The sequence below is a fragment of the Megascapheus bottae genome, chromosome 30, assembly GCF_031878675.1.
Source record: "Megascapheus bottae isolate mThoBot1 chromosome 30, mThoBot2.hap1, whole genome shotgun sequence".
Classification (NCBI taxonomy): Eukaryota; Metazoa; Chordata; class Mammalia; order Rodentia; family Geomyidae; genus Megascapheus; species Megascapheus bottae.
Genome location: NC_143538.1, coordinates 11,161,268 through 11,232,197, shown reverse-complemented (window position 1 = coordinate 11,232,197; position 70,930 = coordinate 11,161,268). Strand labels below are relative to the sequence as shown.

General features: G+C 49.6%; 1 protein-coding gene and 1 long non-coding RNA gene across 2 annotated transcripts; one reads left to right on the top strand and one right to left on the bottom strand.

Annotated features, from left to right (window-relative positions):
• Positions 1-17,543: 17,543 nt before the first annotated feature.
• On the top strand, positions 17,544-47,457 carry St8sia2 (ST8 alpha-N-acetyl-neuraminide alpha-2,8-sialyltransferase 2). The gene is made up of 6 exons (XM_090321402.1): positions 17,544-17,641; positions 31,142-31,204; positions 33,794-33,925; positions 36,059-36,316; positions 37,597-37,890; positions 45,673-47,457. Exons 1-6 carry the CDS (start codon positions 17,544-17,546, stop codon positions 45,956-45,958), a joined length of 1,131 nt encoding a protein of 376 aa, XP_090177528.1. The 3' UTR covers positions 45,959-47,457.
• A 14,775-nt stretch (positions 47,458-62,232) lies between these two features.
• LOC150044414 (uncharacterized) lies at positions 62,233-64,350 on the bottom strand. The gene is made up of 3 exons (XR_016533176.1): positions 63,737-64,350; positions 63,050-63,113; positions 62,233-62,363 (listed from the first exon to the last, which is right to left on the bottom strand). It is a non-coding gene; the product is annotated as an uncharacterized LOC150044414 (long non-coding RNA).
• Positions 64,351-70,930: the final 6,580 nt, after the last annotated feature.

Genomic DNA, 70,930 nt, shown 5'->3' with positions numbered 1-70,930 from the left:
GTGTCCCCGCCCCTCTGGGTTGGTCAACAGTGATAATGACCTACCTGTCTTTCTCCTCTTAGAGTTTCTATTGGGTAAAGAGGACTTAGGAGTTAGAAGGTTCTGGGATAAGAAAGAGAACAGAGAGAAGAAATTCCTTCTGGATGCTTTCTTTTCACGTTCTTTGCCTTCTAGATGTTTCCTTCTCAGTATAACCAGAGCAACTTTTCTAATACCCAGTGGAACAGAATAAGTAGTATGACTGGATAGATGAATGGATGAGAGAATGAATGGGTGAGGGATGGATGAAGGATAGATAGGCAAAGAATGGATCCTAAGGAATGGCTCGATCAACAGATCCAACCATTAGCAGTCCCTGTAATATTGGTTTTTCTCATCTGAGACTTCAAGTCTCCAGAGTAGAGCAGGGAGAGGGCAAGACTGGTACCACATGAGGGAAAATGAGGACAACCTAGAACCCACCAAAAACACTGGATCTGGAATTAACCCCGTTCAGCTGTGGCCCACACACAGCCACTGACCCTGAAGCATAAGAGAAATCCAGCTGTCCCTGCACACTGGAATCCAATGGCTTTCTTGGGTTCTCTCAGCCACATTTTTCAGCCCTCATTTTTCTCCCCTTGTAGCTTTTCTCTAAATTTACCTGGGGGTTTTATCAAGGCGCCATCACATCCCTACCTCAGCATGGAGTGGGGCTGGGGGAGTGGAGTGGGGGGGGGAGTTCTCTTTTTACTTCCTCTCCATTTTTTTCCTCCCCTCAGTCCGTCTGTGTTTGGATCTGCTTAGCAAAACAGACAAAAAAAAAAAAAGGCCCATCATTGTTTTGGCCATAGTTCTGGGCTGTGGCTTTTTAATCTATAAAAGGATATGATTTATCTTCTCTCCTGGCCTTGCCAAGGTCTTTTCCATAGAGAAGGCTGGCTCACCCTAGACTCTCAGAGTGGAAGGGGAAAGAATGTAGACATAAAGATGGTTGACAGATGGCCAACAAAATGTAATAATTAGGGGGGAGTGTTACCAATTAATATTCCAGAATTACCCCCCTAACATCACCCAAACACTGCGAAATAGGGCAATCATTCACACAATGGCCTTCTTCATTTCTCTTAAAGAAACAAACCTTTTTTTTTTTTCTCCAACCCACCAGCTGAGGAACAACAAGCAAACCAGAGGAGACCACTTCTTTGATTTTTGAATCTTCCCACAGTATAGTTTCTGGGACAGAGCCCACCCCAGCCCTCGAGCAAGGCGAGCCTTGTTGGAGGCATGGCTAGGAAGGCACAACCATGCCAGCTCTTCTCAGTAGCATCTCTTCCTCCCCCACTCCCCGCTCCCTCAAAAGATCAAGCTTTCTTCCCCCCTACTATCAAGGTGACAAATCCTCCAGCTCAATCAGCTCATTGTCTAACCCCAGCTTGTGCAGAATCCCATCAAGGTCAACCTGGGCCACTACCCCCGTGCCTCCCTAGGACTGAAGGTCACACAGGTCGTGGAGGACCAGGGAGCACTCTAAACGTTTGCTATGAGTTACAGAGTCCACTGTCTCTGAGCTGGGTCAGACAGTAGGAGAGAAGCTCAGATCATTTTATCCAGTAGGTCGAAGACTCATGTCCTTGACAATTCGTTTCCATGGTGACCTCTTGATGCCCTGTCCAGAAAAAAAAAAAAGACACATCCATTGCTTGAACCACCCTATGTGTGTGTCTACGCCAAGCATGAGATCTACTGAGACAAGGAGAAAGGAGAGTCAGGTCCTGGCATCTCGTGGCCAATAGTCCTAACTACTCAGGAAGCTGAGATCTAAGGATCAAGATTTGAAGCCAGCCTGGTCAGGAAAAGTCTGTGAGGCTCTTATCCTCCATTAACTACCAACAAACGCAGGAAGTGGCGCTGTGGCACAAGGAAAATAGGGCACTGGCTTTGAGTAACAGAGCTCATAGACAGGACCAAGCCCTGACTTGGTCTCAAGACAAAAAAGAAAAGAAGCTGCCAGTGAACACAATCGTCAAGGCCATCATAGAAGCTCTGCGTCTCCCTCCCTGGGTCTCAATGTGACAGACCTCTGGGCCTAGAAATGCAAAAGCACCACACTAATAAACCTGCCCCACTGCGAGTACTGATGAGAGCTGCGTGCTTGATCGGGAAAGAAAACACCACCATTCCAATCTAGTTTCCCCGGCCTGCTGCTAGCAACCGTTCACCATGCCCAGATAACTTCCAGCCTTTCCAGACAAGTTTTCAAACCTAATTAAGCTTAACATTATCATTGTTTTTATCACATCGAGTTCCCATTTGGCCTTCTGCCGCAGAGACCACAAAGTCAGCGCTGCATCTTTAAACAGAAACAACAGATTTTGGTTCAATTAAAAATTCATTAAAATGCAAATTAGTTTGTAAATTCCCTCCCCCCCCCCCCCCCCCCCGCTTCCTTCTCATGATTCCTCAATGTGGCTTTTTAATCATAGCTGCCACTGGAGGAGAGGTGAGCCCAGAGAAAGAGGGAGAAATAGAGAGCCAGAGCTCTGGAGTCCCTCTGGCAAGCTCCTGGGTCTGAACTGTGTGTGCATAGCTTAACCCATGCTTTACCTGGCTCAAATAGCTCCATTTTCTCCCCAGAGGAAGACCAATTGTGTTCTCATTCTTCCAACATGTTTGGCTGATAAAACCATCTTTTTTTCTCTCTCCATCTCCCTGCACAATGTGACTCTCCAGGAAACACGGGGAGAAAATGAACCATTCACCTTACATGTACTTATCACGTCATACCAAGGAAGCAGTGAAATTTACTAAAGGGATCCCTGCAGTGTGGTCAAATGGTAGCTTAACTCCCAAGGGTTTAGTCCAGGTAACCACACAGCCAAATCCTTCCAACATGGCAGACATCAAGAAAATAGTACCAGGGTCTACACACAGAATCCATCAATCTTAACCCTCTATCCTCCCCTCCACTCTCCCTGGCCGGATGGCGGTTGGCACCTATGTATGATATAGTCTGATACAAACAGAAAATGCGTGTACTGCTCTGCCCCCTAACTTTTAAGCTAAACAAATCTGTTGTTTCTGCATTTCTGAGTGTCCAGGATTCCGTTATGCAGCAGTGGGAAATAGTAAGATGGCCTCCTGACCAGAAAGCAGTAGATAGGGATTGGAGACCACACCTGGCCAGCTTTCAAAGACAACACCTTGTTATCTCTCCCATTTCAAAGACAAAGCCTTGCTTTTCCTTATTCACTCCCCCATTCCCTTTCCTGGTCACAAAGCCAGTTCAGCTTACTGTCTCACCGACCTCAACCGCAGTTTTGTCCAGCTGAACCCAAAGACAGGCTGGATGTGCAAGTTGCATGCTGCCCTCTAAGAAAACAAGGTCATGCTACCTGAGACTCAGGGAGAGCTGTTCCTTCCTTAGGAGAGAAGCCAGGCAGCTGCTCTAAGTTCATCTGATGCTTCTAATTGCCGCAAACACATTCAAGAAGTATAGTGAATTCGACTTAATTGAGAACTAATTAACTTGTTATAGTCATCTCATTATATGCCAATTAAATGTCTCAAAATTCCTTTCTTTTCAGATAAAGGGACGCAAGCAGTAGTGTGTGGGGGGAGGTAGCAGTAAGTGATGACACTAAATCTCTAAGTTCTTTATCAGAAGATTCCAGGAGCAGGCCCCTTTTTAGACATCAACCACACAAGGCTAAGCTCATTTACATCAGCTTTAAAGAAGATGGTCAAAGGCTCTGAACAGATTTGTGACTTTCAGAAGAAATCTCCATTAAATCTGGTGTGAAATAGAATTTGGCCCCAAGGCTGCAAGAGTTAGAAGCTAGTTAGCCAGGGAAATTCCTAACATACAGCTTCTCTCAAGCTTTTAAAGCTGGGGCTGTTTTGTCTCTATCTCTGTTTGTTTTGAACCTACCCTTGGCTAAGGATGCCATGGTGGGCTCTCTATGGCCCAGCTTCCAAGAAAACCACCACAGGAAATCCTTCTCTCTTCATCTGTTTTGCAGGACAATGTTGCTTAATCCCTTCTCTCTCCCAAAGTGACTCATCAAGGTAGAGTGATGGGGGCGGGGGGAGGTAGGGAGGATGGGTACCTCCCCAGCCTAGGAGAAAGAAAGAAAAAGAAGGTTCTGTGGGACGAATCAATCCCACTAGTAGAGATTTTTGTTTTTGTTTTTGTTTTCATGACCCTTTCTCAAGCCAGTCTGTTCAAATCACTGAGAAAAGCAAAGTCCACTTATTTCCATCAGAAACTTAAATCAATATTGGGTCCAGACAGATGAAGAGAGCCGGGCCCGGGTGTCACCCAGGCTGCCCCTGGGACTGACAGGCCATGGGCGTGGGGAACCTTGTTAAGAGCGGCTGACACTCATGAAACTGGCTTTCTTCATCGGCATAAAAAGCAGGCGTGGCTGCTCTGAAATGCTCCACTAAACACCCACAAGCTTTCCAGTTTGAGAACTAGGCCTCTTTCCAGATCGTTCAGAACCCCTGTCTCGGTTAAAGAATGTCCCGGCACTGTTGTTCCTGGGGCTTTTGCCATGTGTCCTTTCTCACAGTCAAGGCTCATTTCTTAGTGTGGCCACTTGATGATGCTATCGGAGTTTGTAGCATCCAGGAGAGAATGTCCACTGGGGGAAGCACCAGGCCCCAGGGAGAGCCGCTTGCCTGCTCCACCACCGACCTCTCATGCACGGCTGTGTCCTAAACGAGCTGATGGGGAGGAGTGTGGCTCGTGCCTGTCATCCGAGCTACTCAGGAGGCGGAGATCTGAGGACACCGTTCAAAGCCAGTCCAGACAGAAACATATGTAGGTCTCTTATCTCCAATTAGCCACCAAAAAAAGCTGGAAGTGGTGGTATTTCATTCTCCCTGGACATGCTCCTGGCTACCTACACCACCATATTCTTATGTGAAGCGTGTCCAGAAGATAAACTGAGAAGATTCATGTGTAGTAATAGCCTACTGGCCGAAGCAAGTCATAAGGATAAGGGGGGGGGGGGGGGGGGAATACTCTGCTCAATGAGTCCACGATCAAAGCTAACACAGGCCGTCTCCCACACCAGTAAGTCAGAACTTCCAAGTAGGACCAGAACAAAGGCCCCTAAAATGTGCAACTAACTAAGCTTGGAGCTGTCTTTGGAGGGGGGAGGGAAGGAGGACGGGGAAGAGTGACCCTATCTCAAGTAGCCCAGCCTGGGGGGAAGGCGTTCTCGGGTTGACTAGCTGGAATAACACCAGCTCTACGGTACATGAGAGATTACACAGTAGGAGGAAATGATGAGAATCAAGCAGAGCACGAGGTTTCTGCCTCAGGCCTGCAAATATTCGGAGACGGACATCCTGTTTTGTCCCCCAGCTCCTTCCCTGGCCCTTGGACGGTTGGCAACTACATCCAAACTGAAGGCCTTGTGTTCTCTCTGCAATGTCCATACTGAATACAAGCTTTCAGCCATTCCCAGGTTACTTTGCATCGTCTACCCCCAACAAAATAAAAGATGTATCTCTTTCATCTCTGAGGTTAAAAATTTAGAGTAGGGGGAGGGAGGGAAAGAGAGGAGGGGGGGAGAGAATGCATGCATGTGTGCATCATGGATCTCAGTTTAGGCAAATTTACTAGACTGAGGAGTCTTGTTTTCTCTCCAGGAGCTATACAGTGGGTTGCAAGTGTATGATTCATAAGCTTTGCATTCATTAGTACCATTTCCATGCTGCCAAATGCATAATCCTGATGCGTGGTTCCCACAGAGCCCATAAGCAAGAGGATTCATTTGATCATTTCGTTTTTATTCATTGCTTTCCTTCCCTCTCTATGTTTCCCTCGGGACGGTGTCACAGGTACAGTTCCACTTAGGATGAAAAGTGGGGTAACAGTTGGGACTCTGGGTACAGGGTCCTGACCGCAGGGATGGGTGGGGGTGGGTTTCTTTCTGTAGAGGAATGCTTGCCCTTGAGATGTGTAGAGGCTGAGCAATATTAAGCCTTACTTTCAGGAATGCCAGGCCCCTCTGATGCATTTAAACTCCAACCCCAGGTATGAGGACTTTCTCCTCAATGTCTCTGTATTTTTCTCAGTAGCCTGCACAAGTCATATTTCCCCTGTCATCTGAACCGTCCTGAAATTGGGAAGAAATCGCCATTCCAGTACAGGCAGTGGACACACGCAGCCCAGGAGAAGACACCCGCGCTCTCACACATCATTAAATAATTTGCATCTTAAACAGCAAAATACTGTGTTGTTTTTTTTTCTCCCACCTAGCAGATGGCAAGGATGGGCAAGCTGGACCCTGAATTGTGCTGGCAACCTGTGGTCAAGCCTGCCAGTGAGCAGTGCACCAGCCTAGCTCCTTGTGAATGCCCACCACATGTCACATGGTCCCTGGTTCAGAAACCCCATTCTGAGTCTCCATCCCAGGGCTACAGCGGGCACCCAATCCCTGCTGGAAGAGGAGCCACACAAGACTTGTCATAAATGGTCCTGTCAAATTGGTGTCTCAGCCCTGATCAGCTGACTTCTACGTCACTTCCATGAGATCTGCAGGCCCCCGCTGAGAAAGAGATGCATGTCACCAGCTCATTCCCTGCCTCACCCCCCCATGCAGACACTAGAGAGACAACATGAGGTTCAGTGACAATCTCATGAGCAGAGGCCAACTACTAGTCTGTGACCATGGTCAGAGTATAGCCTCTTCGAAATTCAAGTTCTTTATCTAAATAACCCAGATCGTGGCAATGGCCATGAAAGAAAGAGAAGAGTCAAGGGTTCCTAAGATGGGGACCCAAGGAACTTTGTAGATGGTTGGACCATTCATTGAGATGACAAAGGCTTCATCCTGTAGTTCTCCGAGTCTGACCACAGCTTGGCTGACACAGAAATCTGTCTTAACTTTCTATCCTCACCTTCCACTGCTTCCGTTCCTGAGGCAGGGCGATGGCTGAGGCTCTGTGATGTACAAAATGGGTCAGAATCGAAACAACTGCGGGTACTGGAGGCAGGTAAGATTTAAGGTAGCAGGTGTTTCTTAGGCTCGTGGAAGGGGCATGAGCACTCAGCCTGAGGAGGGGGGGCGCCTCTGTTAGTGGTTCCCGTCCTTTCCAAGATGAAACAAGGTCAGGAAGTTCAGAAATCCCCCTGCAACTCCCAATGTTTCAGAAGTAGAGCCATTATGGAAGAGCTGGAAGCCATGGGTAAATTCTCTGATCTGTTTTCTCTACCCAGGAGGATCACCTGGCTTTGATCCTCTCCAGTGTTCTCACACCGGTGGCTCTTAAGGACTGGATTTGAACTGAGTACCTGCAGGAGCGGGTCTAGGAAATATAACAACCTCCATGAGAGGAGCTGAGCATGAAAGGAGAGATGGGTTGTCTCTCTTAACATGCGCCTAGCATAGCCATGGTGGGGGGGGGAGAAGCTGAGTGTCCGTGGTTCATGCCTAGCTGTGCAAGAGACTGAGGTCTGAAGATCCAGCCCTGGTAAATACATCTAGGAGACTCTTCTCCAAGGCACTAGTAAAGGAAGTGGAGGTGTGACTGCAGTGGTGAAGCACCAGCCTTGGGTGGAAGAAGCTAAAAGCAAGAGCCCAAGACCTTGAGTTCAAGCCCCAGGACTGGCAGAAAATATATATTGAGTGCCCTTTGAGGTGCAGATGACACTTCTGAATGGATATATGAATATTTATTCCTGGACTTCAGAGGCAAGTTCAGCCTAACGTTCTAAGGAAAAAGCCCTCAGCACATAGAAAGTATCAAAAGCCTTGGTGCCTAAGATCATTCCATCAGAGGGTATCTACAGCTAGAAAGGCATTCGAGGCAGATACTATGGGGGGAAGGGGAGAGATCTGCCAAGATCAAGTCAAAATCAGACACGTCCAGTGTCTGACCACTGCTGAACTCAATAGAAGTTCCTTCCAAGAAATGGAGCTATCTGGAACAAGTTGAGAAAGGAATGAGCATGGAGGAGACAGAGCTGACAGGCCCAGATGGGGAAACAGTAAAGAGCCACCATCAAAAGTTTTTGGTTCTAAAGTAGAAGAACCTTTCAGATTTCAGAGAGTTAAGGTCAGGTGACCGGTGTCTTGCGTCAGCCCCTTTACCATGGTGCCATGGTGCCAGTGAAACCACCCTTCAGGGATTGGATGGCAACAGGTCCCAAGTGGCTCATGTCACAGGTGGCCTCTTCTTACTGGAAAAGACATGACACTCAACAAAAGCAAAGGTGAGGCCCCAGCCTGGCCTTCATCTCTTCAAAAGCTAAAGCCTTCTTCCCTCCCATGAGAAAGAACCCTCTAAGAACTCCCAGAAGAGACGTGAAGGAGAAGGAAGCTGATCTCCCCTTAGCAGTCAGGAAAGAAAGATCACTCCAGAAATTAGCACAAAGCAGACAGGTCAGCAGCACGCTGGAGGGCTCCCTGAGGGCACAGTACTGGAATCTAGACCATCTGACAGGACTTGGTCTGGATTGGTCCTGTGCAAGGCTGAGATGCTCAGGTCTCTGTTGTCCCCAAAGAGGCAGAAACATATCCATGATTTCCACAAAAGAGTTCAAAGCATCTATGGACCAGCTGACTGGACAAATTCACCTACTTCCTAGCCAGATGCTTTGAATCATGATCACAACCTCACACACTTAAAAATGAAGCCCAGGTGCAGTGGCTCATACCTGTAATCCCAGCTACTCAGGAGGCAGAGACGGGGAATGATTATGATTCAAGGCCAGGCAAAAAAGCTAGTGAGTTCTCATCTCAACACCACAAGCTTGGTGTGGTAACTGGATGAGGCAGAAAGAGATGGTAGCTCAGATTTGCCCCCAACAAAAATGTGAGACCTTCTCTCAAAAACAAGTAGAGCTCTAAAACAAGTAGAACACACCCGTCTAGGAAACACGAATCTGAGTTCAAATCCCAGTACCACCAAAAAGGAAAACAAAACAAAACAACAAAGAACCACGTCAGTATTCTCACAAAGCTTATCATCCAAGTCAGAAGGGAGGTGATACACCCCACAGACTCCCATCTGTGACGATGGCAAAAGCACTGGAGGCTAGATAACTTGTAACGTAAAGAGGTTAATTTAGCTCACCATTCTGGAGCTTCAAGAGCCATGCCTGGGACGGGCGTCTCCTCAGCTTCTGCTGGGAATATTCAAGTGGAAAAATGGAAGTCAAGGGTTTGTCACGTGGAAAGCACCTCGAGCTGACACAGGATGTGGCCTCCGAAAGAGGCAGTGAGGTCGAGTTTGAAGCAGACTCCCTGAAGGCCAGCTCTCCATAAGGATCCCATTTCTAAGGCGGCAACACAACCTCTGAGGATGCACGTTGGGACAGCATGCCAGTGCGAGGGACAGAAAGTGTGGACGTGCAAGTGGCCAACAGCTACTCCTCATGGCATCCACCTGACTCGACCTGCAACAAGGAGAAAGCAAGCATGGAATCCCAAGCATCTCCAATCACAGGCAGACGGTGCCTTGGAGAGGAGATGGCTCTGTCGTAAGGATATGAAACCAGCCAAATCAATCGTAAACTGTTAAGCCACCCTTCTGTTTATTCAATGACTGTCAAAAAAATCTCAGTTTCCCCTTCAGAATAAATAGCAAAGCCTGCCAGTGCCACATGTGAGTGGTATGCAGTCCCCGCCACTTCAAGAATGCTTCATTCATGCCACCAGACAGAACGACATCTAATATTTTGTAGGATACACTTGAGATGATGTCTCACTTGAGGTGTTAGTTCTCCCTGGGGAGTTAACACTTTACAGCTTATATCAAGGCTCTGATTATGTCCATTCCCGTGGGTCAGGAATCTGACCACACCAAAGCGGAACTTTCTTCTTGAAATCCAGGAGGCTAGAACTGGAGTCATACTGGAATGCACAACTGGTAGCTGTTGGCAGAATTCAATGTCCTGTGGTGCTGTAGGATAGAGAGCCTTAGCTTCTCCTGGACCGTTGGCTGGAAGCCATTCTCCACTCCTTGTCATTGGGCCTTTCCAGTCACCAAGCCAATTTCATCAAAGCGAGCAACAGAGAAGTCAGAACAAGGCAGAGGTCCCCAAATGTGTACCGTATACAGCCCTTGGCTGGAATGGACTGCAGGTGTTGCTGTGTTGTGTTGGTTTGAAAGAACTTTCTCTCGTGGTTCAGAGTCAGCCAGGCAATCAAGTCCATGAGACTGTTATCTCTAATTAACCACCAAAAAGACAGAAACGGAGCTGTGGCTCAAGTGGTAGAGCACTAGCCTTGGGCACAAAAGCTCAGAGAGTGCCCAGGCTCAGAGTTCAATCCCCAGGACCAAAAAACAAAAAAGAAGGAAGGGAGACAGGAAGGAAGGAAGAAAGAAAGGAAGGAAGGAAGGAAGGAAGGAAGGAAGGAAGGGAGGGAGGGAGGGAGGGAGGGAGGGAGGGAGGATGGTCTTCCTCTAACAAAGAAGATTGTACAAGATTATGACTTTCAAGCAATTTTTTTGTTGTCAGTCATGGGGCTTGAACTCTGGGCCTGGGCACTGTTCCTGAGCTTTTGTTGCTCAAGGCCTAGTCCTGCACCACTTGAGCCACAGCTTCACTTCTGACTTTTTGGTGGTTAATTGGACATAAGAATCTCACAAATGTTCCTTATTGGAGCTTCCTGGAGCTGTGATCCTCGGATCTCAGCCTCAGCTAGGATGACAAGGAGGAGACACGTCTATAAACATGCCCACACTTCCTGTGGAAGTTGGGAGAGCTTCAACTTCACATTCCTGCAGAAGTGACAGTGGAATCAGTTCCGTTAATGAGAGGGGCGCAGGCAGCTTCACGCCACGGGTGACAGATGCCACAGCCATAGCTGACTTGGGAGATTCTGTCGCAAATATCCTGCGTGAGGTATAGTGTTTGTTCTCTGCGCACATGGCTGAGCTGTGAAGGTATTTCATTACTACCATGCATTCTGCCCCTGAGCACTGAGGGGATGAATGCCATATGTGTCATATCCTTTCCCTTCCCTGAGGAATATGGCATTGATAACTTTTCCCTGGGGACAGGGAGAGACACTGAGGAAAAACACTCTGTCTCATGTTACAGAAGCATAACTGCAAAATGGAGACCATTTCTAGTCTTTAACTTTTAAATTGGAACAGCTAGAAATACACACGCCCTCTAGTTATGACCAAATCAGACAGAGAGAGAGAGAGAGAGAGAGAGAGAGAGAGAGAGAGAGAGAGAGAGAGAGAGAGAGAGAGAGAGGATGCAAGGTATCAATCTGTTTTTGATCTTCATGATTGATTGATTATTTAAAGGACAGCCCCGAGTTAATTTCTCCACTACGGCTAGGAGTGTTAAATGAAAGAACTTTTCTGCAGAGATTACTTGGGTTGTCCAACCAATTTTCGGGGAATCCACCTGCAACACCCCTAGATGTATGTGCCTTGAATGCTAATTTCCTCCAACCATCTGTGCACTTTTCAGGGTGAGTGAAACTGGCTTCTGGGAATCTAACGTAGGCAAGTCCGTGAGCAAAATGCAAGATTCTTGCCCTCGGAGCTGTCCTGCCCATTTCTAATTCTCACCCTCACGTTTCCATTTCTCCTTCGACACTTCCCAAGCTGGGAATTCACCGGCCAAGTCCAGCAAAGCCATTTCCTACCAACCGCCCCTGCCACCTGCACACTGCCCCCTCGTGGCTCCTCTCTGAAATTACAGCAGGACAACAAAAGGAAACCCTTATCAGATGAGCAGAAAAAGAAAACAGCCAAGGCACAAAAGACTGACATCTAAGCTAAGGCATCAATGGCTGACATAGAAAGAATAGAAAACCTTTTTATGGAAATTCCCATAAACTCTGAAAACAGAGCAAGAATAAATACTCCCAACAAAAGTATATTTGTGCCTTTTTTCTTCAAACATATTTATATGTGATTTAGATAATGTTTTTATTTTTATAGCCTATAGTTAGATAATATATAATGTTGTGTATATTTATGTTACATATATTTATACAATACATAGTTATAGTATTTCCATAATGCATAACAATGGTATATATTTATAGTCTGTATATATTTATGTAATAGACATGTCTATGTTATGTATTTATGTCAGATATAAATATATATGAAATATAAATACACACTGTATATAGCTTATCGTGCCTGGCAAACATGAATGAATTTGAATTAACCACTTCCTAAGAAACCCCTTTCTTTCCCTGTTTCTATTAGTTAACAAATTACCATGATTTGTGAATATTGCTGGTCCCTAAGAGCTGTTTTTAATGGCTACCACAACCCTGAAAGGATACTTCTGACTTCATTCCAAGGGTCCCATCTCCCAGGGGCTGTGTCCTGTAATCCTAGGGTCCTGGGTAGGTTTTACTGGAATTCAGTCTCTAAATTGCTCAGAAATGGAGGTGTGGCTCCATTAGTAGAGCCCCACAAGAAGGGGAAAGGCTGAGAAAGGGAATGTGCCTCAGCCGGGTGGCTGGTGGCGCACGCCTGTAATTCTAGCTACTCAGGAGGCTGAGATCTAAGGATCACTGTTTGAAGTCAGTCCAGGCAGGGGAGTCCATGAGATTCATATCTCCAATTAACTACTGGAGGGGGGGTGAGGAGCCAGAAGAGGCGCAGTGGCTCAAGTGGTAAAATGCTACCCTTGAGCACAAAGAGACTCAGAGAGTTCAAGCTCCATCGCACACACACAAAAAAAGAACTGAAGTTGCTCTCGACATTGACCTGTGTGTTTCTCACTAAAACACACCTCCAGTACGTTCCCTGCACAGACACCACCAGCAGTTCTCTGAGTTCTTTTTCAGGGACAGAGAGGTCTCGAGAAGACACACCCCTCTGTGAGTATTCTCTGCTCTCCCCAAATCACCCCCCTCCTTCCGTAGGTCGTGCCAGAGGAGGGTGTGAGGCAGGAGGCCTGAGGCATCTCCAGGATGCTCCCCCATTGGGTGTGTTCTGAGGGCTGTGTTTTCCTCAGCCAGAACCAGGGCTATGGAGATGGGAGATTGGGTACATGCTTGCTCGACATCAAATGCAGGTTGGAAATTGTTTGCAAAACCAATTTGACTAAATATGTGTGTTTATATTGGGTTATTGGAAAAGAATATTAAACTCTGCCAAAAAAAATTCTGTGCAGAGAAGATAGGCATAAAAAAATTTAATGACTTCTTCTGGTTGATTACAGAGTAAGTTATAAACATTGGAGAAAACTCACAAAGACTGAGAAAAGGATGGGAAAAACTAAGAACAACTCAAATTTTACTACCTAGAAATAGCAGAGACATGGATGGATAGATAGGTAATTACACAATGGCATGATAATACATGCATACTATAAAAAGATGTTAAAATTATATATCTTTTAAAAGATTAAATATGTGTTGAAGCTATATATCTTTAATATCTTTTATAAATATATATTTTAAAGATATATATCTTTTCCATATATACTTATATGTATATAGAGATTATAGGCTAAGTGAAATGAATCAAGACTGAGAGCCAGGCCAGTTCTCAGGCATCAGCATCCTCAGATGGCTGGGGTGGAGAGGGTGCAATGTTGAACTCCGGGTAAAGCTAGGTAAATAGTAGTAGGGGAGAGGGAAATTCTGACCCAGATCTACCAGGGAAAACTTCTTTGAGGTGTTAATATAAACAGAGAGGACATTCCTTTCTGTTCTTTCCTGCTGTCGGGTACAAAGACTTTATGATTTGGTTTAAACTATGTTGTTTAGCCAAAAAGGTCTGTCAAAATCCCATCAAAAGAAAAATCTAGGAGCCGGGAATGTGGCTTAGTGGCAGAGTGCTCGCCTCGCATGCATGAAGCCCTGGGTTCAATTCCTCAGTACCATATGCACAGAAAAAGCCAGAGTGGCACTGTGGCTCAAGTGGGAGAGTGCTAGCCTTGAGCAAAAGAAGCTCAGGGACAGCGCTCACGCCTGGAGTTCAAGCTTCAGAACTGGTGAAAGAAAGCAAGCAAGCAAGAAAAAAGTGCCCCACCCTCATCTCCTGCGGTGTAATGTAACATCATCCCCACACACTCCCAGGCTCTCCCACTGATCGTTCTAGAAACAATTCCAGCAATCGCCCGCGTATGTTTCTTTTCTCTCTTTTGGCTAAACTATGATTTTTTTGCTATTTATGAAAGTTACAAATGGAATGCAAATGTGCTCCAGCATTCTTCCATGCTGTCCCCGCCCTTGTGCTTATTTGGGAGAGGAAAATGTGAGAACAGGCAAATGCAGTGCAAAGTTTGAAAGAAAAGGCAGGCTCTTGGTGACTGGAGGCGCAGACACAATAGCTCCAAATACGATACCATTCTATCTTTCCCCACTCACCAACCCATGCCTCCTCCCTCACAAACATCAGAAAGAGGAAAGCCACGAGAACTTTGTAGCGGTCAACATTCTTAATAGCTCCCTGAAAGAGTTCAAAGCAGGCCAAAGACCAGGTCAAAATGTGGGACGATCACCGTTTATTCTTTGAGGGTGTTAAAGGAAATAGCAAAATAAAACAGCATTGGTTGAAAGGCCTTCTTCCACCTGGAAAGGTAAAAATGGACATGACTTGAGTCTCACAAGCAATGAAGGATGTCAAGAAGAGGAGATCGACTAGCTCCTTGAGTTCAGGAGCATGAAAGGAGAAAGCAGCAGAGAGGTCTACTTCAAACTGAAGAGGACCTGGTTACCCTGAGATCCCAGAGGTACATGGCTGAGGTTCAGGGGAACAGCTGGATCTGAATTTTCCAGGAGAACTAAATAAGAGAAGTCATGTAAACCCGTGCCTTGCAATCTCACATTCCCATATGCTGGATCTCTCCTGCACATCTCTCCCACATCCAACTCGCCCCTCCTCCCTGGGACAAATTATTATCCATAGAGATCCCATGTTCCCAAGACAATTCAGTGAGAATCCTGTACAGCTCTCTGTAAGGGGCAGATGAGAGTGCAGAGGTTAAAGGGATTCAGGCAGACCTGAGGTGAGACTTTGTGCCTAAGGCTTTCTGCTAGAACAAGCCATTCCCAGTCCCGGGGCAGGGATGAGGGCTTACTGCCTGCGGTGTATGGCCTTACAAGGCCCCTTTCAGCTCTTCAGAACCGCCTGCCCGTTCATCCCTCATTGATACAAACTTTCAGGACCTTTAGGAGTTGGCCTGATAGCTCAGAGGCTATCTTAATTTGAGTTAAAAGGTAGAAATTACTTTTCATTTGCAACCACTCCCATCCAATACCCGTGTGTGAGCATACAGCAATGCATGAGTTCATTGGAAATGACTGGGAAGCCAGGGGCTGGTGGCTCACGGCTGTAATCCCAGCTACTCAGAAGGCTGAGAACTGAACGTCACAATTCAGAGCTAGCCCTGGGCAAGAAAGTCCCTGAGACTCTATCTCCAGTGAAACACCAGAAACCCCGAAGTAGTGCTGTAGAAAAGCAACCAGCCTTGAGCAAAAGAGCTCAGGGACAGTGCCCAGACCCTGCGTACAAGCATCAATCAATCAATCAATCAATCAACTTCATAAACTGACCATAGGGGTGGGAACTGTGTCTTCCCTAAAGCAAAAATACACAACTGCTACTCTGAGAGGCGGTATATCCTCCTGTCACTGTGAACGGCACAAAGGTTCCCAGATGCTGAACAAGTACTGTGGAACAAACCCCTGCTCCTTGCTCTCCAGAGCTTCCCCCCTTCCCTCCCTTCTCCTGCCCCCCCTTCCTCCCCCACCACAGCTTTCCCTGCCTCCCCGATGCTCCTCTGTCCTGCCTAGCTCTCCAGGCAGGGTGACGATGGTCAAGCCAAGGCAGATTGTTCTTTCTGCAGGGACAAACTGATGCCAACTCCCCTGCCAACAAAGTCCAGCCACTTGCAAGGCCCGTTCCCTCCTGTGCCTCCTCCCTGCACACAAAGAGACTGAGACTCCCACACAGACAGCACTGCGGTGGGAAAAGCAAACAGGAGCTCTCACACACATCCCTACACACATCCCTACACACACACACACACACACACACACACACACACACACACACACACACACACACACACACTCCAGGCCGGCCAGCCACTCCCCTTTATTTCCAGATAAATCATGTTCCCCTACAGGACTCTTGTCCCCAGGTCAAAACTTCTGCACGCTTAGCGCTTCCCAAGTGATTTCAGGAATTGTTACCTTTGGGGCAAGAAAGAAAAAAATGTAATTTGAGCTAGAGCTGTAGATCAGAGGTAAAACATGTGTCAGGTAGCCACAAGGCCTGGGCCTGATTCCCCAACACCTCAGCAAAACCACGGAACCAAACCAAATGAAGAAAAAAACAAAAACCCACAGAGAACACGGCCAGGTGGTGAGGCGCTGGCGACTCAGGCCTGTGATCTAGGTTTGAGATCTGGGGATCAAGGTTAAAAAGCCAGCCAGAGGAAGGAATGAGACTGTTAGCAAAAAGCCCTAAGTGGAGGTATGGCCCGAGTGGTAGAACACCGGCCTTGAGCCAAAAAGCTGAGAGTAGTCAACTCTGGCCGGTCATCCGGAGCTCAAGTGCAGTCCTGGCCCCCCAGTAAATCTCACACTCTCACACACACACACACGCACATTTTTTTTTGACAAGTTAATTCTCTAACTTCAGTTAAACTTCATGGGGCCCTCCCAGCCCTGGGCTAAGGGCTGGTGTGAAATGTAACTTGGGCTCCGCTGTCTGACTCCTGAAGGCGGGGAGTGTTTGGGCACTGCCTCCTGTGAGTTTTAGTCTTTGGACAGGACAGCCAGGCAGAGAGGGGGACCGATTGTTCCAGAAGAAGACAAGAGCTGCGCAGGTGAAGCACAGCTAGTGTCCGCACCAGCAGGGACAGGACGGACAGATGGACGCTGGGCCGCTCAGGCAGGGCAGCTTCTCCAGAGGGAGCCAGAGGTTCTGGGTCCCTGAGAGGCCTGGAGGCGCCGCTGCTCCGAGCCTCGGGTCCATCCAAGGTGCCATCCAGAAGAAGGCACCGCACCCAGGGGGCCAGTGCTCCCCGGGTTAGCCTGCCTCGGACCCTGACCCGCATCTTTCTTCCCCGGCTCCCTCCCCTCCATCGGCGCTTGGTCTGAAACCTCCTCCCTGGCGTTGTGGCTTTGTGCTGGGGAAACTTTGAGAAGCTGGGGCGCTGGAGGAAGGGCGGGCCGGGGAGGGCAGGGGTGCGCGCCCTGGGGAGCAGCCTGGGGGCGGCTGGACCTCGGAGTTGACCGGAGGAGAGGAGGCGAACGAGGCCCCGGAGCCACGCTGCCAAAGTGCGCGCGGAGCAGAGCGCGGGGCTGGGGAGGGGGAGAGGAGGGGAGGGGACGGCGGAGGGGAGGGAGGGGAGGGAGGGGAGGGAGGGGAGGGAGGGAAGGGGCGGGGCAGGCTGGAGCCGAGCTGGGAGCGAGCGGGGCTCCTCGCGGCGCCCGAGCAGCCCCAGCCTGCGGCGCCGGCGGCGGCCGCCCCCTCCCGGCCCGGGCGCTCCGAGTCCGGCGCGCGGCGGGCGCGTGGTGGCGCGCGGAGGCTCCGGCACGGTCCCCCGCTGGTCGCTCGGGTCCCCGCGGGTCCGGCGGACGCGCACCCACCCGCCCACCATGCCGCTGCCGTTCCGGAGCTGGATCCTGGGCGCGCTGGCGCTGCTCGCCGTGCTCCTCCTCTTCGCAGACATCGCGGAGATAGAAGAAGAGATCGGGTAACGCGCGCGCCCCGCGCCCCGCGCCCGCGGGACCCGCGCCCCGCGGCGGAGCCCGAGGGCCGGGGCACAGGGCGACCTGGGGGTGGGGGGGCGGCGGGGCCCGGGGCGGCTCCGAGAGCCCGGGGCGGAGGGGGCGCGGCCGCCGCGGGCAGGGCGGCCCTGGGCGGGGCGCCCCGGCGACCCTGACGGCCGCCCCGCGTGGGGCTCGGACTCGCCCACCGCGCCTGCCGCCCCGAGGCGGGGCCCCACGCGGGGTCTCGGGGCGGGCGGCGGGCCCCGGGGGCCAGGGGCGGGCGGCGCGGGGCCGGGCGCGGAGCGAGGCAGGAGTTTCTTTGTCTCGGGCTCGGCCGCTTTTCTCGCGTGGGCAGGGGGCGCGCGGGGAGCTCCGGGCTGGGGGGCGGCGGGGAGGGGCTCCCGGGCGAGAGCCGAGCTCCGGCGCCGCGCGACGCCCCGGGACCGGGGGGCCGGGAGGGGACGGGCGCGGGGACGGGCGCGGGACCCGGCGTCTCCGCGGCGCTCCCGGAGCCGCCCCGGCCCATCCACGCGCGCTCGCGGCGCGGGCCAACCCGAGGGTTTGGGGAAAGTCGGTGCCACCGCCCGGGGAGGTGGGGGGGCGATGGATCGCGGCTCCGCCGGCCTCCCCGCGCGTGGGGCGGGGCTCGGGACTTCCAGCCGCGTGGACAGGCGGGTCCGCGGAGGAGCAGCGCACGCCTCCTTTGTCCTGCGTGTGTTGGTTCACGCCTTCTCCCTCCGAATGGAGGCCCGCCACGCTGCCGCCCGAGCCCAACCCCGAAGTTGTCGCCCGGCGCCCAGCCCGGCTCGCCCATTTCCCCCCTTCCTGCACCTGCCAGTTCAGTCCCCCTCGGCCGGGCTCCCCTCCCACCCGCCTCCCCCCTTCCCTCCCGCCCCACTCAACTCCTCAAACTTTCCGTGAACGCATGCGGAGTGGAGAGGGAGGCAGGCGCTGCGCTCCGCGGGCCCCGCCGCTGGGGAGACAGGAGCAGGTCCGCTCCCCCACCTCTGCCCCCCCCAGGGCTGACCGTGGACGGGGCGACAGGAGCGGGTCCGTCCCCCCACCTCTGCCCCCCCCAGGGCTGACCGTGGACGGGGCGACAGGCCCGCCCCCCCACCTCTGCCCGCCCCCCCCAGGGCTAACCATGGACGGGGCGACAGGCACGGGTCCGCCCCCCACCTCTGCCCCCCCACCTCTGCCCCCCCCAGGGCTGACCGTGGACGGGGCGACGGGCGCCAGGCCCACATCGGCGTCCTGTTCTGCCGTCAGCACACGCGTGTCCGCTTCCACGCCCGCGGCCCCCTCCCCGCGCTTTCCTAGACCTCTGCGTTTTGACACTGTGGTGGCGGTGGGTTGGAGGGGTGTCCTTCCTCGACAACCTCGGGGCTCCCTCCCGATGCCGTTGGAGTGAAGGGGGCCTAGCAGGAAAGACCCCCCGCCCTTGGACTCCATCACTGCCGCTGGCTCACACCTGTGATCCTCACCACTGAGATCTGGGGACCCAAATTCCAGCAAAGCCACCGGCTCAGGAAGGGGAGTCCACCAAGCCAACGCTTACCTCCCAGTAATCCCCCCACCCCCAAAAAAAGCCGAATGTGGAGGTGAGGTAGAGAACTAGCCTTGAGGGAAGAAAAAGAAACACGCACACGTGCGCAAAGTTCAGGGACACTCAGGCCCTGAGTTCAAGCCCCAGGACTGGCACCAAAGGGGGGGTAGGAAAGGGGCTTTTGAGCTTTTGGTGTAGTCCTGGCCTGTCTGTGAACCGCATCTACATGGCTCCATCTGAGGGCTTTTCCAGACTTCTTAAAGTTTTCCAGACTTCTTAAAGTTTCACAGCCAAGGCGGTGAGGGAGAAAACCTTTTCTCTACAAGCCCCCACCCCCCAAGAATCCTGCCTGGAAACCAAGGAACAAATTCAAAGTTCAAGTCAGAAATGAAGCAGGGCTTTGGTCCAAGGCCCCTGGTCAGTGCATGCCGCTCTTGCACTTTAGAAGCAGCTGTCCCCTGTGGTCAGCTGGGTTCTGCTGATTGTCCCCTTGGGCTTTGGAGTCTAGTGTCACCTTCGGGGGTGAGGGGACAAGAGGGGCATGTGTATTTTATCTTGTGCTCCCAGAATAGGCACACACAATAAGTTTGCAGTAAGTACTTCTTGAGTGGGTATCCAACCTGTGTCTGGCACAGTGTGAGGCACACGGCATCCGTGGAAAGGGACAGAAGTAGTGCTGTGACTATAAGTGGTATAGCTCCCAGACCCTGAGTTCAAGACCCATGACCAAGAAAAGAAAAAAAGGGAGGGAGGGAGGGAGGGAGGGAGGGAGGGAGGAAGGAAGGAAGGAAGGAAGGAAGGAAGGAAGGAAGGAAGGAAGGAAAGAGGATAAAGTAGGACTCTGGTAGCTTACACCTGTAACCCTAGCTACTAAGGAGACTGAGATCTGAGGATCCTTGTTCAAAGCCAGCCCCGGCAGGAAAGTCTGTGAGAGTCTGATCTCCAATGATCCACCAGAAAACCACAAGTGGAGCTGTGGCTCAAGGTAGTAGAATACTTGCCTTGAGTAAAAGACACTCAGGGACAGCGCCCAGGCCCTGAGTTCAAGCCCCAGAATGGGCAAAATAAAATAGTGGTGTTCTCTATCCCATAGTGCCAGGGGGTCCAGGTGCAGGTGCATTCTTGCAAACACACTGTGCTCCATCAGGAAAAGTACAGATGGGGGGGTGGGGGCGGAGTCTGTGACCACTAGCTAGGACTAGAATTGTGAACAAGTAGTCTCTAGGCCGTCAGCCAAGGTAGCAGAATGAGTTGTGCCCCTAAACAGAGGAGGAGTCCAGGTAAAAATGAAAGAAAAGGCTCTCGACCCATCCGGTTGCAGTCCAGGCATGAAGGAAAACCAGGTGGCTAGGAAGAGATTACAATTCTCGTTGTTTGGAGAAGCCTAGTTTTTCTTCCCCGAGCCAGAGTAGTTCACTCAAGTATGCCCACAATTGGAGGATAAAATGGGAGAGAGAGAAGGGCCAGCATCAAATTTAAATTGTAAATAGATATCCAGCCTAGAAACAAATTCAAGGAGGAGGGCTTCACTCCCCTTGCAAAGCAGGGTTGCTAGGTTTTTTGAATTGTTTCACTTAAAAAAAAAAAAAAACAAATGGTGAGCATTGTAAATGGCAAATTATAAATACTTCTCCAAGAAGTCTACGTCTGCTCCTTAAAGCAGAACAGACAGCGCTATGCCTCCTCTGTCTCTTGCCTCTCTTCTGCCTCTCTGGACCCTTTGCCATTCAGTATTTCAGCCCTTCCAGACTGTGCCACGATCGACTGCATACCCCTGAGTATTTTTATGTGCTGCTTCCTCTCCCAAGCATACCCTCCTGGCGCATGCTGTCCTTTCTGTCATTCCCACCTCCATCCCAAGTCCCTCTGCCCCCTCCTTCAAAGCTGAGTGCCCGAATTCTGTTGTGTGTGCCACGTTCCTAGACCCCAATCTGTCCCCTCACAGCCTGGGTCACTCTCCCCTCCTATGTGTAAGTCTCATCTCCACTCAGGGCCTCCTGGGGTTCTCCCTCAGCTTGTTGGCTTGGCCAGTGCTCTACCATTTGCACCACACCTCCAACCCAGTTTTTCGATGGTTCCTTAGAGAGAGAAAGTCTTATGGCTGTTTCTAGCCAGGCTGGCTTTGAATTGTGATCTTCAGGATCTTAGCCTCTTAAATAGCTGTGATTACAGGCATGAGCCTCTGGCTTTCATTTTAAAACACTGGTCCAAATAGAATTGTGGTGTGAGATCAAGACAGAGGCAGCTGTGCGGATCTAGATAAACTCAGGAGAATCTGATCGCTCAGCTGCCTCCAGGAAAAAAATAAAGAGAGTCAGACAGATGGCAGGATACAGAGAATCAGGAAGCCACAGCTGGGGAAGTCAGGTGGGTGTCTCTTGCTGGGGTGGAGACAGGTTCCTCTGAGGGGCTTGTCAGGGTGTGGCACTGTCTTCTGTGCCTGCCTGCCAGCGTGAGGCTTCCTTGCTGCCTCATCAGTGCTACAGCTTGTTCTGTGTATGTATGTTTGCATGCACGCATGCATGCGTGTGTGCGTGTGTGTGCATGCATGCTGGCACATGCAGTTCCTAGAGCTTGAACTTAGGGCCTGGGTGCTATCCCAGAACTTTATTTATCAAGGTTACTACTTGACCTACCCTTCCATGTCCGGCGGTAAGAATTTCACAGACTTTCCAGCCTAGGCTAGCTTTGAACCAAGATTCTAAGATCTCAGCCTCCTGAGTCGCTAGGATGACAGGCCACAGGGCACTTGAGGTCTGTTAGCCTCCTGTGTGGCACCGGAGCTGGTTTTAAATTCTCCCTTGTCAATCACAGTCCTTCAGCCAGCAAGGACACTGCCCAGTGTCCTGTGTTTTCTGAGCTTCCATTGTTACTGCGTTCTTGGTGGTTTGGAGAAAGTGGCTTTAACACAGGGAGCGGGGGTATCACAGGACACGGAACACGTGTCTGTGTACCTCGCTGGCAGCTGGGGTTCTTCCCGACACCTTGAAGACACCTTGGGTCCTGGAGTGAGGAGCCCCCCCCCTTTCCTTTCATGGGCAGCTCACACCCCATCACCTCGCTTCAGCCCCTCCACCACGCTGGCCACTCAGAACAAAGAATACAGTGTCTGACTTCCAGGATTTGCTAATGTCACCGCTCATCCAAGGACTCTGGGCTGGCCCCGGCGGGCCCTCTGGTAACTGCTGGACTTCTTTGAACTCGGCTCTCACCTACGCTCTCCTCTGCTTCCCACGCCTACAGCTAAGATGGAAGGAGATGCTAGAAACTTCCAAACTGTACACAAAGTTCTCACTGAAATGGGTCACCTTTCCTTTGCACTCAGGTATGAGCCAAGTACAACCACTGACAGAAACCAATGTGGTGACAGCAACCGCATACAAACTGACAGATTAAATGTGGTCCGTGATTCAGTGGAAGATTCACTGGACACCAGTGGCTCACGCCTGTCATCCTAGCTACTCCAAAGGCTGAGATCTGAGAATCGGGTTCAAAGCCAGCCCAGGCAGGAAAGCCTGTGACACTCTTATCTCCAATAAACCACTCAAACAAGCTCTGTGGTTCAAGTGGTAGTGCTCTCACCTTGAGCAAAAGCAGCTCAGGGATAACCTCCCAGGCTCAGGCAGAGTTCAAGCCCCAGAACCAGCAAACAAACAAACAAAACCCCATCTGCCTTTCTTGGTAAGGAAAGCCTTTGGACAGGCTGGCAGCCACCAGTGTAAATATATTTATCTTTGTCATTACCTTGTATTTAGAACAAGGGATATAGGTATTCCATTTATGGTCATGACATAAAAAATGCCTTTTGTGATAAATTCACTTAAGTTTTTGAACATGTCAGTTTCCAGCCATTAAGTCAGTAAAGTGGCGCTTGCTCGGGAAATACACAAAGATAAACCAGTGAAGGATGGAAGCATAGGCCATGACAGTTCAAGCTTGCTTTTTCCCCGTGGCCCTCGTCCACGGCACAGAATCTCTGTAGTACCAAGTTAACTGAACTGATCCATCAGTCTATGAGAGAGATGGCTTAGCATGCAACAAAAGGACCCCGCAGTTAAACAACCCTGCACGCGATTTAGTGTGTCAACACTCTTCTGGGAGAGGGTGGGCCAGCCACAAGGCAATGGTGGCGTAAGCCCAAGAAGACAGACCACATGACCTTGGAGAACTACCAGACAAACCCCCATCTCGTATTCTTCCGGATTGCTCTGTCTCTAGACCTTTCTTCAGGTTTGCTGTATGGGTTTGTTTTGTTTTGTTTTGTTTCCTGCCTGCTAACCGGTAGCTCACTAAGGGCTAGGACCAAGGCAGACTTGTTCTGTGATGGATTTCTGTCTCTTTGCTTCGTATCTAGAAGAGAGCCAATGCTAGTGTGGGAAAACCAAGGAAAGAAAGGAAGAAGTGAGATCTTTGGTCCAGGGCTCAGAGAGGCCCCTATCACCGACTTTCTGGAATCCTTCACAGATTTCTCCCCACAGCTGCAGGACAGGGAGTCAGTTGGTATGAAAGGACACATAGCTCCCTGAAACCAACCAGTTCCATCTTATTTGTCAATGAAGCTTGATTCTATGAAGAAAGACCTGGGGTGGCAAAAATAGTGTGCCCTTAGAGGAACAAACCCATCAGGGCCAGCTCTCAGGTGGGCGTTGCTGCATCTCTGATCTTTACGTCATCTTTACACCACAAAGCCACACCCACAGTCTATATCTGATTCACTCAGAACCTGCACACAAAGATCCTTTCCACACAGGTAAGGTACACAAGGACACTATGGTAGAGCTCTGTATTATTGTTCAGGTGGATTTTGTCTAGGGTAGAGAGTCCAGAGTCCTAGGCTTTGGTTATGGACCTGCCATTGCTTTTACCTCTCAAGACCTCAGTTTCCCCATGCAAAAAAACAAGGGTTAGAGGAGCCTACTGGATGTCTCCAGCTCTGATCCTAAGACCACGTAACCGTGTGTGTTTCTCTGTGTGTTTCACTGCACCGCAGAAGGGCTCGCCTGGGAATTTTAGAGCAGGGAAATAAGACGGCGCCGATCTCTTTCCACTGACCTCCTCTTCTCCATGAAAGAAAGAAAGCAGGGATGGGGGAAGTTTTTACCTCTGAGTGAAACTTTCTCCATTCCTGGGGCTTGAACTCAGGGCCTGGGCGCTGTCCCTGAGCCTCTTTGTGCTTAAGGCTAGCACCCTACCACCTGAGTCACACCACCACTTCCAGTTTTTCTGAGTGGCATATTGGAGGTAAGAGTCTCGTGGATGTCTCTGCCCAGATTGGCTTCAAACCATGATCCTCAGATCTCAGCCTTCTGAGGAGCTAGGATAACAGGCGTGAGCCACTAGCCCCCGACTCAGTGAACCACTGGGATGGTCATGCACTGTTAGGTGACCCCAGGACCACCGAAGACCCATGACATTCCAGCGGGGCTGGCCTGCTAGACAAATGATGCTCGTTAACGCCGTGTCTCGGAAAAGCACGTGCCTGTGTAAGTAGATACAGAAACGGCTGTAATCAAGCAGTTCCGTTTGGTGGTTTGAGAAGCCTTCTTTCCTTCGACCGTCAGAAAAGCTCATCATAACAAGCACTTTGTGCATGGGATGTCATCCTAGGAACTACCTTCTCATCCCAGACCTTGCCACAAGGCCTATCTTGTCATCAAAACAAAAATGACAGCTTTGTGGGCATGACTCATACTACAGGGGCTGCAAAGTCCGCAGGAGATAAAGCACCATGGGAAATAGTTGTATAAAAGGCGAGTTCTGGCTGGGACTTGAAGGGTATACAGAGACTAAGTTGAAAAGGGGGAAAAAATGAAATGAATGATCTAGATAGGAAAAAAAAGTGACCTGAGCTTGTGAGCTGTTCTTGTGCTTTAGGCTTCACTTGAACCAGAGATACAGAAGGTTTCTGAAGCTGAAGGTGGACAGAAGGTTCAAAGCCAGGATTTTCAAGGAGTCAGGAACCCAGGCTTGGTTCTTCAGTGAGGAGGTGGGGATCTGTGGTTTAATTTTGTGTCCAAGAGTTTGCAATGGGTCTTAAAGATTCCCCTTAAGATTTATTTTTCTGGGCTGGGTGTGAGTGGCTCACAACTGTCATCTTAGCTACTCAGCAGGCTGAGATCTGAGGATTGTGGGTCAGAGCCAACCTAGGCAGGAAAAGTCCTACCTAGACTCTTATCTCCAAATGAACCACTCAAAAATCAGGGGTAGAGCTATGGCTCGAAGTGGGAGACTACACGTTAGTACAGAAGCTGAAAGGGACCAGGAGATTGCACGTAGAATTGCATGGAGCGTGGAGTGAGTGGGCCCTGCCCACTTCCCTTTTATTAGAGCTTCCCAGACCCCTAAGATGAAAATGCTCTGCTCATGGTGGCCCTGATGGTGAGCAACAAAGGATTGGCAGCAGAAGAATCAGTAGCAGAGTGCTGAGGGCTGGAGCTAGAGAGCAGAACTCCAGTCGGGGGAGATGTAGCGGATAGTCTGGCAAAGCTAAGACTCTAGGACTGGACCCTGGCTTTTCTTCCTTACTCAGACTTGGCGCAGAGACCAGGGTAACAAAAGGCCGTAGAGATAGATAGTCAAAAGTGAAAAAAGAAAAGCAAGAGCCCAAGGCAGAGAACAAGACAGGCCAGTGCTCTGGGCAGGAGAGGCCTTCAGGTTAAGTATGTCCAAGGACCCTAAGGCCTGGTCACCAGCTGGATCCTAGAGACAAATGAAGGCTTCTCTCTTTAGAATGGCGCAGTGGATGGAGTAGGAAGAACAGGCTTTCCAGAGACAGGGGGACACAAAAAATTCCACTGAACTTCTAGAAATGAAGAAATCATGAGGAGAAGGAAGGAAAGGGGCGAGGCTGTAAGACAAAGCCACAACTTCAAAGTGGAATTGGACCCAGCGACAGGAGTAGGGAAGGCGCACGGAGAAAGGGGTGAAGAGGTTCCCAGGAGGCCTGTGGAGCGAAAAGGAGGAAAGACTGGGGCCTGCAAACCCATCCGGCTTAGCCTCACCTCCTGGGTCCTGGCTGGAAGCCCTCCGCCTGTGGCCCTTCCCATTATGCTTTGGGACTAATGTCTTCTCCTAAAACGGCCCTACCCTGTCTACCTCTGAGCACACCCCCCATCCAGGGCTCACCGCAGCTCAGGACCCCAGCCCCAGCGCCTGTCACAGAGCACATACTCAATGAGCACACGCTGAGAACAGAAACCACGAGGCAACAGGACCCAGCTCTGGCTTCCTTGCTTCTCTGCAGAGTTTTCATCAGAACAATACTAAAAAAACTCAGCTGAAACAAGAGGAGCATCTGCCAGGCCATGCAGCCACGCTCATTATCCCTCCTGCGCTTCACAGTTGACTCATTTTGCGGAGTGAGGAGAGCCAGCTTTGCAAACTCCGCTCGTTAAGGTAGTACTTGGGGATCACACCAGAGCTCTTATGCATACCTCTCTCCCTTTTCTCCCTCTCCCCTCACCCCGCCTTTCTCTCCCCTCTCTCCGATTTTGTTTGGTTTTGTTTTTTACAATACTGTATCGAAGAAGCATTTCTGTCAAGGAAACAGAGAGCCTAGGTCTTGTGACTCCTATTCCCCCCAGAGGTGGTGAGATGGCTTCTGTTCAGGCGCACACACACACACACACACACTCACACCCCAGCCCATGGTTCCTGAGTCTTCCCTCTCTCCGACATCCAGGCCTCCTGAATGGTGACAGTCAGTTGTCACTGGAGCAGAGGGTGTGCAGATACGGCCTCAAATACCCAGAAGCAAAACAACTTCAAAGTGTTCCATCCGGGGACTTTTCTCCTGCAAGGTGTTAATAAGGGAGAGTATATGTGTGAACGCAACCCATCACAAAAGGAGCAGAAGGGAGTGAAGAGGAGAAGACTGAATGCAGAAAGAAGAGCCTTTCAAGTGCAGGTTCAAGAGGAAAGCCTGGCCTGTCAGACGGGTGGCGCTCCGGCTCTCTTTAAAGAGCCTGGATTATCTGTGCCTTGCAACATGAATGAAATGAGACACCTCTAAGGCTAGCAAGCTTTCCTGGTCTCCTCGGCAAACAAAAGGCAGCAGAGATGAATACTGTTCAGGCCTGTGAAGCCTGACGACCATTCGGGATCCATAATGGACAACTGAATTGTCACATGTCAAACTGTTCCTAAGGCACCATTTTGCTTTCTGTCTCTGTGGAATTGAAACTTGAACTCTGGACCTTGTGCTTGCTGTCAGGTTCTCTACTGCTGAGCCACACTTCCTGCTCTGTTTCTTGCTGGTTCTCCTATTCGACCAGTTCCCAGGGTAGCTGGGAGGGCAGGCTTATGTCACCACACCCACATTCTCCCATCGGAAGGGAGCCTCACAGACTTGTCTGCCAGGGTTATCCTGGGACCGTGATCCTTTCCACCTTAGCCTGCCCCATATATGCCACTGTGCCCAGCTATAGATTGAGAAGGGGGGGGGTGGGTCTCATAAACTTTTCCTCCAGGACTAGACTTGTACCTTGTTTCTCACCCTCATGATAGGATTGCAGGCTGCAGCCATCTGTACTTAGCTCCTAGTCATAGCTTCTAATGTCTGGGTTGCATCTTGTCCTTTGAGGCCGGGAGGGGATAGAGTAGAGTCTCTGGCAGTTCCCCAGGTATGGCAGGTGACATGCAGGTACAAGATGTATCCATGTCCTTCTGCAGATACATGAGGTTGGCTTACAATAATGTGGCCACAAGCTGTATCTCTCTGGAAAAGTCCTAAAATCTTTTCTTTTTGAACCTTGGGTGTCCTATCTTTAAAACAGATTAAGAGATTTTAAAAGGCAAATATACCAAGGCCCTAGTATATTTGCTGGCCAAGTGGTAGGCTCAAACAAAGGAAATATTTGATGTAGTGACTAGTCTCTTAGAATCTACCTTTCCTATTTGGGCAACTCCTTATCCACCTGGTTATCTGGGGAGAGAAATTGTAGCTGGTGGGACCGAGACAAGAGATCTTGGCTTGCGTGTAGACCAGAGGGCTGCGGAATGAAAGCAAAGGGGATGCAGAAAGGTTTGATAGTCAAGAAATCCTCAGAGGAGTCTTCGGAGCTAGACACACACCTCTGCTCCAGGACAACCACTAACATAAGTTTGTATCACCTTTTGAGTTCTAAGAGTTTGGTTCCTGGGTTATTGGAGGGTAGGGATTTTAGATGCAGTGTTATCTTAGACATTTATCTATAGAAAGTCTGTCTCCTTCATACAATGGGTATGGATGGGAGACAATATCCCATGCAAACTGAGAGCCCTACTTTATATCTCTTCTTTGAAGCATGCCGCCAGTCTCCCTGATTTAGATGATAAATTATACTGTCTCCCCCTGGTTATGGGGATGTGCTGTGTCACAGGGAGGGAAAGGAAGGATCCAGGGGTAAGTGTGGTAAGAAATGTGTGGCGTCTAAGGGACTTGTTTACTTGCATTTTGATGTGTACATGCCTAGGAGTCCTTTTCTAGAAAGCCTGGGGAAAATTGGCTGGAACATGATCAAAGCCTTTAGGTTTTCCAAGATGTTTTCTGAACTTGAGCAAAAAGGAGGGCCGGGAATGAAGCTGATACCTTCTTGTACACCAATGAAAACTGATGAACAAGCAAAAATTTGTTGAAATCAAAGCAAACGGATAAATCGAATGATACTCATATTTAAAGTGAGAGAAGTAGGGAGCCTGGGGCCTGCTGGGTTGACTTCCTCCTTTGGTCTCTGTGACATTCCTGGAAGCCCAGTGGTCAGAGATCTCACCTGTGGAGGTGTCACAGGCATCAAAGCCCTCCAGTACTTCTGTGCCTCTGTATCTACATGACTCAAGAGCTTTGCACAAGTATAAGGTTTACTATTAAGAAAAGTTTGTCCCCAGACAAGTGGTAGACCTGAACTTCTGAGCGAGCACTGGAACTAAAGGAGAGCAACTACTAGTTGACCTAGGTGACTTTGACAATAAATCTGGATTTGATGCTAACCATATTAGAAATGCAACTCGTTGCCAGACACTGGTAGCTCCCAGCCTGCTTTCCTAGCTACTCAGGAGGCTGAGATCCAAGCACCACAGTTTGAACCCATCCCAGGCAGAAAAGTCCATGAGAATCTTATCTCTAATAATCTACTCTGAAAACAAAACAGAAGTGGCACTGTGGCTCTAGCCTTGAGCAAAAGAAGCTTGGGGACCACACCCAGGCTGTGTTTAAACTGCAGGACTGGCAAAAAGGAAGGAAAGAGGGAGGAAGGAAGGAGTCACTTGTTACTTGTAAAACTAAAACTGGGGGCCAAAGAGATCTGCTGTCACTCTGGGTCCCCATTGGCAATCTAGAAGGAACTGGCCAGTTCCAGCTTTCAGGCTGACCCCTGATTTTCCTCACCCTGGCAACAGATTGACCATGTGGGAGTTCGTGGTTCTCTGTCATGGTTCAACGAAGTCCTGCATTGTGGCAACTCGAGGAGGAATGTAGCAGTGATGTGTGCTATGAGGAAGACCAGGGTCCTCTCGCTCCTTGCAGCTCTAAAACAGGGATCCACATTGTGCTGTTGCTCACGGATCAAATCCAGCCTGATTTCTGTTACCACATGGGCCTGTACCCACGGGACAACAAATAGCATCCAGGTGGAATAAACAGCAAAACAGTGGTCTACCCTGTTCTAAATCTTTACACTTATTAGGTCATGCAATCTCTCCAGCAGCCAGTGTGAAACCAATATTATTACTTCTTCTACAGAGGGGGAAACAAATGGAAACTTGTGGATAGGTTAAGTAATCACTTAAGATCAACAGCTAGTGATTCATTCAGCTCCAATTCAATCACAGGAATTCTTACCAAGGAGCATGAGCTCTAATCTGCGTCCCCACAGAAAAAAGTTCCCAGCACTCTATGAGTAAGATTATAAGTTCCAAAAGAACACATTCAGACAACCAAGAAGGGAAGATGACCACGTTTCAGAAAATCAAGGACAGGCAGAGAGGGAGAATGAGATCATCTTTCCATTATGATGACAGGAATACTAACTTTGACCCCCGTTAAACAAAATTGTATTTTCATTGCCCCGTTCCCCCCCCAATAAAAGAATTAAACCCTTCTTATCAACAGACCTAATGGAACCTGAGTACAAAAAAATGTACTTAATTATTATCTTTTTAATGTCATCCATAAAACATTAGTAGAAAACTAATAAAATGTCAACACTTAAACTATTCAATAAGTGATTAATGCAGAGGCTGAGTCTATTCTGGTTTTTAGGTTTCCTAATTGTCTGTCACTGAAACATCCAAAGGTGTGTGGCTTTGTCAGGTTGCTTTATGTGTTGTTTCAGTTTGTTATGCACACCAACCACTATGGAGGGAGATCCTGTTTGTGACAGTAAAGAAACAGACATTCTTAAATGGAGGTTCTGCGTGTGTGTGTGTGTGTGTGTGTGTGTGTGTGTGTATGTGTGCATGTGTGTGTGTGCACGTGTGTGTGTGTGTGTGTGTGCGCGCGTGAGCACATTCTCGCGCCAATCCTGGGGTTTGAGTGAATGGAATAGAAGTATCTACCTTGCGTGAATGAAAGCAAGAGGAAATAGTGAGGAGTCTCCCTGTGTCACTCTAGAGTAGACACTGAGTCAGTCATGCTATCACGTGGCTAACCCCAAGGGAGGTGACTTCTAGACACTCAAATTGATTGCTAACTGAAACTGTTCAAAATAAAGGTGAGCACAGGACTGAGGGGGCCCATTTCCCTATAAAATGCTTGGTCCATGCTGAGCCCTGAATGTTGTCCATCCCAGAGGATGTAGAGTGAGTTCTCACTCTCCATCTGTGAGCTGTGAGCCGGGTGAAGAGGAGAAGGGAGGGGAGGTGGTGAAGAGGAGAGGGGAGGGGAGGTGGTCTCCTGGTGATTGAAGATGGCTTTGAGAAGAAGAGCCGAGTTCATAAATAATGCATTTCCTTTGTCTTGCAGGAATTCTGGAGGCAGAGGTACAATCAGATCAGCTGTGAACAGCTTACATAGCAAATCTAATAGGTTTGTAAATTAGATTTTGTGTTCATTTGTTTTTGCTGTAAGGCAGCTATTAATCTGCTTCTCCTCTTTGCTGGATGGTGCCCTCCTTACTTAGCAAATAGATCTGTTCCATTTCACTTTGGTTTTGCATTTCCCTAATCGCTTTTGGGAAGAGCTGTCGATGACGGAAGGATCACATGAAACTGTCCAAGGTCTAGAAGCTTCCGAGATAGAAAAATGCAGATGGCTAAGAGTTACTTTCTGGAAAGAGCCCGCCCCGCTGTGTAGCACTTACTTGTCACTTCCATTTTTGCTGAGCAGTGGAGAGCCTGAAGGATTCCAGGGCTTTTGAGACAATGTGGTTGTGGTTGATGGCTCATCCAGTAAGTGAAGATGGAAATGAAGCATTCAAGAACTTTGCTGAGACCTCTTAAACCATGCAAGAAGTCAACTCAGTAATGTTAACCCTGATCGTCCAATGGGAGTTCTGAACCTGCGTGACTGCCTCTTGTGACTAGAAGCCATTGGTACAGCCCCAGGGGCAGACTGAAGAGGGCTTGGCAAATAATAGCCCATCCTCTCAATTGTGCAAAGGCCAGAAACCGGAAATGACTTTCCTAGGCTTCCAACGAGATAGTGACATAACCAGATTGAAGTCTAAGACCCTGGCTGGCCGTTTCAAATCTTATTCAAGTTACTCAGACCTGTAATCCTAGTTATTCAAAAGGCTGAGATCTAAGGATGGAAGTCTGAAGCCAGCCCAGTCCATGAGACTCTTATGTCCAATCAATTACAAGAAGACATTCGTGGGGCTGTGGCTCAAGTGGTAGAACACTAGCATTGAGCACAGAAGCTCAAGGACAGTGTCCAAGCACAGAGTTCAAGCCCTAGGACAGCCAAAAAAAAAATCCCATCCCAGGCTATGGAAGTAGGGTGATAAATACGGTTACCATTATCTATACAGCATCTATCTCCTTCCCTTTCCTGTTTCCACCACCTTGGGCCCAAGAAAATGCTAGAAACCTCTTCTCTGAAGGTTACCAAGCAGGTCTTCCACAGTCGCATAGGTCTACAAGCCCTTATTTCTGAGAGCCAAGATATTCCAATCTCCATAGAGCCAGGCGTTGTCACGAAACACGTATGACGGCATCAGCTAGGAAGTGACCCCTCCCACATGACAGCATTTCTATCCCGTGCTGTGAGAACTGCAGTGAGATTCAGTCAGGGTCAGCTAACCTCCTGCTAGGGAAGCATTCTACCACTAAGGTGCATTCCCAGCCAGTTCCTTCTCAGCGCACTCTTGAGCATGTGGACTAAGATGCCCATCCGTCTTGCTCTAAACCCTTCTGTGTCTGTCCACTGCAAACCTACACTGACTTGAGTCCACAGCAAGTTTGATCAGCCAGAGGGATGAGATGAGTTCAAGAACAAAGGCCTGTGCATTCCCATTTTAAAATCAAAAAAAAAAAAAAAAAGCAAACTGGAGCACTGGACTCAGAGCTGGCTAGCTAGCAGGATTTCCTCTATTTTGAGCTTCACTATCGGAAGATAAATGCACAGGACAGCGACATTTGGTTTGAACTCTCGAAAGCTCCAGAATCTGGCAGCACAATTCCACTTTATCATTCTAATGGGGAGAAGCTGCTGTCATGGCAGAAGTTTTTAAAAAGGAACCTCCGAGGTGACCCACATACACCTGCGAAGGCAGCCTGTGAAAGCATCCGCGCTAGTTTCTTAGAAACCTACTAGCCCAGGTTCCAAGCCTCTGTATTCGAGCAAGTCTTCTAATGACTAGTGTTGGATGGCAAGATGGTTTATGTCAAGGACTGTGATCTGCCACAGGCACACACAGCCAGCCAGCTCCTTCGTCTACAACAGGCCCCTCCAGGATCAAGAGCAAAGTCAACTTCCACACACACTTATTTATTGAGCATCTGCTACGTTAGACCATTCTGGAATACAGAATCAACTGGAGATCCTTTATTTATCATCTAGGAGAAGAGAGAGAAAAGGGAGGGAGGGAGAGAAAAAAGAGGAGGGGAGGGAAGACTAGAGACAGACAGACCGATAGAGGAAGGAAGAATAACTCTGAAAAAAAAAAGTAGATGTTTCTATATCAACAAGAGAAATGGAAATGCAAAGAGAAAGAGACACAAGAGAAAGACGACACAGGCTCCAAAGTCACCATCCTGCTTTTGAGTTTTTGCTTTGTCTTTATTAAGTTTGCCAGCCTGCCTAGCACATTGGACTGCTAAGGAAACCACTCCTTGTAGCTTCTTATCCCCAACTTAGAAAGGAAATATGACTTGCTCTTCAGGCTACTCCATAGCCGCTTTCCCTGGGAGCTAACAGTGAGGATGGAGGAGGAAAAAAAGACCTTCCTCACCCCACTGCCCGTTTCCAAGAATACCTATGGCTGTGGTACCTCAGGGAGAGTTTGTGTGTTCTAGAAGATAAATAGACTCCCTCCTTCTCAGGTAGTGACTGCAATTTCACTCCGCTGACATTTACATTCAAACCCGAGCAAAAACAGAACTATTAGGCTTGTCATTGGTATGCTAACAGAACATATCTAACCTGGTCTTGTTTGGTTTTTTACCTCCCACCCAGAGCTGAAGTTGTAATAAATGGCTCCTTGCCACCCGCTGTTGTTGACAGAAGTAATGAAAGCATGAAGAAGCACAGCATCCAGCCAGCCCCATCCAGGTGGAGACACAACCAGACCCTGTCTCTGAGGATCAGGTACTGGCCATGAGCTAGAGGTCTAGGCAGACCTGATAGCTATTTAGCACTCGTTGGCAAATGGCCACCAGCCATCATCTTCAAGAAGTTAGGAGAGAAATAAAATATTTAACTCCTGCGGAGGCAGGCCGCATCTATGAAACGATCACTAAGACATGAAAACCTAAGGCTCACACCTGTCGTCCTAGCTACTCAGGAGGCTGAGATCTGAGGATTTGGGTTCAAAGCCAGCCCAGGCAGGAAAATCTGTGAGACTCTTATCTCCAAGTAACCATCAAAGAAAGCCAGGAAGTGGAGGGGTCATCTGATGTGATCTGACGCCCGTCCTTGAAGAGACAGGTCCGTGTAACCAAGGGAGCTCCTTCCCAGTCTTCTCAAGAGGCCATAGTCATCCTGTTGCCTCTTCCAGTTTTGGCCGCCCAAGCACCAGCTGTAGTTGTGGCACTGGGTTCTCTCTCCTCTGGGTCTGTGGAGTCTCCTCTTCTGTCTCTGGCAGGACAATTGGTTGGGATTTAGCGCTCTCTGGGGAAGTTAGGATGATCTCATGGAAAGATTCTCAATTACATCTGGAGTGATGCTGTTTCCGAATGAGGTCATAGTCTCAGATTCCAGGGGCTGAGAAGTGCACATAAATTTTGGGGGGGTCACCACTAATACCCTACTCTTCTACCCATGGTGAAATCTTCTCTCCTGCAGTTCCTTCTTGTTCTTGCCTTTGTCATTAGGTAGATAAATACACACACACATACACACACACACACACCTGCCCCTTACTACTGCAGAAGACTTGATTGTGACCTCCATAGAGACCCTCTCTGATACCCCTGCCTCTGCCCCTGACCGTAACACACCCTCACGCAGAGCAGAAAACCAATGTCTCTCCACCTCAGCAACTTCACCACCAAAATGATTCGTGAGAAAAAGATTCTGCAAGTGATTGAGAACGAGACTCAATAATTGATAGTAATTTCTCATAATTAGTTAGAAAATTAATTCCCTCACACAGTTATTTATGTATGAGCTTCTGGGGTCTCACTTTGCTTTTAAATACTTTAGCATAAGTAATTGTAAGGGGAAGGGTAGCAATTTGCAGTGAATGTAAGTAGTGTAGATAAAACAATGCCCTTGTTTTCCATAACAAAGTATGAAAGAGGATCACAGATCAAAATAAAATAATTTTGAGATGCCCCCCCTCCCTGTCAATAGATAAAAGCTGGGAGTGGGAGATGTAAATAGGAGTATCACAGTCCAAGCAAGCCGAAGCAAAAAAGCAAGATGCTGTCTCAAAAATAGCCGTAGCATGAAAGGCTAGAGGCGTGCCTCGATGGTAGAACACAATCTTAATAAGCACAAAGTCCCAAGTTAAAACCCTGCTACTACCTACCTACCTACCTACCAACCAACCAACCAACCAACCAACGCACAGTTCTTTAAGAGGTATGAGACACTTCCCGTGGAAGACAATTGGTCAGTTAGGAATAAGCACATGTGTCATGCCAGGTTATTTACTGGTTCTGGTGCTGGAGACGCCTTTGTCCTGTGGTATGGCCCTGAGTCCCCTAAAAAAAGGAGGTGAGAAGCAGGGAGACAAGATGTCTATATTTTCCCAAGACTGAGGCAAGAAACCAGATATCTGGGTTCATCCCTATGATAAGGGACAAGGGATTTCACCCCTTACAGGAGTGAGGCGTCCTCTATGAAGCCTAGACCTCGGCGTGGTCTACCTATCGCGGCCTTACGCAGTCCTACACTGTGATGCGAAGCAAGCAAATCTGAGTGTGCCCAGCTACTCAGGAGGTAGAAACTGGTAGGATCAAGTTTGGGGAGGCCAGTTGGACCCAAAAGTTAGCAAAATTGTCTCCCAACCAAAACTTTTGATGTAGTCATCTACCTCTGGGATCAGAGCAAGGGGAGAATTGGAGATAAGAGGATCATGGTACAAGATCAGATACCTATCTGAAAAACAACTAAAGCAAAAAAAAAGGGGGGGGGAGCAGGACCCCTGCCTACCAAGCTCAAGTCCCTGAGTTCAAACTCCAAAAAAAAAATCAGAAAGAAAACAAAACAAGGTTGGGTGGGCATAGAATAGCTGGCAGCATAAAACTGTCCCGGCGTGCCTCTGGTTTACCCTAGGAAGCAAATCTTAAAGTTCTTGGATGCCGAAAAGGATATTTCAGTCCTCAAGGGAACTCTGAAGCCGGGAGATATCATCCATTACATCTTTGACCGTGACAGCACCATGAACGTGTCTCAGAACCTCTACGAACTCCTCCCTCGAACGTCTCCCCTAAAGAACAAGCACTTCCGGACCTGCGCCATCGTGGGCAACTCAGGGGTCTTGCTGAACAGCGGCTGTGGCCAGGAGATCGACACGCACAGCTTTGTCATAAGGTAACCCCGGGCAAGAGCCTGACATCATATCGAAATTTAGCTTTGATCCACCTGTCCTGGATTCCAACATTCCCTGCACATCAGGACTGTGTAAGAGGCTGGCGCTCGCGCTCTCTCTCTCCCTCTCTCTCTCTCTCTCAGACTGTGCCTTTAACCAGTTAGATCAATCCACTGTCTGGTGGTAGGGAAGAGGATAACAACTCAGAAGCTCTGGCACGTACCCCAGATTGACACTTACTGTTCCAAACCAGAGGCGAGCAGAGGACAGCCCTCAGGGCTGTTCTTTTATAAAGTTTTATTGAAACACAGCCACTCTGGCTCATTTTCACATGGTACAATGTCCACTTGCTCATGACAGTGCAGAACTGAGTGGGTAGGGAGAGTTGAGGCAGAGTTGCTAAAGTAACATGGAGAGAATACAGCCTGCACAGCTGAAAGATGAGCAGGCTCTTTGCAGATAAAAGTTAACCGACTCTCAAGGCTAAAAGTTAACAAGAATATCTCCTGGCTTGGACTTGCAAATCTCTTTCCAGTGTCCAGGCAGATAGCAGTCTACTACTACCTGCATTCTTTTGCTATTTGTATGAAACTGAAACAACAAAACCTGGATCTTGTATTTGACCCTCATTTTCTCTAAAATATCAGCTCTCTCTCTTTTTTTAGCCACTAAGATATTTAGACAATTACTCATGGCCCTGACACCTGGCCCCTCACCCATACAATCCGGGCAGTAAGACTTGTCTGTCTTCTGGTCAAAAGTAGGCCACACACAGCTTCAAGTTTCATTCTACATAGCTGTCAGGCCCGGTGCCAAGTAGAGACCTTGTCTCCTGTTTCCTCTGGGCCTTATCCCAGGCTTGGGAAGAGCGCAACTGTCCAACTCCCAGAACCCAAGCATGTGGGAAGAAATGGGTGTGACTCTTCTTGCATCCCCTGGGGTTCAAAGACAACCATAGTCTGGGAACCAGAGCTGCCTTAGCCTCTGCCAGGCCTTTGTGCCTGGCAGCACCGTGGTTCCATCCCCATCCCCTCCAGTCTACCGGCTGACTAAAGGAGGGGTGGGGAGGAAAAGAAGGAACTGTGGGGGGCCTGTCTGCTTAGTGGAAGGAATGAGGAATGGGGTTGTGGAAGGAAAAAAAAGAGAGAAAGGAAACCTTTTCATCTCGGATCTTTGGAGATGAGCGGAAAGCAAGGAGAGGGGCCGGATGAGAGGAAGTCCAATAGGAGAGAGCTGCTCTCCCCCCCTCCCCAAAGGCCCCCATTGCCGTTCTCCCTGGCAGGTGCAACCTGGCTCCCGTGCAGGAATACGCCCAGGACGTGGGGCTCAAGACAGACCTGGTGACCATGAACCCCTCGGTGATCCAGCGCGCCTTCGAGGACCTGGTCAACGCCACGTGGAGGGAGAAGCTCCTGCAGCGGCTCCGGGGCCTCAACGGGAGCATTCTGTGGATCCCAGCCTTCATGGCCCGCGGAGGGAAGGAGCGAGTGGAGTGGGTGAATGCCCTCATCCTGAAGCACCACGTCAACGTGCGCACTGCCTACCCATCCCTGCGCCTGCTGCACGCCGTGCGAGGGTGAGCGTCCCCCGGGGAGGGGGGCCCCATGACCTGAATCACCTCCCCGGGCCACCTGGCATGTCTGGAGCCTCCTCAGAACAGGGGGGCGGGGGGCGGCCTGGTGCACAGGATTCACTTGGCTTTAACCCACCAGCAAGGCCTGCCTGGCCTCCGTACTGAGAGTCTGTGAAATCAAATGTACGGACACGGGAGGGGAGACGGGGGCTGGCGGGCTGGCGCTTATCTGCCCTACCTGGTAGGTGGCTTCTTTGGCCAGAATGGCCCTGGGATCGGTGACAGGGGGCTGTGGCCAACAACCCAGACAGAAGGAGGGTGGAGCTGGTGCTGTGGGGCGGTCTGATAACAGTTGGGTCAGCGTTGCCCTATAATGTGGGGTACAAGCAGCAGGGTTTGCTGAGGGTTTGTCTAGGGCTCGCCATGGGCGAGAGAAAGAGGAAAACCCAGAGTAACTGTCGGGATTAGAGTGGCGTGGGGACTGGTGATGCGCTCTCTCACGAGACGAGGCCTGCAAAAAGCCTGCGGGTGTTTGGGACCACTGAAGAAGAGGAGAGTTTGTTCCTCAGTTTTAAGTTTGAGGTACCTCTTACAAATATATAATATATCCCCATCTGTTATATGTTACATAAATATATACCACATGCATCATATGATAAATATGATTTGTGGAATCTATGTTTATACTCACACATCTAATGTACGTTATATATTCTATAGGATAAATACTATATGTGGTGTCTATGTTATATGATTATATTTTATCTATGTATATGTTATATACATATAACATATACATGGATTATACATATATATATATATATACACATATATGCTCTGATTCTCTGAGTCTACATCCAATTCCACCCAACCACATGGCAGATAGCAGCTCTGCCCTAGGGATATGGGACGTTCAGGGCATAGTCTCTCACCAACCAGGGGATATTGGAAGGCCCTCCGGTGTAGCCCCTAGAAGCCCTCTGGAGCCCCTTGAACTGAGGTACCCAAGCCTGTGACCAATGCTGGACTCTTTGGTAGGAATTATCACCATTCTGAGAAAGACCTAAAGAGAACCTGAAAGGAGAGGCAAGCTCATGCCTGTAATCCTAGCTACTCAGGAAGCTGAGATGTGAGGATCGAGATTCAAAGCCAGCCCAGGAAGAAGTCAGTGAGACACTATCACCAATGAACTACCCCCAGCCCCCAAAAAAGAAGAAGAAAGCCTGAAGTGACACCATGGCTCAAGTGGTAGAGCGCTAGCCTTGAGCACAAAAACTTAGGGCTCTGAGTTCAAGCCCCAGGACTGGAACAGAAAGCAGGGAGGAGGATATAGCCACCGACATTCACAGCTGAGTGGTTTCTGTTCAGATTTGAGCCTCACCAGTCTGCAGCCCTTATCTTTCCAGCTCTATACAGCATCTTGTCACTTTACCCCGTCACTGACCAGGCCTGCCACAGCTTTAAATACCATTTCTCCTTGGAAGAGGGGCCTTATAGGATGGTTCAAGAGTTCAAAGGGATAAGAGAAGAATCAGAGCTGCCCCTTCATAATGAGAGAAAAAAGCTGATGGATGGGGATTCGGTAACCAGCCACCTGGAAGGAATCTCTGTAAGCCAGAGCTATTTCCAGCTATAATCGACTCACTTTCATGTGTCAAAATAGCATTAAGCACCAGTAATGAGCCCTTTAAACAAACAGACTGTTAATCCGGAGAATGTAGCATCTCCCTTTGCGGGAGCTCTGGCAAGGAGGCACAGAATCAACAGGTGGGCTGGTCCCTGCTTTCTGTGGGGGAGGACGAGGGTCAGGGCCTTCAAATGCGTGTGCACCTGTGTCCCTGTCCCTCTACCTGCATGAATCGCTAAGTGCGGCAGAACTTCGTGGAAAGGGTGGACATTGTGTGTCCAAAAGGGCAGGGCTCGCCCCTGTCTGCGTAAATGAAGGATGTAGGACGGGGCCATGTGAAGAAAAGACTAAGGGACTGGTAGGACGCCGGTGAATGGTGTCTGCAATCCTGCCTACCCAAGAGGAGGAACGCAGGGGCAAAGGAAAGCTCTCAAGACCCAGCACCGTGGTACACACCTATCATCCCAGATGCGTGGGGAACGGAAGAGGGGGATTGAAGTCCAGGCCAGCTGAGGGGGAGGAGGAGAAAAACTAGGTTGGGGGAGGATGTGTGAAATGTCCGACCGTGGTGACAGCCAGCGTTCCCACATGGAATCCTCTGGAACTAGGGCAGGTCCTGGGATGCCCTGCTGGCTCACGACATCCTCAATTGTTAGGACATTCGTCATGGTGGATTGGAGCCTGTCCTTATCATCTAACTTTCCCCTGATCACCCTTCGGAAGATCCTGACGCCCCATAAAGTCCGCTGTCAAGATACTAGGAGGTAAGATTTGAACTAGTAAATCTGGGAAGGACATCTCTTCAACCTGTCACCGTTGACGTGGACGCCCTCCCTCCTTTTGTACTCCAGCAGTCTTTTATGCCAGTCCATTCGATGATCTGTGGTGCCACCACCAGATTCAAACTCCTCTGAATCATCGCAAAGAGCAAGAGACACAAGGCAGAAGCCCTCGGCTGCCAGCACACCCTGGCCTCAGCAGCTCTCCTAGGGGAAGCTGGCTTTACCATCCTGCATAGCAGCCAGGAGCCCTAGCTGGCTGTGGGCCAGAGCGGAGAGAAACCAAGAGGAAGGAGAACTCGGCAGTTAAGGACGGCGCAGGAAATAGGAAATGGTCAGCAGCTGGTCATGAATGGCGCTAATTCAATTATAACAACTGGAGAGGTTGCACCCCACACAGAGAGCAGGCCACCCCGTTGGCAGGACAGCTGCCTGCTGGCCTGGCAAGCGAGGCCCGTGGACTGGTGACTAATTAGGCACGAGGAAAGCTGTGTGTTGGCCTGATGATGGGACTGATTCAGCTTGCCTCCTGCCAGGGCCAGGGAGAGGGCCGGTCAGCAGAGCTGACCATCAGTGAGGACAGAAGCTAAGGGCCAGAGAGGCTTCCCACAGGAAGTGACGCTAAAGCTGAGATCACATGCACTGACTCTGGCCAGAGGAACATGGACGAGAAGTGCCATGGCTCACGATGCTGGTGAGAGGGACTTTTAAGCACTTTCCAGTCCAACTGAGCCACTGGATTTTGTCCTGTGGACTCTGGGGTCTCTGGGAAGCTCCGGGAAGCATTGGTGAGGGGCTGGGGGAAGGTAGTCTGGTGTCACTGAGCTCACACACTGGCAGAGTTGATCCTGGAAACCTGAGGGACAGAAATCAGCCTCCAGCCTCCTCATGGCATAATCAGCTCTCCAAGACAGCCCCAGATCCTGAGACTAAAGCCACATCTCTCCAATGCCAAGCTGGGAAGATTCAACCACAGTTACTCCCCAAAGAAGGCCCAGAGATGGGCTGTGGGGGCAGAGCCCCAGGGACCGAAAAGCAGAAGCTGAGCCTTCCATTTCCACCTCTGCTCTTGGTCTTGAGCAAAGCATCATCCGGTCACCCCTGACAACCCATGTGAGCCGTTCCTGCTCTGTCCAACAGTGCTGTTAACGTCCCTGGAGAGAGCCCTCCTCATCTCTTTTCCAGCACCCTCGAATCCGGGGCAGTGCAGAACGTGTTTGAGAATTACTCTGGCCATGGCCCATGGATAGATGACCGCACTGTAAAATACAACGCCCAATCATCACGACCATTGAGGTAGCCAATTTGAGAAGACAATTACTGCCCTCTAATTAAAAATCTCAAGGCTGGTATAAGAGAAGGGCATTGTCAATGGACCCAGCTGACTCCCATGGGGAAGGCAATGTGTTTTAACACCCAGTTGTTATCTTAAGGAGAGAAATAGCCCACAAGTCAGACAGACACACACGGACACACAGTCTGTAAACTGACCGGCGTGACTGAAGAGATAGAAAGGAAATCGAGAGTGATTTGTTCCTACATAACTCAGTTCAGTCCTATTACAAGTTGCTTATTAAATGGCACCCTCGTGGCCCTGTCAGAGCCGAGAGGCCAGACTAGGAGATGACCCTCCATCCATTCGTTCATTATGGAGTCTCACTGGCTGTTAACACCTTCCCCCACTTAGCAATTCTGATTGGCCTGATCTCAGCCACTCCTCCTCCACCTCTTCCCCAGCCACAGAGCCTGTGTGCGGCGCCAGCTTCCCACTTCTCCTTTTCCACAGCCTTCCGTGGTTCATCTCCCGGCGTAACAAGATTCGGGATCATGAACTCAGGAGTAGACTCCTGTTGTGGACCCCCAACCAGGGCTCTAGTCCCTCACTCCTGACCCCAGCTGTGATGTGAGCTGGAGTCGACTCTCTTCCAGCTAGTGTTTTGAGGATTTGGGGGTCCATTTTTTTCTTAATCCAACCCCATCTTAACAGAAGGCCTCGATGTTCTGCAAGATGGCGGAGGTGGGGAAGGGGAGAGTAGAGGCAGGTGGTTCACTCCTGTAATCCTAACTACTCGGGGACTCGGGGGGCTGAGATCTGAGGATCGCATCTCCCAGTCAGCGCAGCCAGCGAAGCCCCCGTGAGACTCTTCTGTCCACCCGGACACTGGAAGTGGCCCCGTGTGGCTCAATGTGCAGGGACAGGGACTAGGCCCTGAGTTCAAGCCTCACAACTAACCAAAACTCAAGCTAAAAAAAAGTCCCCAAGGGGGCCACAATGTGCCACATGACCCCAACTCAATTACAGGTATCATAGGAGATATGAGGGGAGTTGGCAGGGTCAAATGTCAAATGCCTCTACATCCGCCTCAGGCCCGGGGATATCTGTGCACTGTACCAGGAAGTGTGGGCTGTGGCCCCAGGAGAGGATGCCAGTGTGGGGGAGGCCACAGTGCTTTTGACAAATTCCCATCCCCATCCCTGGTGGCTGGTACAGGGAGAGAAGGAAGAATAAAGCTCATGGTAATCAGGCAGGGTGACTGACAGTAGAACAAGGAAGGGGGGGCAGGGGGGTCTGGAACAAAGGGAGTGTTTCCAGGAGGCTGCAAGGCACATGTTAGTTTGGGGGTGGGGAAGATGGGGGAGAGAGGGGGTTCACCAAAGGGACAGGTGTGTGCTTTGCCTCAGCATGGCTCATCCCTGCTGCTTCTCTCCCCGCTTCCAGGCATAGCGTTGGCTAGCCCGAACAGAGATTGGTTTCTGAATGCCGACCCCTGCCAAGGGCTCACTACCAGCCCATAAACAAAGCCTGCTTCCCCGGCGTGGCCATCTGGATGATGTTAGGGCTTGAATCCGCTCAGAGAGCCAGGCCCAGCGAGTCCTCAGGCCGGGACAAGGGCCCGGCGTGGGGTCAGTGCACAGAGTCAGCTACAGCCTCTGCCCTCCCAGAATGCTGTGGGGCGGGACACGCACAGGAGGAGGGGTCAGGGGGCTGGCATGTCATATCCGAGCTCATTCTAACTGGGTGCAGGGCCAGCTTGCTTGTTTTCAGGATGTTCACCGTGGTGCCTGGGAGAGAGGACAGGGATGCTCCAGAGAGAAAGGCCTGGAGGACTCCCTGGAGGAGGGGGGGGGCAGTGGTCCACTAAGTCCATCAAGACTTCTAAAGCATTCAGGACATCAATGGGGAAGGAGGCCTGGCACTGGTAATGACCAGACCTCTTGGCCTGTCCTTTCCTGCTGTCCTTCCAATTCCCTGCTGGAAACCCCAGGCCCTGGGGAAGTCTCTGGATAAACTAGGAGGTGGGGGGGGGGGACGGTGACAGACTTGCATGACAACTGTGGCTGTCTGCAGTACCACCCCCCTGCAGTGGTGAAGAGAGGGGACTTGGGTCACACCAGTAGTTGTTGCTTAGAGTTCAAGCCTCAGGACCCGGCAAAACACAAATAAATAAGTGTCAAATAATAATTGTTTTAAAGAGCCCCGTGAACTTCTCTGCTGGAGCTGGCATCCAGCCACGCTCCTCATCTCAGCCTCCTGAGTAGCCGGGATTGCAGTCACTGCCAGCAGCCATTTAGCTTGTAGCCTTTTCGCTAAAAAGGTGATGAATAGTGCAGAATGGCATGGAACTGTTCGTGCCTGGCAAGCTTTCCCACTTGGCATGGATTTCGTCCATGTGTCTGATAATAGAACGAGGTCCATCCCTGTGGGTGGAGGTCTTCTGGAAGCTAGGGGAGCGGGGTATGTGTTCCACCAAGCAAGCAGAAACCTGTGGGCTGGGGTCCCATGGAGGTTAAGGACATAAAGATGAGAAGGACATGTCGTGTAGAGACACGGTAGTCAGAAATTTGTAGCCGGGAATTACGTCTTTCCGACTGTAACCCCTCTGTACGACTACTTAATAACATAAAGTTAGATCAGAAAGGATTCTACCTCTGTAGATCACCTTTATAATAAGAACCAAGATGCTATCTAGTCATGAAGCACAGATTGAGACTCATTGTTCAAGGGCAGTGGGGCGGGGGAGAATGGGGAGTGAGACCCCATCTTAACTAATAAACTGGGCACAAAGGGCGTAAGGAGGCAGTTTATGATCCAGGCTGAGGGCATGGGTCCCATTTTTAAAATCACCAAAGCAAAATGGGCTAGAAGTGTGACCCAAATGGAAGAGCACCTGCCTAGCAAGCAGAAGGCCCTGAGTTCAAACCCTAGTGAAAAAAAAAAAAAGGGAATTACATCTTTCAAAGGGAGTTAACCCAGGGTAAATGGAAGCTTTTGTTAGAAATAAAGAGGTTAGGCCACAAATTATGGTACGTCTGGATTACCAGGCGGAATGGATCCTGAAACACTAGGCCCTGAGAATTTCTTGGCGGTCCCCCGGGTTGTTTTCCATCGTGTATAAGAGACAGAGCAGCGGTGACCAAACCATCTGTGAAGTCACTCCTTCTCCCAGCAGGTTTCCTGCCTATGGGCACACAAAAGCCCCTGTCTACATCCACACCGCTCAGATCCCCTCTCGGTTTGCACCCTGTTCTCTCACTTCTCTGTATGTGTATGTGCCCGTCCTGGGGCTTGAACTCAGGCCCTGGGTGCTCTCCTTTACCTTTTGAGCTTAACGTTTGCTAACGCTCTACTACTTGAGCCACGGCTTTGCTTCCAGAGTGTTGATGGTTAATTGGAGGTAAGAGCCTCATGGAATTTCCTGCTGGGGCTGGCTTTGAACCATAATCCTCAGATCTCAGCCTCGTGAGTAGCGAGAACAGTGATGCCCAGTGTGGGCAGTTCTTTTGTTTTCCTGTGCCCCCCTCACCCCCTGTGTGCTAAGGACAGGCTTATTTTGAAGTCCCATAGAACCTGCATGAGGAAGCATGCAGCCGAGGTTGGCCCAAGCTGGTCTGCCAGTCCCCCTGGGAAGAGATCCTGGGATCTGTCACTGGGCTGTGCGGGACTGCTGGGAGGGAGCAAGGGAAGATGCTCCGAGCAAAATGGAACTGTGTGACTTGGGGGCATCGATGGAAGGGGAGAACTAGGGTAAAGAAAGGGGTGCAAAGAAGGGGTGACACTATCCCCAGAAGAGGCCTGTTTGAACAACACCAAAACGTCTTCAGGACTCCATTTCCAAAATTTAACCAGCAAAAAGCTGAACTACTGTGATGATTCAAGTGGTAGATGCCCTGCCTAGAAATCTCAAGACTCTTGAGTTCAAATCAAAGAGGGTAACATTGTCCAAAAGCACAAATGTATTTATTACCTGGCATAAAATGATAAGCCCTCTGAACAATACCTTAATAATAACAACAAAATATTTTTTTCCAATCTCCCCCTTCCTGAGAAAAATGATTCATAAGCACATTTCTTTATGGTTTCTTATTTTTTTTCCCCAGATACTGGCTAACTAACAAGGTCCACATCAAAAGACCCACCACCGGGCTGTTAATGTACACGCTGGCTACACGCTTCTGCAATCAAATCTACCTCTACGGCTTCTGGCCTTTCCCACTGGATGAGAACCAGAACCCTGTCAAGTACCACTATTACGACAGCCTCAAGTATGGCTACACCTCACAGGCCAGCCCCCACACCATGCCCTTGGAATTCAAGGCCCTCAAGAACCTGCACGAGCAGGGGGCGTTGAAACTGACCGTGGGCCAGTGTGACGGGGCCACGTAAGTTGGGAGCCACGTGGGACTCGGTGGCTCACGTTACAGGCCAGATGGGAGTCGGGAGCGGCACAAACAAAAAAAATAGCAACAAGCAGGCTAGTGGTTTTCTTTGTTAAAAAAAAAAAGTGTAAAACAGTGACCAGAATACATATATATATCTCGAAACCCGCATATATATATATATATTGACCTGAGTATTTATAATTGTGTGGTGTTCATCTGGCAGGAGGTAGGTAAGCCACAGGAAGAAAGTGTGAAGCACTCACCTGAGCCAGATGGACACTCAATCCAGCTTTGGGAAAAAGGACTTGATTTAAAGAGAAGCAGTCCTAGGACTTGGGGTGACAACCTGATCTCCAGGGTCGGAGGGGACCTTTGAGTTCTTGGGTGAGTGGACAGACGCCTGCTGCGGACTGCCCCAGACCTCTGGGAGGTGTTGGAAAGTTCTGGGCAGTAGACGCCCGAAGAGGACAGCTTGAGCCAGGCGAGAGCGGTGTTGTGCGTAGAGGAGATTGGAGTTCGGTTGGACTCGGAAGCACAAGGAAAAGAGGAGAGCAGAGGGGAGCGAAGGCCTCCTGCTATGAACTTGGAGTTTTGTTGGCCAAGGGACAGGCCGCGGTGACACACACGTCCCAAATAGGCCTCCATCTACAGCAGTGGAGAGGAGATTAGAGGAGACATGGAGATGAACCAGGGATTCCAGATGGAGCAGCAGACGGTCCTCAAGTGCCGTCGGGTCCTCAAGAATGTTTGTGGGAGTTTGAGACCCTCCTCGGAGGGTTCATTCCAGAATGAGGCAGAAGAGCCCTGAACATGCAGCCAGAGAGCGATCCTGGGACTTGGCTGTCTGAGTGGTTCGTCCCCTCACCTGGAGGGGCTCCACCGTCCTCTCTGCCACTAGTAAAACCGAGCAAAAGCTTGGAAGGGTGCTGGCAAGGGAAATGTCACCCTTTTGAAGACACACACTGGTATCTTTCTAGGTGCCTTGCAGATCCCCAGCGAGGGAGCGCTGACAGAGCGGGAAGCATCCGTCTCCACAGCTCTGCAGCTCTCGTCTCCCATCGCCTTCTGCTGTGCCTGTGTCGCTTTCTTAGCACTTTCCCATCCTCACGCTCACACTTGCCCCACCCAGCTTTTCCAAAGCTGGATTTGGGGATGGTTTGGTTTTGCTGGGTCTGTTTTTTTAATCCATTCTTTCAGGAGAGGCTCCAAAGTCGGTCCGACCCCTTCCCACGTCACCTCCAATCTTGGCCAAGATTCATATTTAAGACTTCTTCTACAAACCCAAAGCCGAATTCAGTTTCCAAATGCTATACCCAATCTCCAGGGGAACATCTGGGCTGGAGACTAATAACTTAGGGCTGGGAATCACAGGTCAGACAGAGAAGATGCATTAGCCAGCTTGACTTGGTAGATGGACTCTCACCTCTGATAAGTAATACTGTTTTAAAATGTATTTGAAAGATAAGTTAAAAAAAAAAAAACATTATCTTCAAGGTGAAGAGAGTTAAGATAAGTTATCAAGACCTGCTCCTGAGCAGATGAGGCTAGACACAGTCAATGGCAATTCAGGATGGGACATGCTTGCTTTAAATTAATGGCCGATGGGAAGTGAACAGAGGTAACAGAAATCTACCCAGAATCACACACGTATGCACATACAGGCATGCATACATACACACACCATGCTCCAGCCTCGAACCAGAAAGGCTACAATGCATTGCTGCATTACTTTTAATCCCTTTGTTCTTTCTGTTGCTAGACATCTGAGACTTGGAATTTGCATGGTGAAATGAATATTTTATAAAAAGCAATAGCCTTAATGGCCTCAGAGGGGACTACGTGGTCCCGCCTTCTCGTGAGCTGAGAAAATAATACCCTATTCTATGTATCCCCAGAGCCTTTCATCTTAAGGCTCTCAAAGGCTTCCACAGAAGTTTAATTTCTCCAGCTTGCAGCACCCTGGGAAGAGTAGGCAGATTGATCCACTGGACCTTCAGTGAGTGACCTCAGGATGCTAGATTCCAGAACATTCCATAGTGAGGCCTAGTCAATCCTGAGCTCTGGGCTCACCACCACCAGCAAGGAGTTCAGAAGCCAGAACTCTTTGGAGCAGAAAAAGGCAGGAAGCCGGGGATGGTACCCCTAACACGACTTTTCCTAGCCTGGAGGGTTCTTGGCTGCCACAGCACCTCGGCTTTCCCTGCCTCCTGGTCCCTCTCCATCTGAGCCACATGGTCAGAAGCCAGCTGTCCTTCCCTGCCCATTTCACGTTCACTCACACTGGGCTCCCGCGCTGTCTCAGGCATTTGCTGGCTGACCTTGTTTTCCCCTTCCATCTTTGAGGAAGTGAGAACCCTCCGCTGGCCTGGACTGCATTCTCCCACACATGCACACCCCACACAGCTCTTTGTCTCTTTGATGGCCCCGGACGCCATGTTCTAGTGGTTTCTCCTCTCCTCTCCCAACATCCTCCTGCCATTTATTTATATATTTATTTATGTATTTATCCGTTATTTATTGACCTTTCCTACCTTGATCTTACCGTCTGGGTGGATCTGTCCTCTGTTTTCCTCTCTTCTGAATTCCTCTTCTACTGTGATTTATCTTGCCCCCTGCTCAGTCCTTCTCAAATTTTCCATCAGTAATCCTATGCCTACCCTCAGATCCAGCCACCATCTCCCCCAGGGCACCGTCCATACCACCTCAGCTTTGGGCTCAGATGTATGTGGCACTCTGGGCATACTCTACCTGCTGTGACAGCCACAGCCTGAGCCCCACACATCTGAGGCTGGTGTCTCCCCTGCCCCACAATCTCGAAATCATCTCAACCACTCAACCATATACACAAACACACACACACACACACACGCGTATGTACTATGGTTTGAACTCAGGGCCTGGGCACTGATCCTTAGCTTTTTCACTCAAGGCTGGTTCTCTGCTGCTGAAACCACCTCTTCACTTCTGGCTTTTTAGTGATTAATTGGAGAGAAGCATGTCATGGACTTTCCTGCCTGCACTGGCTTCAAGCTACGATTCTTAGATCGCAGCTCCTGCGTAGCTGGGATTACAGGGGTAAGCCATGGCATCCGGCTCCCTAAGATCATCTTTGGCTCTTCTTCCACATGCTCCCTTATCACGCCTTCCCAGTGTATCACCCTCACCTCTCCTCCTGTCCTCTGGACCACTCATTAGCCGAGCAGTCTCCTCTCCCAGAATGCCTAGTGCATGCGCCCATCCTCCCCAGTCCCTCCTAAGAAGGAAATGATTTCCAGCCCTCCCTGGGTGCATGAACAAATGTTCAAGTCTTCATCCCGGCATTACAAACCACCCCATCAGATCCCTGTTCTTCCTACACACCCTGCACTGGTCAGTCAGGAAGAGTTGTCCTTCCTGGAAGGGGTGCCATGTTGCCTGTTTCTGTGCCTTTGGCCTTACCCTTTTCTTCTCCTGGATTGCTTCTGAGTTGGCTCCAGGTTCCATTCAGAGACCACAACTTTCAAGTCCTTCCTGATCCACCAACCGCTGGGGTCTCTCCCCCTGCTGAACCACCGTAGCACTTTATTGGTACCTTTCTCATGGCACTGACCATGCTCTGACTTGTATTATAGTTATTCGTGCACTTGTCTGACGACTGTTCTTAGACTGTAAGCTTGCCAAGGGCAGGGACTGTTTCCTTCATCTGTATTCATCACACCACTAGGTGTGGTACACAGCACACAGAAGCTGATCAATAAATGTTTTGTTGGATTCGATCCCAGATGCCTAGAGAAGCCTTCATAATTAATGACATTATTTTGCATCCCAAAAAAAATATCACAAGAACATCCAAAAACCGGTAGATTGACCAGAACAAATAATTAGCCACAGTGGAGGTGAGAAAGTGGAGCCTAGAGCTCACAGGTAGAATTTTTACCCATCCTTATCTTTACTCCAGATCATTTCCACCCATCCCCGGGGGGGGGGGGTCACTGAACTCTGACCATTCCCCACAGGCCTGCCCGTCCCGTCTGGTCATCTCATTACAGGGTCAAAACCAACCTCATCCCTGCAGAGAGGAAGAACCAAAGAAAGGCCTTTGGACTTTCTCAGGCCCAGGGCATGGAGCTGGAGGAACTCAATCAGTCATTGTGGCTGATGTGGTCCCAGATTAGAAAAGCGTCTGTCCAGATGGCAGCGGGACCGACAGCTCCAAGGGGATGCTGTTTGATAAATCTCTTTCATGCCTAATGAAGGCTCCCCTTCCAGAATGAATGGAACAGGGCTGTTTGTGGATGCTGGTCAGATGGGGCTCCAGACGTGTGCACTGCTTCACGAATGCCCTAAATAGCATCCCCAGTGACACAGGCAGCCTGGCCCCGCCCACTGTCTCTCACCAGCCTTTCTAAAGGCCATCTCTTCCTGTCTTCCCAACCATTTACCATTTATGACCCTTCTCCGCCTTGGCAGGGGTGATTCCGGCAGGGCAAATCGCAGCTCTTTTCTTGGATATCTGAGTAAGCCATGACAGGGAAGCTGGGTACTCAGGGAGGGGTGGAAAAACACAGGCGTCTGTTCTGGTGGTGGGCCATCCACGACCAGGGAAAGTTTCCATGGTGACAGTCAAGAAGTTATGTTTTAGTGGCCTGGGGGGGCTTTCTGATGGAGGTCGTTGAATTTCCATTCTTAGCAGTCCAGGTGGTATAGCAATGTCCACATATGGTACAGATGGCCCATAAATGCCCCAAGCATTAACTTTATCTGGAATCTCTCATAATGGCCTACCAGCCCATACCCTATAGACTCACCCCACCATCCTGGCTGGGGACACGCCCCCAGTGACCTCACTTCCTCCCGCCAGGTCCCACCTCTCAAAGAGCCTTCACCAATCCAAATGCTGAGCTCTCCCTCCAGCTTCCCCAACCCCAGCCCCACCCAACTTGGCCCTGTGTCTAGGAATAAGATGGGGTGGGGGGGTCACACCAATGGCCCACACTTATAATCCTAGCTAGGCAGGAGGCCGAGGATTTTAGTTCAAAGCCAGCCTGGGCAGAAAAGTCCATGAGATGCTTCTCTCCAATGAACCACCAAAAAGCCAGAAGTGGTGGGGCAGAACCAGTAGGGGGGGAAAACAACGTCTAGCTTTCTGTTTTGGAGGGAAAAGCTCCGAGCGCTTCTGGGAGAGCAAACATGCAATACTTGCACTCTGTCCTTGAGTCTGGAAGGAGCAGATGTTTCGTCATCTTCCTGAGTCTTGCTCTGGTGAACTGTCTACCTCTGAGCTTGTGGGCTAGAGGTGACCGGGAAAGAAAAGGGGCGTGAGGAAATGGCACTTTCTATTCATGGACTGCCTCTCACCACTCCATGGCGGGGGTGAGGCAAAACATATGGCGTTCCGTCTGCAGGACGGAGCTGGCTGGGTCTTATGAATGGCTTTTAATGCAAGGAGAGGCAGCCTGACTTGGTCTGCCTCCAAAGGAAAAGAAAAGCCAATGATTCAAATATTGTGTAAAAACCATTGAAATGAATGGCACAAAACAAGACTCATTCGTGTGTGGACTAATTGAAAAAGACGGCTGCTTGGTGTAAAGTAATGAATTGCGTACGGGGGTGTTTGGACTGAGGATTTAATAGTCTCTTTGAAGGAACAAAACAGTCCTTCTTTCAGCTGTCTGTTAACTTGTTTGGACTCGTTTGCCCAGGAAACCCACTGAGAACTCTGGCTTTTACAGCACGCCAGCCAACCCTGGAAAACACAGCTGGGCCAGCATCAACTCCAGAAGGGGAGAGAGAGCACCCCAGAAGATGATCTTTATAAAATACAGTGAGTAGCTCGGTGCTGGAGACGCATGCCTGGCATCCTAGCTACTCAGGAGGCTGAGATCTGAGGATCAAGAGGAGAAGCCAGCCTGGGAAGGGTAGTCCCTGAGATTTTTATCTCCAATTAACAAGCAAAATTTGGCAAGTGGGGGCCTGGATTAAGTGGCAGAGCAATCACCTTGAGTAGAAGAGCTAAGGAGCAGCATCCAGGTCCTGAGTTCATGCCCCTGGTACTGGCATTGGCACACATGCACACACACGCACACGCATGCACGCACACACAGACCTGTGGCCTTCGAGTTCATCCTTGAAGCACTGCACTTGACCAACACACAGTCCAATTCAAGGGGCTTGTGTGCAGCCCCGGAACTCCGCTGTGATCGCTCCACACGGCAAATCCCTGCTCTGTGCCAGGTACTACATGCCAGGGGTCCAAGCTCATCCTTTCAGTCTCCTTGGAACGGGAGGCACTGTCCTCTCTTCAGCCAGCTCCGACCTCCATCTTCCTACCTATTCCTTCCATGTAGCTGGGCTCACAGATGGTTATCGTCATCTCCCGCTTCATGGTTGAGATGGGGTCTCACTTGCTTTTTTTTTTTTTTTTTTTTTTGGTGGGTCGTGGGGCTTGAACTCTGGCCCTGGGCACTGTCCCTGAGTTCTTCAGCTCAAGGCTACCACCCTACCCTTGAACCACAGCCCCACTTCCAGTTTTCTAGAGGTTAATTAGAGACAAGAGTCTTAGGTCCTTTGGTGCCTGGGCTGGCTTTGAACCTTGATCCTCAGATCTCAGCCTGCTGAGTAGCTAGGATGACAGGCGTGAGCCACCGTATCCGGCTGGGGTCTCACTAGCTTTTATTTACCCTGGCTGGTCTTGAACCTCTCCTGAAACAGCTGTATCATCTGCCACCCTATGTTCCTTTTTGCTTGAACGACTGTGAGCAGAACACTGAAGTCCTGACATGCCGTCTGCAGGTCCCAGAAGAGCTGCGCGCGCCTCATCTTCCTCCCCTCCCTTCTTCTAATCAGGGGTAGATCAAGTAGCCAGCCATGATTTTGCATTCCCCCCTCTCGCTCTCTTGCTCTCTGCCAGGAGCACAGAGATGGCCTGGCTGTTTTTTTAAAAGGAGTTTATCCCCATGGATTTAATGAGAGCTCCTCCCCAGGAAAACAAGAGAGGGAAAAAGTCACAATAAAACAAAGAAGAAAAGAAAATCCATCCAGTTAGTGCCTCCAGCACAGGCTTGTTATGTACCCTACTTGTAACATTAGCAAGAGTTGAACTAATTTCTTCTTTTATTATTATTATTATTAATCATTAAGTAGTGGTACAAAGGAGTTTCAACTGAACACATCAGTTTGTATTAAGTACAGTACAGCTTGATCTGTCACCCTTTTCATGAAATATCCATTGAAAGGCAGGTTGACATTTTGTCATGACTTCTACCCCTCACCCCAGTGCCCCCCTAAAATTTAAGTACTTATCATGATGAGCTGAGACTAGGAACAGCCAGCCAGCAGAGCAGAGCAGAGCAGAGTGACAGCTCTGCTCCGGGCTGGCAATTTGCAAGGGGGAAAGGGCCACAGAGCATTTTTGTTCCATGTGAAGTTCCCTCACCTTTCACACCACCATGGAATAATCTTCCCTGTTTTGGTTTTGTTGTGTTTTTTTTTTAACTTGAAGGTTTTAATAAGATACAGGAGCCAGATTTGATGGAGCTGCTGCGAGAATCACCATAGCAACCTTCCTCTGGAGGTTATCCCAGTCAGGTAGCGACAGCAAAGGCAGTGAAAGGTCACCTGGGCTGAGGAAGAGGCCATTGATAAAATATTTTAACAAGGCCCGGAGGAGCTGGTATTTGAAAGATCACCTGGCACTAGGGAAAGGGGGGTAACCAGTATTGGGGGACAGAGGTGGCCCTGTGAGAACTTGCACCAAAACCCCTGGAAACACCTGTCCTCTGCCAAAAGCTCGTTCTGGAAGCAATGTTTGCAACAGCTCACAGAGGGTCCTCCGGTTTGAACCAGGCTTCTAGCCAAGACTTGCTTGGCTTCTCCACTCGAGCCTGACCTTCTACCACTTGAGCCACACCTCCTTCTTTCCAGCTTTTTGCTGGATTTTTCTGCCAGCTGTGATCCTCAGCTCTGGGCTTTCTGAGTCGCCAGGGTCACCGAGGCATGAGCCACCAGCGCCTGAACATTGACCTCCACATTTGAACCACGACGGGGGACTGCGCTAGGGATTGAAGGTCATCAGGAAGGTCACCCAGGGCCTGGGCGGTTCCTGCGTGGCATCTCCCCACCCAGTGCCAGCACGACCCTCTAAGGCTCCCCGGTGAAGCATGCGTGGTGTGCCATGGTCCTTTCATTCTTTTGTGCTATCACGTCCCCCACAGCCAAGTTCACTGATTCCAAGCCCTAAGAGCCCATTAACCTCAGCATCTCTTCTAACCAGACTGGATCAATGAGACAAAGAAATGGCTTCTCAGAAACCGCGGGCAAAAAGCAGGCAACTGGCAAGCTGCGTGGGACGCCCAGAGATTCATCCTCAGGAGTGGCGGGCCGAGGTGCCAGGCCTGGGAATGGTGATAGATTTTTAGTTTTTGTGTTGTTTTTTTTTTTAATCTGTTAAAGAAGCCTCTCACAGGCAAATTCTTCTCTTCCCAGAAAACCAAACACACAGAATACTCATTTTTCTTCTATGGTTCCATATTGTTGGTTTGACTGGAAAGACTTTGAATAGAGGATCTTTTTGATGCCTGGGACTTGCCTTTTCTTCCTCCCTCTCTCTTCCTGTCCACCTTTGATGGAGCTCTGCGCTTTCACGCACAGTGACCGACAGCGTTTCATCTCCCATTTCTATAGCTAGAAATGTAGGTCACCGATTGTAGACGTGGCCTACTTCTGTAGCCCTAAATAGAAATCTTTTCCCAGTTTGAGGCTTTTATTTCCCCGCTTGGTTTATGTCTAATAAAAGTGCCACCTGCTCTGCCAAGCCACATAAGACAAGCTCTGACCTCCTCCCCACCCAGCCTCTACGCTGGGAGACAGGAAAATCCCGCCAGGCTTGCAGCCCTTGGGGCGGCCAAGAACTCAGCTTTTCCTGAAGCACAACTTGAAGCTGAACACGGACCCCTGAGAGCACAGGCCTGAAGCCTCACAGGAGACTTCGTGTCATCAATTAATTTCTCTGGAGCCTCAGAAATGAGAACTCCTTGCTCACTGTGAGAACTCACTTGCTCACATTCAAGAATCAAAGCAAAAGCACCAGGACAGTGCCTTATGAAGGGAGCGGGGATGGATGGATGGAGGAAGAGAAGGGAAAGGAAGGGGAGGGGAAAGAGGAAGAGAAGGGCAAGGGGAAAAGAGAAAGAAGAAATGGGGGTAGGAAACGAGGGAGGGGAAGGAAAGGGAGAATAAAAGAAGGGAGGTGGAAAGGGAAGGAAGGAAAAGAGAGAGAGAGAGGGAAGGAGGGGAGGAAGGGAGAGGAGGAAGGATAGAGAAAAGAAAGGGCAGGACAAAGGGAGGGAGGGAGGGAGGGAGGCAGGCAGTTCTGCCATCTGCAGGAAGATGAATAGAACTGGAGATTATCATGTGGCAGTCAACTACCACATGTTGTCACTCATTTGCAGAATCTTGATCTAAAAACAACAATAGCAACAACAGTGGTAGACTGTGATTCTCAAAAGTGAATTGTTCACTGGCAAGGTAAGTCACGCCTATAATCCTAGCTCCTCAGGAGGCTGAAATCTGAGGATTGCAGTTCAAAGCCAGCCCAGACACTAAAGAACATGAGACTCTTATCTCCAATTAACCACTAGAAAACTGGCTGTGGCTCAAGGGGTAAGGTGGTGGTAGCCTTGAGCTGACAAGCTCAGGAACAATGCCCAAGCCCAGAGTTCAAGCCCCATGACCAACCAAAATAATAATAATAATAATAATAATTGTTCGTTGGGGGAATCAATAGGAGGGAGAAAGAGGATGGTCTGGGGATAAATATCAAAGAGCATGACCTATACATAGAAAAAGAACAAGTAAGCCCCACAAAAGCCACAGAAATGGGAGGAGAAGCCCGGAATTTGCTCAGAATCTGCTCTACGTATGAATGTGAGAACTCTGATTGGGGAAACCCCTTGGTACAAGGTCTTTATGCTAAGGGTTTTTGTTTCTGCTCTTAGTCATGGAGCTTTGAACTTAGGACCTGGGCCCCGCCACTGAGCTCTACCACTTTGAGCCACGGTGCCGCCTGTGGTTTTCTGGTGGTTCACTTGGAAATCGAGTCTCCCCAACTTCTGTGGTTCTCAGATCTCGGCCTCAAGAGTGGCTGGAATTGCTCGCGTCAGCCGTCGGTGCCCAGCTGCTGTGGGATTTCTAAGGACTGAAGGAAAGAGTTTCCCTGCCCTGCCAGCATCGAGTCGCTGGCTCCCTGTGGCAGCTGGGCAAGTGGTAAATGATGGTGTTCTTTTTTTTTTTCTAAGTTTAAGTAATTTTTATGATTTACACAACCATACTGGTCACTGTGTCACTGAAGCAGCAACTCTGCCCAGCTCCTGGCCCCTGCTGGGGTCCTGAGCAGACAATGGGCTGCATTCTCCGTGTGTGCTCAAAAGCCACGGCGCCTCTGAGAAATAGCTGTGGAGTGAATAAAGCACTAATTTTATCGCTGAGATGGCCCATTAATAAGTACCGAAGTGTTTATAAATATGCAAAACACACAATTAGTCAATGCCGCAGTCTCTGAGATGTGAATGTTGAGGATATCTTAGGAGGGTAGAGGAATCAAAGCAATTCTGTCTCCCGTTAGGCCTTACAAGCAAGGAATGTTGCATGATTTACTTCTGAGACTTGTGACACAAAGGCAAGCTCCTCTGAACACGAGCAATGCATTCGAACCTGATTCTTAGACGTGGAGCCCATTATAAAAAGTAAACGAGTTACCATCGAGAGCAGTGGTGGGTGGCAGCCGTTTGCCACGACTTTATGGATCCTGAATTGCTCTAATCACCATTTTATGGAAGAAATGAGTGAGAGATTGCTGAAATACAGCTCCTTAAGCAGATACACGAGATCTGGCGACGGGCCCATCATTCACACCTGTCTCAAGCCACAGGACCAACGCAGCGGTGATTCCTCAACTCTCCCAGGCACTGGCAAGGACCCCTTCCAAAGACGTTCTGGAAAGATCTCTTGCTGGCAAAGGAGACTGGTCTTCAGGCCAATGGGTGATTGCCTTTTGCGGGAATCCTGCCGACACACCTGCTCGCATTCTCTCCTCCCACAATCCCCCCCAGCAAATGCCAGCCGGGCGGGCACCCAAAAGGCTCATCACCCTGGTGATGCCAAGCTGATTCTCACTGGACTGCAGGAGCCTCCTCCTACCAGGTCTTCTTGGCCCACTCTCCCGCCCCCATGCTGGGTCAAGAAAGGCGGGGGGGGGCGGGGGCGTCTAGCACACAGGAAGGTGTTTCCCGCAGCTGAAAGTGTCTTCACGTGATCTGCCTATGGTGATGACCTTCCGACCAAGGTCTCCAGATCTCTCCGTCCGATACCTCAGGAGGAAGGTGTTAAAAAACAAACAAAGACAGGATTTGGTTTGGGCTTAAGTTGGGTGACTGCAAAGAAACTTCAAAGAAATGGAGTTGGGTTCCATGATACCAAGAAACAGGAATATCTGGTTCCTACTTTTTAGCATTACTGGGATTTGAACTCAGGGCTGAACTGAATTCCTGTGCTAAACAGGTGTTCTACCACTTGCGACACTCTTCCAGCTCCATTTTCGGATCAGTCAGCACTGAGACAGGACCAGCCGCGCTGTGATCCTCCCCTTTGTGTCGTTGTTTGAGAGGAAGTCCTGGCAAGCTTTTATTCCCGGACTGGCCTCAGATCACAACCCTGATCTCCACTTCCCGACTAGCCTGAGCCACCACAGCCGGCTTCAAACTGATCCCTCGGTTCATTCTCTCTCTTGTTTGAGCACTACTAGGGTTTGAAGGAAGACCAAAAGAAGGATGGAACTTTGCCAAGCTCATCCGATGAAATCGACGTCCCTTTAATACCCAAAAACCATGTAAGGACACACGCACAAAGAAAACTGCAAATGACTTGAGCTTAAACACAAAACCCAACAAAGTACGCGCCAACGGATTTCAACAACACATTAAACAGGCTGCACACATCACACCATGCTCGCACGCCTTTCTTAAAGGCCTCTGTGGAAAAACAAAACATTGTTTACTTAATGTGGTTGAAATCGACTCACCTTTCAGCTCTTTTCCTCTCTGTTCGAGCTGCCTCCATGCATCGACGGGGCTCAGCCTCTTCCAGTGCTTCTGCTCTTCCCTCACGGGCGGAGTCGGGGGGGGGGGGGCTACCTTCTCAACTAGGTATTTTCCTAGGAGATAGAGTCACAATTTAAGAGAGTCCCCTCAAAAAGGACCTGACAGGCTGATCCAGGTGTCAGGTTCGAATGACGGCCCAGAGGTAAGGGTCCACAACGTAACTAAGACAGACAAAAATGTACTGCCTTCTAAGGGAAGGAAATGGTTTAAGAGCCAGCCACAGGCGAGGAAAGGCCAGGTGAAGAGTAAACCAAGGCAACTGTGCATCGTTCAGATTAATGGTCTGGAGAGGGCAAGGAAACACAACATGAGTAACACATGGCGGTCATTGAGTCCCTTCAGAGAGGCAGGAATAACAAGTCAAACCCATACATACAACAAAAATGGCTTTGCAGAGACCCATGGACCTCTGTGAAGCCTTGAACAGCGTCTGCAATGGACACAGAGGCTGGGGGAAATACCAGGAGGAGGCTCATTCTGTAAGCAGATAAACAACTCCCGGGCATGGTGGCTCACACCTGTAATCCTACCTACTCAGGACGCTGAGGTCTGGGGAGCGCAGTTAAAGCCGGCCCGGGCACTGAAGTCCACGAGACTCTTGACGCCAATTAACCACTCGAAAACTGGAAGTGACACTGTGGCTCAAGGGGTAGAGCAGTAGACTTGAGATGAAGAGCTCAGGAACAATGCCCGGGCCCAGAGTTCAAGTCCCATGACCGACAAAAAAAAAAATTCTTAGGTATGGGGAGTGCAGGTTGAATATAGTCTCCAACATGTGGCTTCACATCTTCTACAAGCCCTGGAAAGGAAACAAGCTAGAAATGAAAAGCCAAACAAACAAAACTGTAGGCTGGCTGGTTAAACGAGCCCCCAAACAAACACAGAGGCAAAATGTTCTTAAACTGGGACACCTGGACATTATTCTTCAGGCAGAAGGGCCAGTAGGGAGGGAAAAAAAAAAAAAAGAAATTGAAAACACTAATGAAACTCTACTCCCTCTGTACATCACCTCTATAATAGCAATTTTACCCAGTGTTCTAAAGAAATAGCACCCAGGCACCAGTGGCCTCTCAGGAGGCTGAGATCTGAGAATCTCAAGGTTCAAAACCAGTTCAGGCAGAAAAGCCCATAAGACTGTCCAGTTACCAACCAAAAAGTCAGAAGTAGAGCTGTAGCTAAAGTGATAGAGAACTAGCCTAACGTGGAGACGCTCAGGGACAAGGCCCAGACCTTGAGTTCAAGTCCCAGGACTGGCATAAAAATAAAAATATAAAAGTCATTTACTATGCATGATTCAAAACATAGCTGAAGAATTACCCATGCTCTCAAATCACTAAAAGCCAGAGACTATGAATGAATACAAATAAATTGGAATGAAGTTCTGAGAGTTCAGATGATTTCTCAATCTTTCCCTGAACCTCATTACACTGCTGAGCCAAGGAAAGTCTTATGCCAATGACAACCAGCTTAATAGAAAAAGAATATGCATTCTCCTTTGAACTCATTCCTGCAGACCTGTTCTTCCTGTTTGAACACCCAGCCCTTAAAGCCATTGACTCCCCACCTACCCCCCCCACCTCCAAGATCTATAAACAATTTAAAGAAGTTTGTTTCTCAGCCTTGCTCCACCTTAAACACATTACTCTGATTGGCTAGCTGAAACAAAATTCTTTATTGTAATAGATTTATTCTCAGCCTCTTCTAGCATTCCAGTTGGTAAAGATAGCCAATATGTATTTGCCTTCACCTTGAGGGTAAAAAATAAATCCTCTAGGATAGTTGCTTCTTCATAAAAAATGAGATCAATTTATTGAGACGTTTGAAAGGACCTGAATTGATGGAGAAATATGAATAGAAAGGCTTAATATGATGGGGGATGGGGGTCAATGGTCTCAGAATACATCCATAGGTTCATTTTAAGCTCAATCAAAGTCACAACAGGCTTTTGTTTTCATGGAAAACATTTTTGTTTATTGATCATTCCATTTTGAAAGTCAAATTTTAAAAAGAAAATGCCAAAGCTGTTCTAATGAAAGACAGAGCAGCAGCTTAGTTTTAAAAAAAAAAAAATCTATTGTCATGACTCCTGTGGAACTGGCTCCAGGATAAATACAATTACTGACTGAATAAACAGAAACTAGAATCCTACCTTTCTCGCCAGTGATTTTGGTCCATGACAAAGGTTGCGTGTCCCTCAGAGCCAGCTGCTTTCTCACAGGGCTCCTGCTCCATGAGGCTTGCACATTTCTGTTCTAACTACAAATCTCAGCACTCTCACATCCTGACTTCCTTTCTCCCAAACACAAAACTGACTGCCCCCACATGGATGCCAAACATGTTAGCTAAAGCCTACCTCTTCATTCTTTGTGAATGTGGCCTATTTGTTTTTTCCAGTCCTAGGGCTTGAACTTAAGGCCTGAGCACTGTCTCTAGGCTTTGTGCCCAAGGATAGCACTCTACCATTTGAGCCACAGTGCTACTTCTGGCTTTTTCTGAGTAGGTGGCACTGAGGAATTGAACCCAAGGCTTCATATGTGCAAAGCAAACACTTTACCACTGAACCACATTCCCAGCCCCTGGCCTGTCGTGTTTACACCCCAAGAAATCCAGCTGCCTGATACAAGTTCTGTTGGGGAGCAATTTGCAAAACTGCCCCTGATCTAATCCATTATCTGAGGCACTTACCATATTTTTCTCTCAATCATTTATACACAAATCGTAACAAGATTCTAATAAACATATCTGACTGCCTTTCTCCCCACCTGTGGAGGTTGGTTAAAAGCCTTCTCTGCCTGTTCTGTCACTCACTAGCTAAATAGTTAAGTAAATACACTTCTGCAAGTTATTGCCTGCTCTGTGGTTCTTCCTTTTTTCCAATTTAAAACAGAAGAAAAAGAATGGTCCTGCCGAGTTCCCGCCTTCTTAGCAGTGGTATTACATGGATTAAATACGATAATGTACACCAAACTGCTTTGCAAACTGAAAATCTAAGGTGTTGTGTTTCCCCTGGTGAAAGTAAATAGAGGCCTTCCATCTTCTCTGTAGGAGCATAGAAGTTTGGAGTTTCCATTAAAGGCAAATTTACCCAGTATTTATTGAATCTCTTTTGTTTGCATACATTTGCAACATACTTGTACATAAATTACCTCGTTTTATCTTCACAAACAAGCCTAGGCAAAGACTGGGATTAAAATCCACTCTACTCAGGGAACCTGGTGACTGGTGCCTGTAATCCTAGCTACGCAGGAAGCTGAGATCTGAGGATCGGGGTTCGAGCCACCCTGGGCTTTGAGAATTTTATCTCCAATTAACACTACCTCCCGCCCCCCCCCCCCGCAACACACACGCACAAAAGCCAGAAGTGGAGCTGTGGCTCAAGTGGTAGAGCTCCCCAAAGAAGAAAACTACTCAGAGACAGCACCAGGCCCTGAGTTCAAGGCCCAGGACTGGCACCGTTTTCTGTTTAAAACCTCTAAAACCCAGGAATGGTTCCTGCAGTATTGGCCCAGTTGACATCTTGTGGACTGTGCAAGCCCTGGCCAGGGTCCATCGCAGAAGGCCGGGCCTGTGGCTGTCCTGTTCACTGCCACCTTTACAACCCTGAGACCACCCTCCTTACCAAGGCCACCTGGCACGGTGCCCATATCCAGAGCATTCTTATACGTTCCATGCCACTGACAGGAAGGGAAGCCAGGGTGAGACCCTGCTTTTACCCAACCAGAAGGACCTGGGCTGAAAGAAGCATGGGGCTGGCTAAGGAAGCCGAGAACCCCTCCCTTTCCTCTTCACCCCTAGCCAGGGGAGGGGAATCTTTACCAGAGAGGATGTGAAGACTTTTTTTTCTTTTGCTCTTTTTATATGTTTGTCTTCTGGTCCTGGCGCTTGAACTCAGGGCCTGGGCCCTGTCCCTGAGCTTGTGCGCTCCAGGCAAGCACCCAAATGGTAACTTGACCCACAGCTCCACTTCTGGCTTTTTGGAAATTAATTAGGGATAAGAGTCTCATGGTCTTTCCTGCCCAGGCTGGCCTCGAACCTCCATTCTCCAACCTCAGCCTCCTGAGTAGCTGGGATTATAGGAGTGAGCCAGTGGCTCCTGGCTATGAGAAAAAATTTAAAGACAAAACAAAATCATTTATTTCTGCTTTAAAATTTATTTTATTTTTTTATAGTTTAAATGTAAGTTTCCCAGCTTATATGCAAAACCACAATACTGGAAGGAGGGCACTAAGACTCCATACTTGCTCTTTGTCCGTCACTCTTTTCTGGACTCTGGACCTAGAAGCAACCCAAAAAATATCATGGGATGAGGGTGCTGATATGATTCACCAAGCCTTTGTTGAGCGTTTGTACGCTGAGTGTAGGTCGTGCAGGCAGGAAGGGTCCACTTCTTCCCACATCTTCCCATCATCATCTGTCTTGTGGGCAAATCGCTGGGAATGAAAAGGGGCAATTCTGGTGGCTCACACCTGAAATCCTAGCTACTCAAGAAGCTGAGACCTGAGCAAAAAGCTAAGTGAAATAGCTGACGTTACGCAATGATTATTTCATGAGCTATACTAATGGTAAAAAATCTGTATTGGCTTAAAGAGATCTAAAGGAGGGGGGAGGGTGGGGGGAGGGAAATGGGGACCATGTCATGAGAAAGGGTATCCATGTTTGTGAAGTTATGCACCTTCTGTCTGGTGAATAGAATATTAATCACAATAAAAAAATTATTTATAAAAATAAATAAGTCTAAAGGACAATACTCAGGCCTTGGGTTTGAGTTCAAGCCCTGGGACCAGCACACACACACACACACACACACACACACACACACACACACGCGCGCGCGCGCGCACACACACGCACGCGCGCACACACACACACACACACACACACACACACACACACACACCTCCTCCATTCTGGCCTGCCTAAACACAGGGCTCAGAGGCCCACTGCCACCCATAAGACCTTACCTCTGGCCTCGCCCTCCATCCCTGCTAGGTTTTCCCCACCATCCAGCTGTGTGCTCCTCAGACGCTGTGGGAGAGCAGGAAAGAAGCCATCAGATGTCACGGTGAATGCTAAATTCTCTAAAAGAAAAAAAAATAAAATCCCTGCTTCCAGCCTTCCCATCTAGGCACTGGAAAGCCCTGCATGCAGCCAGGCTCTGAGAGCGCAGTCACCCCCAGGGACTGGGGTTCTGGAGCCCACACATCGAACCCCCACTCCCGGCCTTTTTAACCACATGCTAGAAGGTCTCCCTTGAACAGCCTCCGTGGCTCTCCCGTGCGAGGATGGTCCGGGGCGGCGGCTGCCTCCCGTCTGCATGTGTGGATTCAGACATGGCACAGGAGGGCCAGGGCCAGCAGGCTGTAGGGGGAGACTGAGATCTGAGGAGCCAGGTTCAAAGCCAGCGCCAGCAGCAACGTCCACGAGAAAACCAAAAGTGGGGCTATGGCTGAGGGGTAGAGCATTAGCCTTGAGCAAAACTGCTCAGGCCCTGAGTTCAAGCCCTAGGATTGGCACCAAAAAGGATTTTCCAACAATTAGAACACTCAGCAAAGTATTTGTAGTGTTGTATAGACAAAAGGACCTCACCGATGGAGGAGTCCCATTATGCCCCCCCACAGCCCACAAGATAGCAACGTGGCGGCTCTCACCTGGGTGACAAACTCCTCGCCATCTGTCCATCCATCTCCCCAAGGGTCAGGCTTCTGTATCACCATGAGTTGCTAGGGATGGACCGTGGGCGATGCTGTGCTGAAATGGCTTCTCTGCGCTGCGAGCGGGCACTGTGGTCCCTCCCAGAGGGCTCCAAGGACCCTTGTGACTGATTCTGCATCTTCTCAGTCCTGAGCATCTGACTCCATCTCCAGGGCTGAGGGCTGTACTTCCCGCGAGAGAAGGGCCTGCCTGTCCCCCTGTGCCCTCGGCCAGCTTCCAGCTTCCAGCTTCAGGTGCTCAGACAGAGGTGAGGGCCTGGATGGGGCCTGGCCATGTTCTCAGATGCCCCCCTCCTACCCCCAGTTCATGGTTTGCTCTTTCCAAGTGAAAATCTCATGTGTGGAAGCCCTGGGCTTGTCTGCCCGTGGCTGGGACCTTCTTGACGGGAGACCTCTTGCGGCGTTCTCTGAACAACCTGCGGTCTGTCACTTAAGGCTCCATATGACAGTCCCCAGCTTTGAGTTTACAGAAACAGTGGGGAAATGGTCTGTACCAGGCAGCCCATATACCTGCAGTGCTAAAGCAGCCCTGACAGCTCCTTTTCCACTTCTCTGCCTGGCCTCTCTGCCTGGCCTCTCTCCCTCTCTCTCCCTCCCTCCCTCCTTCCCTCCCTCAGGGAGAAATTCCATGATTCAGACTTTCGGGGCCCTTGGTCACTGAGCTCAACCTCCTCCAGATGGGCCATGTGCAGCTTCACTTCTCAAGAGTCTGTGCTTCTACTAAAATAAGCAGCTCCCTCGACGTGAGAAAAATCCATCCTGGTGTCTATAGACTGTCCTTCAGTCTAGCTATGAATGCAGCACAAATGGCAGTGGGAGGGGAGGAAGAGGGAGGGAGAGGGGAGGGAGGGAGAAACCCTCACCTTCAGCTGAGTCTTGCTTAGAGCTCTAGGGACAGACCACCAGGCCCCACAGGGGATATTTTTTTTTATTTTTTCCCCTCCTGTGGAACAAACAATTGGAATTCACTTAACCTGTCCAAGCTCAAGTGTCCTCAAGTGTAGAATGGGGGTGCTGGGAGCCAGTGGCTCTCCCAGAAACCTGCACCCCAGAACCTGGGAATAAATAGGTTCTGCTATCAAAGAGTGCTGAGTACGATTAAGGTTGCTAACCAGTTGACTTTGGAACGTGGAAGTGATTTGGGGCTTTCCAGGGAGAACCCTTTATCATCACTAGGGCCAGGAGAGATACGAAAGGCGGGGAGAAGGAAATCACCGCAATCAGGAAATAGATTTGAAGGTGCTGGCTTTGAAGTGGAAGAAAAGGGCTAAAAGCCAAAAGGATGTGGGTAGCATCTAGAACTAGAGACAAAAAAAAAAAAAAGGGTGTGGGGGGGGACTGAATTCTCCTTTAGAGCTTCTCAAAAGAGCACGGCATTGACCCTGCTTTGATGTCAGCCCTGTGCAGAAGATCTGTTTTAAATCTCTGACTTCTGGAAGATAATAAATCGGTGTCTCCATCACCTTGTTACTGCCTCCATAGGAAACGACTCCCATCCATTCTCTAATCCCACACCCCAGTTTCCCATTGGCTCCATGCTTCTCTCCAGCCCCCCCCCCCGACTCCCATCATCTCTGGCTCATAGAGACTCCAGCTATCATGAAATCAGAATTTTCAAACTGTGCTTGTTCTGTTAAAAAATAAAACAGGAGTCTTGACTCCTGTTGTTTGTAAACCATTCTCATTTCAAAATGAAACATTTTTCCAGAGTCTTCCTCCAGGCTCCCTGGATATCACCTGCTCCCTCAAGGAATTCACTGTCTAGTTGGAAAAAGAAACACAGAAGCAAATACCTAGAATCCCTGACCTCTCAGAAGTTAGCCAGGAGCCAGACAGCCCCGCCTCTTTAAGGAAAACACAAGTAGTAAGGAGAAAGACGCTGACCAGACCACCTCTTCCACCTTAAGGTCATCAGACTCACCCTAGGGGCATAGGATTTATTTTTCTGAACCCTGGTGAATAATTCCGAGTCACAACTAAGATACTGAGTCGCTAGAAGGTCTTTTGCACATTCTACATTGGGTCGTGTGCCGGTTGCATGTTGTGAGGACTGGGTAGATAAGGCGGGTAAGAACAAACCTCTGTGTAAGAGAGGTTTGTTCACAAGCACACGCTTTGCTCAGGGTCTCCCCTCCCTGGCTTGAGTCTCAAAACCACGTTTCAAGTCCTTACCCAACTCTTTAGGTAGATGAATAGGACAAATGCAAACTCTTCCCTTTCCTATTGGGACAGAATTGCCATGAGGACCTAAAGACAAAGAGGGTACACAGAAGACTTCCTACCAAAGGAAACACTGCTGATCTCTTCTTGCATTGAATAGTGAGTGACTTCAGAAATGACCAAACTGCCCATCTAGAGGGAGGTAGTCTGGTAATACCTTTCAAGTGGAATGTCTACAAAAATATCACTTTAATGGGGTCTAGACATGTCTGCTCTACAGTAGGATAGGTGCTTTTTTGTGGGGTTTTGTTTTTGTTTGTTTCTTTTTCTGAACCTAACCAGGTAAACCCAGGCATGTGGTGCTGGGGGACAAAGTGACAAGATCAGAGCTATAATGCTGAGGCCCATAGACTCTTCTGGGGACCCTGGGCCTTCCCTCAAGGTGTTTGCTTTAGCTTTAGTTCCTAAACCTACTTCAGCATCAGCAGGCCCCAACAATCAGGACTGGGGGTGGGGGGCAGCTGCCAAAATCATCTAAGTCACAGCTACTAGCAAAAGACTCTAACAACATGGGAAGAAAAACGTCCTGAGGTTCTGAGTTTGCAGAACATCTGTCACTGCTAATTTGGGGGCTGACATCTTTCTCTTTTTTCCTGTGTGTCTTCTCCTTTTCCCTCCACCCAGCCCTATCCTGGCTGCCATGTGACCAGCCGACTGTTGAGGGAAGGATGAGATTTGTGGACTCCCCCAGCCCCCATTACTTTCCCTGGCACTTCTTGGCCTTAGGACTTTCTTTTCCCTCCCTCAGCTCTCTCTTCTCAACTCTGAAATACCATCCACCGCCCCAGAATCTCAAAAAAAAGATCAGCCATTCTTTTACCCCATTTCATCTCAGAACAGCCTTCTGCGGCTGCTTTAGCCGTCTAGGGGTGACGGGACAGGAAGCCTGGGGTGATTCCATCAGGTGGAAAGTGAGCCCTGGGGCCGACTCATGCCAGAGGTGGCATCCATGGCCATTTACCAAGAAACCATCGGATTCAAGATGTCATTGTCATCCAAAGCCCTCCAGCCCCACCCCACCCCACCACCCCAAGTCTAAACCACAGGGTCATCCTTTGACAAATAGCAACCCTAGGTTGAGAAACAGCCCGGCACGGTGGCATAGTCAGTCTGCTATATGTGGGACCGGCTGCAGAGACTCTCCTAGGAAAGGAATGTCAAAGGTGACACGGGGCTCAAGGGACATTTCTAAACAGCAGGCAGAGAATGAAGACAGGAGGCCAGATGAGCACTGACCACGTGTTCAACAACGTAGGAGACCTTCCCTGGGTGCCTGGGAAGGTAGAGACGCCCTGGGCGGGACGGACACACGAGGGCCGGGGTGGCCCTCCAAAGCTGAGCTAGAGAGATAGGACTTTATTCTGTCAGCCGCCAGGTGTCGTGGAAGGTTCCAGAACACCTCCTAAGGGAGGTTTGAGAAAAGCTCCTCCAACAGGATCTGTGGAGGTGGAAAGAGGGTCTGTTGGCAGAGGAAGGAGCGTGGGTAGGGTACCATCTTCCTAAAACACGGGTCCACCCAGAACCCCAGAACGCAGTTTTATTTGGAAATTAAGTCTTTGTAGATGGTTGTTCTAGATTGGGGTTGAGCCAAAGGCCAGGTCCAGGATGCACCAAGGCACACACAGAGAGGCAGGGCAAACACCCTGTGGTGACAGAGTCTGAGAGGCACCCACATGCCAAGAATCCCCCCCACACAATTCCCAGCGGCCACCTGAGGGGAGGGCAAGTGCATGAAGGGGAAAATCTCCCTTGGAAGGACCTAGAAAGATCTAGCCTTGGGGGGACCTTGCTTCGTGGACATCTGGTCTCTAGAACCAGAAGACTTTTGTTTTGTTTTGTGCTTTTTTTTTAATTTTGTACCACTTAGGCTGTGGTCACCTGTTTATAGCAACTCTAAGAAGCTGGATATCAACCCTGAGGTCCACGTGTGGGCCCTGAAAGAATGAGTGAACCTGTGCGGATAAATAGAGAACAAGCCAGCCGTAGCAGCCAGACTTGACCCCAGCAGTGGAAGATAAAGGGCACTTCCGTTTTGCTTCCTAGGGTGTGAAATTCAAGGAGATCCAGAGTCTCCGGGGGCTTCTGGTGGATTGGAGTGGAGGTGGAGGGTTAGTCCATCTCTGGGACAAGTCAACCTGCAAGCAATGCCAGGGCCTCCAGCAGTTCTAGCCCCAGCGCCAGGAATTAGGTATTAAGAACCAAGGTATCTTGGCCTCCTTTTCTTGACATACTTGTGACGAATTCATTAGAGAAGAAAATGTCTGCAGTAGTGCAGAAAAGCCCAAAGAGACTCCTGTCGAGGCCAATGTGATAGAGGTAGAAACATCTTGAGTCACCCAAAGGGAAGGCACACACCCTGCGTGGGAGGTCACAGCACGGGCCAGGAGGTGTGTTCCTACCCCAAGACCTGAGCAGAAGCAAAAGTCTACACCCCATCCCCCACACTGATCCTGATCATCCTCTCCCCCCACTCCTCCCCATCCCTCCTCCCACCCCACTCCTGCTAGCTCTCTCTTGAAGAGGGAAAAGCCAACAAACAAGCCAGTGGCCCTTGGCCTCATCCAAGGGGTCTGATTTCTTTCCCAAGCTCTCATGTTACTCTGGCCCTAGGCCCTTCCTCTGGCACACCCCCTCCCCCCAGCCATGGGCCTTCATTTCTTGCTCTCTTCCAATTCAGCCCCTTCCTGAGGGACAGGGGGGGAGGGGAGAAGGGGGGAGAATAAACTTCGAGGGGAGGGGGATTCAGGGCCCTTCTTTGAGCCATTGCCTATAAATCTGCCAAATGCATCCATTAAAATACAGCCAGTAGCCAGTATCCCCAACAGCTCTGAAGGCTGTGGAGAAGCTGAGCTTGTGCATTGTTGGGGTTGGCGGGTAGGAGAGGATTTTGATTTTTTTTTTTCAAGAAATTAGGCCTTATCCTGGAAGCAGCTTTTTCTTTTTGTTTCATTTTTTTAAAATTTGGACTACCTTTTGCTCCCCCGCCCCCTACCTCTGAAACTCGACTTCTAGAAATTTGATCTGAGAAAATGAGATATGTATGCAAGAGATTTAGCCAGGACACCCATCACAGCCTGTATAGAAAACAAACAGGAAATTCGGTGACATCTAAATATCCAACAGGGAAAGCCATTTCAGTCAGTTCTGGGACATTCGCACATAAAGGCAGAGATGATCACCCCTTGACCTCACAGAGGTCACAGGACTTTTTCCTTGCTCCATGTTCTTTTTACCTCTGTTGCATTTTGAGTCATCTTTATCTTAGATGTGAGGTGGAAAACATTCCAAGGGATGTTTTGAAAGAAAAGATGGAGAAATGTTTTTCTTTTTCTTTCTGTAATATCATTAAGCAAAAATAATAATGTATTCCGTGACATCATTCCAACTAAAACTAAACACCTGTCTGGAGGGGGCCCTGTCCAAGGCTGAAACGGGTGTGTAGTCTGCCAGAAGGACTTATTGGTGATTTCTACCTTCTTACTTGTATGGATTGTGGTAACTTCTCTCCAAGGAACTCATCGTGTGAGGGGCAAGATGTAGTCAATCTTTAAAAAAAAAAAAAAAAGTGTTTTTCAAGCCACAACTCATTCCCTTTATATGTCTTGGGTAAACTACTTCCTGTCTTGGATAAACTTCTACAAGGAATAAAGAGACCATCTTCACCGCCTCACTCCCCACCCTATCCAACTCCACTCAGAATAAACCTTTTGCCTTCCATCAGTCAAAGGCTCATTTCGGCTCCCATCCCCCCTTCCTAACTCTGGCCTGCCAGGAGCTCAGGACCCCTGCCCTCCCCCATCACCAAAGCCACCCCAGTTTCCAGTGTCCTTCCTTCCAGGTCGCTTTGTCCCATCTGTGGGTTGGGGGAGCTGAGCAGACATTCACTTAACACCTGTGGTAGGCTTGACGTATTGGTAGGCATACTCTGGGGTGGGCTGGGGGGTCAGAAGGGAGTGAGGGCTTCCCCTGCCAACCCCTCACGGGAGACAACCACTCACTTGTCCTCTTGGGCAGGATCTTACGCCCTGGATTCTTTACTAGGCTCCCCCAACCCTCCTCTGTATTTCTTTCCCCTTATCCATCAATCTGTCCTCAGGAAAACTGTCCCGGCCCTCTTCCCCAGGGCTGCCTCGGTGGTTCTTTTGGGGGAAGCTCGTGGACCTTGTTGTCCAACCCCCTTGGCCTGGGGGCAGGAATGGACAGCGTCTCTCTCCTCTGGGGCCACAAGAGATGTGTGTCATTCTGAACTTCCCACCTCCCCACTCGCGTTCCACTTGTGTTCCTTTCTTAGCTTGGTGGCACCTCCCGAGGTCCACTGGACGCCTGTGGCTCCATTTTCTCCCTTCTCTCCTCCACATGCCTTCTCAAGGAAGCATTCCATTTCTTTCCTAAGGCCTCCTGTCTGGTCCCCCACCTTAGCTCTGTCCTTTACAGGCCCACTAACTCCATGCAGCAATATCCTGCGGCCCAGCGGCCCCCGACCCCTCGTTCCTGCCACACGTCTATGCCCGAGCCCAAGTCAGACTCCCCCCACCCCAGCCTGGGCCCCGAGTCCTCGCTTCTCACCCACCCTAGTTCCAGGGCTTACTCCAAGCCCCTCTGATGACCCTCCACATTTCGGTCACTGGAAGCACAGAGGGCTCACTTGTTGAGACTGGCGCGGTCAACTTCCTTGGGCTTTTCTTCCAAATCAATGTGTGGGACAGCCACACTAAGCTGTAAGTCATTGTCCTCTGCGCCGGGCACAGGCCTGGCCCGGGCTGGCATTCAGTGGGGGTACGGATCACCATTACATGCAGAAGCCAACAAAAACACTTGACTAGGTTCCTGCTGCTCTTCCTTAGAGCTGAAGGCAAGGCAGGCCTGGGTGTCGGCCATCTCTAGAAGTTTCTTTCAGGACCTGGCCACCCC

Excerpts from the sequence above, each read along its gene's own strand:
- St8sia2 (XM_090321402.1), top strand. The coding sequence starts at position 17,544 with ATGCCGCTGCCGTTCCGGAGCTGGATCCTGGGCGCGCTGGCGCTGCTC. Across the intron at positions 17,642-31,141 it reads GAGATAGAAGAAGAGATCGG|GAATTCTGGAGGCAGAGGTA; the intron begins GTAACGCGCGCG and ends TTTGTCTTGCAG. Across the intron at positions 33,926-36,058 it reads ACCCTGTCTCTGAGGATCAG|GAAGCAAATCTTAAAGTTCT; the intron begins GTACTGGCCATG and ends GGTTTACCCTAG.